The sequence below is a fragment of the Dasypus novemcinctus genome, chromosome 24 (assembly GCF_030445035.2).
Source record: "Dasypus novemcinctus isolate mDasNov1 chromosome 24, mDasNov1.1.hap2, whole genome shotgun sequence".
In the NCBI taxonomy this organism is placed as follows: Eukaryota; Metazoa; Chordata; class Mammalia; order Cingulata; family Dasypodidae; genus Dasypus; species Dasypus novemcinctus.
Window position 1 is genome coordinate 30,445,998 of NC_080696.1, and position 59,873 is coordinate 30,505,870.

The window sequence follows — 59,873 nt, forward strand, 5'->3', positions numbered from 1 at the left end:
AAGTGAGACCTCATCAAAATTTAAAACTTTTGCAGATCAAAGGAATTTGTCAAGAAAATGAAAAAACAGCCTATTCAATGGGAGAAAATATATGGTAACCATTTATCAGATAAGGACCTAATATCCAGCATATATAAAGAAATCCTACACCTCAAAAATAAAAAGACAAACAACCCATTTTTAAAATGGGCAAAAGACTTGAATAGACACTTTCCAAAGATGAAATGTTATGTCTAAAAAGCTCATGGAAATATGCCCAACTAGCTATTAAGGAAATGCAAATCAAAACAGAGGCTTTTTTGGGACTTGGAGATCGAATGACACTGCAATGACAGATATAAGCCAATTTATATCTTCCCATAACATGCAGAATCGTGTGGGAGAGAGTGTATACAACAATGTGAACTAAGGCCCATGCTCAGTGGCAATATCCCAGGATGTGTTTATCAATTGCAATGAATGTGCACACTAAGGAAAGATATTGTTTGTGTGGGAGGGTGTGGGAGGTGTGGGGAGTGGGACATATGGGAATCCCTATATATTTTGTGTAACATTTATGTAATCTAAGTATCTTATAAAAAATAAATATTAAAAAAAAACTACAACAAGATGTCATCTTACACCCATTAGACTGGTGGCTATTAAAAAAACAGAGGACTACAAGTGTTGGAGAGGATATAGAAAAAGGGAACTCTTATTGATTGCTGGTGGGAATGTAGAATGATGCAGCCACTTCCTCAGGAAACTAACTATAGAACTGCCATGTGATCCAACAATCCCACTGCTGGGCACTAACCCAGAAGAATTGAAAGCAGGGACACGAACACAAAAATTCATAGTGCCATTACTCACTATTGCCGAAAGTTGGAAGCAACCCATGTATCCATCAACAGGTGAATGGACAAGCAAATTGCAGTATATACATACAATGCAATATTATTCAACTGTAAAAAGGAATGAAGTGTTGGCAATACAGATGAATCTTGAAGACTTTATGTTGAATGAAGTAAGCCAGGCACTAAAGGACAAATATCACATGACCTAACTGATATGATGTAAACAAATTGAGCAAACTCTCAGAGTTAGAGTTTGGAAGACAGCTTATCAGCAGACAAAAAGGAGTTGAGTGCAGTGAGCCAATACTCAATATGGGCAAAATCTTTGATAAGATGGAAGCAGGGTGGTTTGGCAGTGAATGGGGATGATAGTGGTGCAGAGATGTGAGTGGGGTCGATGGTGCTGGAATGTGAGGGTGAGCAGTTGGGGGGCGTTGGGTTGGGCTATCCATGGAACTGGAAAAAGGCTAGAGGAAAGAATAGGTGAAGTCAGGGGATTTGTAGGTCTGTGGTTAAAACTACAAGGGTGGGGGAAGGAGATGTGGCTCAAGTGATTGGGTTCCTGCCTACCATATAGGGGGGTCCAAGGTTCCAAGGCTTGGTGAAAGCCAGCTGGCCTGAGCAAAGAGCTGGCCCATGTGGAGTGCTGGCCATGCAGGAATGCTGGCTGGCCCACACAGCAAGCTTTCCTGAGCAGAGAGCTGGCACAGCAAGATGATGCAACTAAAAGAGACATAGAGGAGAGAAAATAAGAGACACAGCACCCCAGGGAGCTGAGGTGGCACAGGAATTGAGCACTTCTCTCCTATTCTGGAAGGCCCCAGGACTAGTTTCTGGTACCACCTAAAGAGAAAACAAGCAAACACAGAAGAATGCATAGCAAATGGACACAGAGAGCAGACAAGGGGTGGGGGGAGAAATATATAAATAAATAAAGCTTTAAAATAAACTACAATGATGGGAATGCTCTTTTAGCAAATATGGCAGGGAAGGTTATTGTTGAAAGGCTTTGGGGGTGGGGAGATATGTGGGAAAGAGCACACCTGAGGCATGATTTGTGGAATAGGAAATTGTTCATCTTGTCATAGGTGTTATCATAGTGAGTAGAGACCCACACAATAAACAAGAAAAAGTTAAACTCCCATCCTGGGGAGTCCTGCTATGTTCTCAAATAGAGTGGCAAAAATCTCTTGAGAACATAGGCAGTGCCTAGTAAAAGAAGACAGAGCAGTATGTCAGACCCTCAATATTAATGCATGTAATTATGAACCTTATGGTTACCATTGATTCCAAGGGGAAGGGAAGGGAAAAATAGGTATAAAATTGGGCATTTTCAGGGCATTGGAATTTTTCTGCATGATTTTGCAATGATGGATACAGGCCATTATGTACATCATTAGAACCTACAAAAACTGTATGGAAAAGGCTGAGAAGATGGCACCTGAGTAAGGAGTTCCAAGAGTCAGCTTGTTCTACAGGGAAGTTAGTAATACCTACAGCTATCTAAAGCATCTGCTTCAGGGGCCCAGGAGACCAGAAGAGCATCCTGCAACATCCTTGGAAGAATGGAAGGAGGACACTGCCCATCTGTAGTGATGTTGTGTGAGTAGAGCAATCCATGCCACTGAGGCTGGTAGCCATCCTCCAGAGGTAGCATAAGCTGCCTCAGGAACTATTCCATGGCTGGAGTTGGAAGCTCCATTTACCTAAAACAGGGGAGGAAGAGATGGTTGGCCACCGACTTCAGCTACTGATTAGTAAATTCAGCTGGCTAAAGTATAATCCTAAGAGCAGCTAAAGTTTCAACCTGTCCAATTCAGAGTCCAGTAGCTGCCATTTTAACTTTACCCCCAGCATGAGGGGAAGCAGGGCTGATTTAAAATCACAGTGATGGTAGAGACTGGCTTCTTCCTGCCCAGATCAGATTGCAGTCCTAGTGTAGGCTCTGGTCCCACCTCTGACAGGGAGGAAGCTGGCAGGACCTGCACCAGCCTCTCTGGGTAACTGCAGACACTTTCTGCCAGCACAGCTTAAATAGTCAGACACCTGCTTAGGAGAGGATCTATGTTTCCTCTGGGCAAAAGCAGGTACTTTTGTTCTGTACAGACTGGATTCTTGGACCACTGTAGCTCCAACCCCACCCCACCCCCGTTAGGATAGCAAGGGAGCTGTTTTCTCAGCCTCTCCAGGAAGCTGCACAAAACTGGTTTGTTGAGCTCCTTTGCATCCATCCCCACTCCTTCCCTCCCCCACTTCATAGTATAAGAGGAGGCTGGTGTTTCCTCAGCCTCTCAGGGCAACTTCAGGCACTTTTGCTCTGCATGAACTTGACTGTTGGGCTCCTGTGGCTCCAACCTCACTACTGTTGGAACATGAGGAGGGCAAAATTTCCCCAGCCTCTCTGGGTAACTGCAGGTGCTTTTTGGCCCACACAGACTGAGTGGTTGGACACCTATTGCTTCATCCTCACACCCAAATAGGATAGGACAGGAGCCTAGTTTCCTTAGCCTTTCTGGGCAATGGCAGGCACAGAATGGACTGTTGGAGGCTTGTGGATCCATCCTCACCCCTTTATAGGATAGGAGGGGCTGCTGTTTCCTCAGCCTCTCTCGGCAATGGCAGGCCCTTTTGGCCTACACAGACTGAACAGTTGGGCTTCTTTGGTTCCATCCTCATCCCCTAAGTGGGTATACCCTCACCTCTCAGAGCAACTGCAGATGCATTCAGCCCATGTGGATTAGATTTTTGGGCACCCCAGAGGGTCCATCCCCTCCCCTGGCAGGGGATGAGGAGGGCTGGTGTTACGTCAATCTACCTGGGCAACTGTTGTCATTTTGGATCTGCCTAGCATAGATTGTTGCCCACACCTGCAGCTCCATTTAAGCCCCAGGCAGGGGAGGAAGGGGTATGAATCTTCATCAGTCTTTCTGGGCAGCTACAAATGGTCTTGGCCTGCACAACTTGGATTATTACACATGACTGGGGCTCTGTCTCTACCCCTGGCAGAGGAGAAAGGAGGGAGAAGCATCATTGGTTCCTGGGACAAGAAGGGCAGTTTCAGCCTCCACAACTTAGAACATCAATCACATCCTCAATTCCTTCTACACAATCAGAAGGGAGAAAGGGCAATTAAGCACTAAACTAAATAGAGAAAGAGTTCCCAGAATAAATACTTCTAGTAGGTATTTATGCCAAGACACCAAAAAAAATGACCAAATCCATATATTTTTAAAACTGTACTATACAGAATATAAATCATGATGTAAACCATTGGCCATGGTTTTAACAATGCTTCAACATTTATTCATCAATTCTAACAAAAGTATCATACTCATGTAAGATATTATTTTTTTAAAGAACTACTTTTTATTGCCTTTTTTAAAAAAGAGACATAGATAAAAAAAACTGTTACATTAAAAAATATAAGAGGTTCCCATATAACCCCCTACCCCATCCCCCACTCCTCCCACATCAACAACCTCTTTCATCATTGTGGCACATTGATTTCATTTGGTGAATAGATATTATTAATAATGGAAAATGTGAGGGGGGATGCAGTATATGGGAATCCCCTATATTTTCTATGTGATTTTTCTGTAACCCAACGTGAAAAAAATAAGACCCTGGTGGAACATACAGAAGAAATAGCCACTGTACATAAAAGATAGCTCTTATAGGGATAAAAGTTAATGAAAACAATTTTTTACTTAATTTTATTTTTCATTCATTTTTATTTTTTATTTTGGCCTTGCTTTTGGAGAGGTTTTGGATAGTAGAAGAGTTACAACTGTGGCAGGGAAGGATCACTGGTGCACTGTGTCAATGGTGGGGAGATGTGTGGGGAGGATTGTTATGTGGGGCATGCTTCTATGGTAGGGGCTCTTAACATTTTTTTGGTTCCATTGACCCCTTGGCCAGTCAGGTGAATACCATGGACCCTTTCTCAGAATGTATAGTTGAAGATAGTTTTATGACACTTGATATCGGAGGTCAGAGAAAATAAAGATAATAAGTAGATTTTTGCTTTTATTTCAAGCACAGACCCCCTGAAATCTTTCCACAAGTGACCCATGGACCCCTGGTTAAGAACCCCTGTTCTGTGGAATATGAATGTGTCCAAGTGTTCATGGGGTATTGTCTCGATGGGCAGAGACCCACAGAATAACCAATGGAACATTAAATTCCCATCCTGGGGAATCCTGCTACATTCTCTCATAGAGTAGCAAGAATTTCTAGAATACATGGGCAGTGTTTAGTGAAGGAGGACAGTCTAACATGCGAGGCTCTTGATACTGATGCTTATACTTATGAACTTGTACTTGTGGAATTGAAACTTATCTTAGTAATATATAAGGCCTAAGAGTTACCACCTGAAAGCCTCCTTGTTGCTCAAATATGCCCTCTCTCTAAGCCAAACTCAGCATATAGGCTCACTGCCTTCCCCCCAGTGTGGAACTTGACTCCACATAGGGCCTCTCTGGCACTGAGGGATTTTTACCAAGCACTAACTGGTGATGCATTTGGAAAAAGACCTTGATCCAAAGGGGGAAATATTAAATACAAATGAATTTTTATGGCTAAGAGATTTCAAAGTGAGCCAGAAGGGCATTACAGAGGTTACACTTATGCACGTTTCAGCAGGATCTCATTGACTGCAATAGTATTCAATGCCTCAAATGGGGGCTCCTGAGTCCTCTAGAGATGTAAGTAGGGCTGACAACCACAGGAAGTTGACACCCCATTGCTGGGCCTTACCTTGGAATATATATTAATCTGTTTCCCCAAAGTAACAGAGTTAAACTCATTTTAAATTTTCCTACACGTGTTTCTTAAGCCCCTTTTATTTGAACCTAAAATTAGCACTATATCCATTAAATATGTGTCCCAGAGACTTAAATCTTCTGGCTGTTCATATACTGGTTGAGCCCAGAATCTCAGCAGAGTTGCAGCCCACACCTAGTCTCCAGTTCATTGGACTTGCCCAGGACAACTAACAAAGGATGATGATGGACAATGCCCATGCCCCCAAAACAGAGAGTATATACAACTTCAAGCAAGACAGCCCCCCATCTGCTCCATGGGAGCTAAGCACCCTCTCAGTCAGAAGAGAGTGGGCATCACCTTCCCAAAATCTTCAGGATTGAGGAATGAACAAACATAAGGTGGGAATATAAGTATGGACTAAAGTAGACTTATTATTCTAGTAATGGAAGAACTTGTAGCATTGCTATAAAAGCAGTGGTCAACAGAAGTCTTGAGGGGAGGGATTGGAAAGAATAAGTGTAACATGGGGCATTTTTGGGACATTGGAATTGTTCTGCATAACACTGCAATGATTGATACAGGCCATTATACAGTTTGTGAAATGTATAAAATTGTGTGGTGCAAAGTGTAAACCGTAATGTAAACTATAGACAATAGTTAGTAGCAATACTTCAATATAGGTTCATCAATTGCAAAAAATGTTCCACACTAATGGAAGATGTTAATGGGGAACGTGTGGGAGGAGGACGGGGTGAGGTATTTGGGAATCCCCTAATTTTCAATGTAACAACTACATAATCTAGAGCTTCTTTAAAAATAAAAATAAAAAAGACACAAAAATATAAGATCCAGGACCAAAAATTTCCTAGGAAAGTGTCTATGGGACCTTTTGATAGGTAATGGTTTTATGAATTTTGCACACAAAGTACAAGCAAAGAAAAAATAATAGGGATAAATAGGACCTCTTCAAAATTAAAAACTTCTGTGCTTCAAAAGAGTTTGTCAAGAAAGTGAAAAGGGGGGGCAGCGGACTTGGCCCAGTGGTTAGGGCGCCTGTCTACCACAAGGGAGGTCCACGGTTCAAACCCCCGGCCTCCTTGACCCGTGTGGAGCTGGCCCATGTGCAGTGCTGATGCGCGCAAGGGGTGTCCCTGCATAGGGGAGCTCCGCGTGCAAGGAGTGCGCCCCATAAGGAGAGCTGCCCAGCGTGAAACAAAGTGCAACCTACCCAGGAATGACACTGGACACACAGAAAGCTGACACGGAAAGCTGACACAGCATGATGACACAACAAAAAGAAACACAGATTCCCCTGCCGCTGGCGACAACAGAAGCGGACAAAGAATGACACAGCAAACAGACACAGAGAACAGACAACCGGGGTGGGGGGGGAAGGGGAGAGAAATAAATAAATAAATCTTAAAAAAAAAAAGTGAAAAGGCAGCCTTCTCAATGAGAGAAAATATTTGGAAACCACATATTTGATAAGGGTCTAATGTCTAGCATATAAAGGGTTTTTACAACTCAATAATAAAAAGATGAACAACCTATTTTAAAAATTATAAGAGACTGAATGGACACTTTTCAAAAGAGGAAATATCAATGGCCAAAAAGCACATTAAAAGATGCTCACTATCCCAAATGGCTGAAGGATGGAATGAATTCTCCTGTTTGCAGCTATAGACTCTCCCGGTTCCCTGGTGTGGTGGTGGACCATCCTCACCTCCCTGTTGGGTGACCTGGATAAGTCCAATGAACTGATATTGGGGCATTTTCAGGACTTGGAGTTGTCCTGAATGATATTGCAGGGACAGATGCAGGACATTATATACCCTGCCATAACCCACTGAATGGACTGGGAGAGAGTGTAAACTACAGTATAAACTATAATCCATGCTGTGTAGCAGTGCTCCAAAATGTACTCATCAAATGCAATGAATGTACCACACTAATGAAAGAAGTTATCGATGTGGGAGGAGTGGGGTGTGTGGGGAGTGAGGTATATGGGAACCTCTTACATTTTTAAAATTTTTGTGTGATCTATGTATCTTTTTTTAAAAGATAATAAAAAATGGGAAAAAAAGATGCTCACCATCACTTGCTATTAGGGAAATGCAAATCAAAACTACATTGAGATATCATTTCACACCTACAAGACAGCTGCTATTAAAAAAAAAAACAAACCAGAAAACTACAAGTGCTGGAGAGGATTTGGAGAAATATGAACACTCATTCCCTGCTGGTGGGAATGTAAAATGGTGCAACCACTCTGGAGGTCAGTTTGGCAGTCCCTTAAGAAACTAAGTATAGAATTACTATTTTATCTATCAATTCCACTATGAGGTATATACACAGGAGAATTGAAAGCCGGGACATGAACAGATATATGCACACCAATGTTTATAGTGGCATTATTCACAGTTTCTAAAAGATGGCAGCAACCTAGGGTCCACCTACAGGCTGGATAAACAAAAGGCGGTAATATTATTCAGCTGTAAGAAAGAATGATGTTTTGACACATGTGACAACATGGACGAATCTTAAGAATCTTACGTTGAGTGAAGAAAGCCAGACACAAAAGGACAAATATTGAATGATCTCACTGATATGAACTAAGGATAGTGAGCAGACACGTGGAAGTAAAGGTTGGATATTAGGTTGCTAGAAGAGGAACACTATTCTACTAGGAGAGGAGGAGAGATGGGTGACCCGATTCAGACCTATGAAGAATTTATTATTTCATTGATTGTAATGGTTTGGGAAGGGATGAAAGTGACAGGGCCACAGCAATGTGAGTTTCATTAATAGTGCTGAACTGTAAGTATGAATGCGGTTGAAAAGGAAAGTTTTGGCCTATCCACAAGGATAGAAGGAAAGGTGGATGATAAAATGGGTGACTATAATTCAGTGAATTCTTGAATGGCTGAGGATTGTAGTTAAGAATACAAATATAAGAATAATCTTTCAGGAACTATAACAAAGGTACATCACTAGCACAGGTGCTGACAGTGGGTGATATATGGGGAAAAATGCATGTAATACCTACTTCTATGGATATGTATGTGTTCATGTTGTTATAGGTAGGTTTCCTCAATAGACAGAGGCCCACAGAGCAGCAAACAAAACTTGAAACTTCCATCCTGGGAAAGACCTGTTACTGTGTCAAATAAAATGGCAAAATCACTGGAATGTGTGAGCCGTGCCTAAGGCAAGAAAACAGGTCTAAATGCCAAGTCCTTGAACTTAATGCTTGTATATATGAACCTTATTCCAGTAAAAATAAAACTTTGCCTAATAATAATTATTGCCTAAGAGTTACCTCCTGATAATCTCCTTGTTACTCAAATATGACCTCTCTCTAAGCCAAACTCTGCAAATAAATTCACTACCTTCCCCCCAATGTAGAACATGACTCCCAGAACTGAACCTTCCTGGCACCAAGTTATTACAAAACATTAATCAATGATGCATTTAGAAAAAGACTTTGATTAAAAGGGGGAATTTTTAAATTAAAAAAATTATTTTTATGGGTAAGAGATTTTAGTTCATCCAATGGTCATTCCAGAGGCATCACAGGCCTCCACGATGCCCGTTTGTGCCTCCCGGCCTCACCCTCCTCGGCCCTCCCTGCTGCTAACTCTGCAGCTGGTCCTCACAGGTGAGCCTTGTCAGAAGTACACACCCCTTCCTACCCTTTGGCCTCCTCCTGCTCCCAGACTCCCAGGACTCCAGGTAATCTTTAATGCCCCATCCAGGGCTGCAAAGGAAGACTGAGGACTGTGAATATCTGAGAACATGAACTTGGGATCTGAGTGTTTTGTCTCTGAATCTTTCACCTGCAGTTGGTTACCAGAGGCAACCTATCAGAAGGTGCTTCAAACCATAACCACCACGATAATAATTTATATTTTATAGTTATTTTTGTTGACAGAATAGTTTTCTAAGAGATCATTATTATTGCAACTTTTGGGTCTCAGAAAAGTAAAGCAAAGTGCCTATGGCTGTGCAGAGTGATCTCTGATACAGTGTACAGCCAGGTGTTCTGTTCACCACCCCAAGGATGTAACACTTGAAATTAAGATAGTTTGAGCTGGAACAAGAAGCAGTGCTTTTCTGGGGAAGACCAGCCACCATCCCTCCCAAGCTGTGATTTGGCCTGTGTTGCCTCTGTTCTATCTCTGCTTCTCCCTCTGGCTGTAATCTTGGAGTCTTATCACCCATCCTTCACAGACACCTGCATTTTAAGAAGCTCTGCATTTTTCGGCTTCATGGGTTCCACAGCCTCTATGGTCTCCTAGACTTTCATGTGGAGATTTCGTTCTCCCTCTTTACCAAGACAGGAGGCTTTAGGGCCATTCTAGGGGCACCCAGGGAGAGATCCTGCTGGCAGCGCTCCCTGTAGGCAGTGTCTTTTTTCCTGGCCATGGAGTTGACTGCAACTTCCCAGGGCTGGGAACACTACTACCAGCTCCCTACCTTGGCCCTGCCAGATTGCCTCAGGGGTCTGACTTATAAATAATTCTGGTTAGACACATACTGCACAGGATACCAACAATGAGAGTTCACAATTGACCCCTGAAAAGGCAGGTATAGTTCATACCACTTGGTGCTGCTAAGTCATCTATTCTCTCTCTCAATACCACTGTGTGAGAACTAGGCAGCCAGTGTCACTTGCCTGATGTCACCTACCTAAGTGAGTGAGCAACCAGGATTCAAATCCAGATGTAGCAGTTTGTTATGATTATGAATTCCAAAAATAGATATAGGATTATGTTTGTAATCTGGTCTGTACCTGGTTGTGATTGAGTTATGATTAGGGCTTTGATTGGGCCATGTCATTAGGGTGTTGAGTCCCCACCCCTTGGTGGGGGCGAACTCACAGATAAAAGGAATGGCAAAGGACAGAGTTGAGGGTTTTTGATGTTGGAGTTTTGATGTTGGAGTTTGATGCTGAAGACTACAGCTGGAGTAAGCTTACAGAGGAAAGAGAAGCAAGCCCAGGAAAGAGAGGACCTGAGTCAGGAGAAGAACTCAGAGTAATGGAGACAGCTCCTTAGACATGGCAGAAATTTCAGGCATAGAGAGACAGAGCTGTTCGCCTGATTGTCTACAGCCGACCTTGTGGAGAAAACAGAGGTTATGAGCCCAGAGAGAAGCAAGACTTGGGAAGAGAGGAACCCAGGAAGTCTGAACCCTGGCAGACATTGCCAGTCATCTTGCTCCAACATGTGGAAATTAAAAAAAACTTATGCATTATGGCCTGTTATCTGTAAGGTCCTACCCCAAATAAATACCCTTTATAAAAGCCAGCAGGCTTCTGGTATTTTGCATCAGCACCCCTTTGACTGACTAATACACCAGGCCAACCAGTCCCACAGCACTTTTTTCTTTAATTTTTTATTTTTAAAGAAGATTTAGATTACATAAATGTTACATAAAAAAATAGAGTGGATTCTCATATGCCCACCCCCTCCCTTTCCCAAACTTTCCCATATTAACATCTTTCATTACTGTGGTACAGTTGTTACAACTGATGAACACACACCGAAGCATTGCTACTAACATGGACTACATGTTTACATTATAGTTTACACTCTGCCCTGCACAATTTTATAAGTTATGACAAAGTATATAACAGCCTGTATCCATCATTGCAATGTCATTCGGGACAATTCCAAGTCCCAAAAATGCCCTATGTTATGCCTATTCTTCCCTTTCCCTTCCCTCAGAACCTCTGGTGGCCATACCTTTATATCAATGATAAAAATTCTTCCATTGGTAGGAAAAATAAGTCTACTTTAGTTCATTATTCATTCCCCAATCTTGAGGATTTGGGGATGGTGATGCCCACTCTGTTTCTAATTCAGAGGGGACTTAGACCCTATGGGGCAGATGGATGGAAATATCTTACTTGTAGTTGCAGACACTCTCTGTTCCTTGGGATGGACATTTTTCATCATCTCCTTGTTAGTTGTCCTGGATGAACCCAATGAACCGGAGAGTAGGTGTTATAAAACTGCTGAGATTCAGGGCTCAACTAGCATATGAATAGACCAAAGATTTAAATCTCCAGGATTTATCTTTAACAAATATAGCGCTAATTATAGTTTTAAATTAAAGGGACAGAAGAGCCATGTGTGGGGAAACAATAATTGAGTCTAACTCTGTTATAATGGGGAGCATGAATTCCACTGACAAGGTGCTGAAGTCCTGAGCTTCTCTGCCTTGTTTATAGTTTCTAAATGTCTGTAGAGCCCTCAGAAGTCCCCCTGTTTAAGGCACTGAATACCATGGCAGTCAATGAGATCCTGTTGAAATGTGCATAAATATAACCTTTGGAATGCCCTTCTGACTCACTTTGAAATCTCTTAGCCATGAAAACACATTAGTATTTAATATTTCCACCTTTTGGTCAAGGTCTTTTTTCAGATGCATTGCTAGTTGGTGCTTCCTAATAATCCCTTGATGCTAGGGAGGCTCATCCCCAGAAGTAATGCCCCACACCAGGAGGAAGGTAGTGCATTTATATGCTGAGTTTGGCTATGAGAGAGGCTACGTTTGAGCAACAAGGAGGCTTTCAGGAGGTAACACTTAGGCAATATATAACATTAAACTAAGTTTCAATTTCATGAGAAAAGTTCGTAAGTACAATCATCCATATCAAGGGCCTGCCCACTGCTCATTTAACCACGTAACACTCCTCAGCTTCTCAGTTGAAGTTCATGTCACAAAAATTAGAAAATGGAGCTAAGACAAAAGATGAAAAATCATCACCCATCACTCCAGCCAGCAATAGCCAGAGTAGAAATTCTGGTGTGTGTCCTCTCAAATTTTTATTCATGGTGTGTTAGATGCTTTCTATGTGCTAAATTTTTTATGGCACTTTTAATATAAATTTTAATTTCATTTAATCCTCAAAATATTCTTGGATACTAGAATCTAGGCTATAGTTATATAAACATTTAATATAAACATTAATATAAATATTACTTATATTTTGGTGTCTGTATGTATAAGTGGGTATAAGTAACTGTATACATACAACATGCACAGAGGATTTTTTAAAAGGCTTTTCTTACTGTTCTCAAATCATTTTCAGTTTATACAAAATGCACATTGAACAAATGTTCAGTTTTCCTTCTCTCCTAATCACCCTTCTTCCTTTTCTATTTCTCTAACCTTACCCCTTACCTCTACCCAATTCTTAAAATAAGCAAACTTCTCCCTTGGTAAAATTAATTTTTTCTCAAAGAAGAATTTCTGTGCAATACTGTTTTGGAATCCTCCCTTCCATGCATGGTGAATGGGGAAGGAGTGAAGGTGACGAAAGACACATATCAGCTCCCACTCCCCCAACCTTTTCCTCCAGATTTAAAAGCACAACTCCATCACTGTTTTTCCCACACCAAAGAAGCTGCTTTGTAGCAGGATGTGTCCCCCTTAGTCGACATGTTTGGTGACAAATAGTGCTAAGTGACTGGGTTTGACCTGCACACCCTCTAGGAAGGGAAAACACAAACTCTCTCCTTTTGGAGTAGCTGAGAAACAGAAAAGAAAACTAAGGATTTATTTGTGGAATCACAATAGCATGGTTCTCTGATTTACATCCTGCAACTAGAACCCAGGCTTGTTTCCTGGAAAACTTCAAGTAAGAGGTTTTGTATTTCTCTACATCTCCAGAAAGTTTCTAGTCACTGAGGCAGTAAAATAGAGAGAACAGAAGAGTTAAACAATTGTAAAAAAAAGACCCAAATCCCTTTAACTCATAACTCATTGGTCAAATACAGTCACATGGCCGTAATCAACCAGCCATAATTCTTTTCAAAGCACATTTCTGAAGTCTGCTATTTCATTGCTTGATTGCCCCATAATCTTCTTTCTCTATTCAAGAGCAGGTACCTTAAGTCTACAGGCTTTGGAGCCCTGCATTTTAACTTTTTTCTGGAGCCATTTTGTCCCATCAAAAGTCTTTATTGAAGGCTACAATCTGATCTGGGTCTTTGCTCTGACATACTTTATCCACTCTAGAGTCTAACAAGGGGTTGGAGGGTTCCACTATTGATTGGATCTTTGCTGGGAGCTGAGTTCTGTTTGGTTAATTTGTTCCTATCTGACCCAAGACTGACCTCACCCCTGCCCTCCTCCTTAGGTATCCATTCCTGTAAACCCTTGGAAGCAAGTGGAGCTTTGATGCTCAAACCTTGAGTTCTGTCCACCCAAACACATCTTGTTTTGGGAAAAGAGCTCTTGCCATAATGTTTTCTCTATACTTGCACACCCTAGGGTGCCTGGCGCCAAAGACCTTGCCTTTTCCAATCTGGTCCCATCTATTGATTCCACAGAGTAAGGAGCTGGAGGTTGAGTGATTACCCGGTTCCAAGGTTCAAACTTACCTCCAAAGAGGGTCCTTCTGCAGAGGGTGTGTCTTCTCTTTATTCTGCAAACATTTACAGGGAGTCTCCTGGGTGCTAGGCTCTGCTCTTGATGTTGTGGTATCAGGAATGAACACAGCAAGTCAAAGCTCTTCTCCCTTGCAGCTTCTGTTCTCTTCCCTTACAGTGAGGAGATAGTCCAGGCCAGGGTTGGAAGAGGACATGTGTTTCTAGATTTAATCTTCAGAAACATCACACTGAGGAGAAATTCCTCAGAGACAAAGATTCCCTGTTTAAGTTTGGTTGGAGGAAGTGCCAAGAGGCTTGGCTTTTGCTGTGGGTCTATCAGGAAGTCCCTTGTGGGATCCATGACAGACTCACCAACACAGTCACTGGTGACTCCAAGCAGAGCTGGACCTTCTCAGTGTCCTTCACCCAGGGAAGGGATTTTCCATGTGGGAGACCCAGGAGGTCCCCAGTTGAGGTAGCAAGAAACATGTTCATTTTGGGTTTTTTGTCAGAGGCCCAGATCCTCTTTCTATAATACCTGCTAAGTACTGGAACACTCAGAGAGCAATCAGGCTGCTTGAAGTCACAAATTCTTCCTTCCCCACTCTGAGTCTCAGTGTCCTCATCTGCAAAAGGGGCACAGCATTGCCTGTCCATCATACTATTGGCTATAAGGAGTCAATGCCATCCATAATGGATGTGTTGGGGAAGGTTTGACACACGGCAGCTCCATGCCCACTTGCCACCTTCCTGTCTGAAAAGCCCCACTGGGCTTGTCAACGTGTGGAGAAATGTTCTATCACTCTCTTTTTAAAATCTTGTATTGTTCTGTTTCACAGCAATAAGAATTTAAAAAATCTTGTTGAGGGAGGTGGGGCTCACTTTACACTCCCAGATCATAAAGATAAAGAAACATCTCATGATATCTTGAATCTTCCCTAAAAGGTCCATCTCAGCTTAAGAGCATTTAGGAAGCCTCTCTCCCATCATGGTGATGTTGTTCCTTCACTGAGCAGCCTTGGGAAGCCAGCTCTGGAGAAGAACTTTGGTAGAATAGGAACAGAATGTGTCTCAATCCCAGGAAAAAACAAGTACCCCAATTCATAAAGATGAAGGAATGCTGAGATGAAAGTATCTCTAGAGGATACTGGGGTCCTGTGTGAGAAACAGTTTATGTTCTAGACTCAGATGGTCAGGAGCTCAGCATCTTCCCTCTATTGCTGTTACAGGCAACCAAGCCTAGGGCTTAACAGGGCGACTTCTCCTGTGATTGCCTGAAGTCAGAAACCTCACTGGGTGCCCACAGTGGCTGCTGATGCTTGGGAGAGGGAAGTAGAGATATGGTGTGGGGGCATTTTCAGGATTTGGAGTTGTCCTAGGTGGTGCTGCAGGGATGGATGCTGGACATTGTATGTCCTGTCATGGCCCACTGGGTGGACTGGGGGAGAGTGTGGACTACAATGTGGACCACTGTCCATGTGCTGCAGCAGTTCTCCAGAATGTATTCACCGGGTGCAGTGGATGTGCCACAATGATGGAAGACTTTGTTGATGGAGGAGGGGTGGTGTGGGTGGGGAGGTATTTGGGAACCTTACATTTTTTTAATGTAACATTTAAAAGAAAATAAAGAAAAAAAAAAGAAACCTCACCAGGACACAGGAGGGAGAAGGTCCGTATTGGGACTTGTGAAGATGGGGCATGAGAAAGCTTATGGGGCCACAGAAATCTCCCTGAGCTGTCCTTCATGCTGCTGAGCCTCAGTCTTCTCATCTGTAAATGGAATGAGTGTGGACTCCTTTTAGGAAGGTTGAACGGATTCAGATGTAAAGCACCTCTTACAGCTTAGATAGTTGGAAAATCAAGGTGCTATATTAAGGTTATGTGACTTTGAGTGAACTGACTCCCTGTGCTGAACCTGTTTCCTCATCTGTAGGATGTAGATAATCATACCAGTAAATGATGGTTGTTGTCATTCCAAAGTTATGCAGTCTTAAACAAGTCTGTATTTCCTTCAAATACTCAGACTTCCCGTCGTGAAATAGTTGTAGACATGGCTAACATTTCTGGGTTCTGTACTAACTAGAGAGGACATGTAAAATGTCTTGGATTTTGGTGGAGTAGTTAAAACTGGGGAAGTGTTGGATTCCTCTAGGTTCTTAGTTATGTTGCATAAAAGAATTAAGAGCATGCCAGCTTGATTAGACAAGTAAAAATAATTTATTGGGAAATGAGGGGAAAGAACAGAGCTTGCAAAGAAATAGGAGAGAAGGACAGAAATACACACTGAGATTTGCTGAGGGCTCCTCTAGGCAGAAAGAGCAAGCTCTGGTTTGTGTGATTACCTTTTCAACTATTAATTATTCCTCCCCTTGCTAATGATAAGGGGAGGGGACCCAGTTATTATTGGCTACATCACCAGTGGTGGGGCCAATGGCAAGGACTGTTTGTAATGTCCAGGACCAAGGGAAGTTCCCAGAAAGAGTTAACTGGGACCTCAAGGGTCAAGGTCTCAGGGGGCCTCACAGCCACATTGTCTCTCAGCCATGTTGTGGCTTATCTTTCCTTGTTTCCCTGTACTAACCTGCCTCAACTCCCCCTTCAGAGAGTTCACACCCTTATTCTTCAGATGGTGCCAAGGGGCAATGGCCATTCTTCTATAGATACTTTCTGTTGGTTAGGTCAGCAGTCCCTGCCTGACAAGGTGTAAACCTTTCTGGCTGTTCTATTGAGGTAGATGTAAGATGGATCTGACATTGTGGTTGCAACTGGATGAAATCTGCACATGACTAATATGGCATTGATTCTGTAAGAAATAAACTTAATTAGAATTTTGATGATACATGGCCCCACTAAAAGGATAAAGAAGATGGTGGTAAGCAGGCCCCAAAGGGGACAGCTATGACATACTGGACCATGACAATGAGAAAATTCAGGTGCCTTCAGAGGTTACATTCTGCCAAGGTTGATGGGAAACAGCATTTTCCCTTGAGTTCTTTTTTGCTCTTGGTTACCTCTAGGGAGAGACTGTGATAGACCAACTGGGTTTGGGTATAAACTGCCAACCCCAGTTCCCAAAGCAGTGATTATACTTAGAACAGCTATGAGAGGTATGGAAAGGAACTGTCTTAGGCATAAAACCCTTCCCCAGACAGTATAGACAACAACAAAACAAGCATATGGCAAACAACATAAAGACAGTACTTGAAGAGAGCCATTCCTTTATCTTATAGGCAAATTCATTTGAATGAATTAAGTTTACCAGGACTTTTAACATGTTCAATATCCCTCTGCATATGATCTAGAATAGAAAAGATATCATCACAACCATCAGACATATATCTAGAATAGGAGAGATATAGATACAGCACTTAAAACTAATTAATGCGCTAATCAATGCACACATTTCTGTTTGAGCTTCAGTTAATAGATCTAAGCTCTATGTTTATAATACATGTTGCAATACATGCATACTTGTTATCTCTCCATGGCAGCAGGCCATGATGTCAATTGTGTTTAAGTCATATTTACATTGCTCTGGTAATCATTGCTCCACTTGGTATGCCCTTCACACAGCCAGCATACAGTAGCACAGTTGATCCTAGAGAGAGATTAGGAAGGTAAGACTCCAGCATTTCACTGTCCTGATCAATAGCACCCTTCAGCACTATGAAACAGACACAGTCTAGAGGCAATAACCATTGCATACCTGGTGGCCATATTGAGTCATCTCTGGCTGCTGCAGGAATCTGAAACTGCAACATACTCTCCATCCACTTTAGGAAGAGAACCAGAGAGGTAATAGACACTTTTATTGTTTAGGGACCAATGACCTACCTTGCCAGTAAACTCAAATGGAGAGGAAAAATGCAGTGTATTGAAGGTCTGGTTTGAATGTACAAGATGACACTGAAGTCTAACTATTTTAATTTTAATATTCTATCTAAATACTTCCAATGCAATGTATAAATATCAAATAAACTTAACTTTTTAGTACATTGCTTTTTTCTTTTACACCTTTACCATGATTACATTAATTAACATGTATTTTAGTTTAGAAGTAGAGGAAAAACTACTTTCTCAATTATTTTGTAAAAATCTAAGATTCCCAACAGAATCAAGATTATCTTCCTTACCACCACTTTAATATGGAGATTGAGGTGGCCTCCAATAGCTTTCCCTGTTATGAAATTACTTGTTGTTATTAATATCAATTGATCATAAACATTTATGCACCTAACCAGGGTGCCTCAAAGTATGTGAGGCAAACACTGGAAAAACTAAGTGGCAAAATAGATGTCTCTATGATTAGAGTGGGGGACTTTAATACACCATTGTCACCATTAGACAGAACATCTCAACAGAGAATCAATAAAGAAACAAGGACTTTGAATAATATATTAGAGGATCTCAATATAATAGACATGTACAGAACACTACACCCAAATACAGCAGGATATACATCCTTCTCAAGGGCACATGAATCATTAAGATGTCTATCCTACCCAAACCGACCTACAGATTTAATGTAATCCCAATAAAAATCAACACATCATTTTTTAATGCACTAGAAAAACTAACTATGAAATTTATTTGGAAAGGAAAGAGGCCCTGAATAGCCAAAGACATATTGAAAAAGAAAAAAGAAATTGGAAGAATCACACTACCTGACTTTAAAACATACTACAAAGCTATGGTGGTCAAAATGGCATGGTATTGGCACAAGGATAGACATACTGACCAATGGTATTGAATTGAGAGTTCCAATATAGATCCTCATGTATAGAGTCACCTGATATTCGACAAGGCCACCAAACCCAGTCAACTGGGAGAGAATGGCCTCTTCAACAAATGGTGTTTGGAGAACTGGATATTCATATGGAAAATAATGAAAAGAGGATTGCCATCTCGTACCTTACACAAAAATCAACTCAAGATGGATCAAAAACCTATATATAAGAGTCAAGACCATAAAGACCTTGTAAAACAATGTAGGGATGCATCTAGAGGACCTTGTGATAGGAAATGGCTTCATGAACTTCACACCCAAAGCATGAACAGCAAAAGAACAAATAGATAAATGGGACCTCCTCAAAATTAAAGCTTTTTGCACCTCAAAGGAGTTTGTCAAGAAAGTGAAAAAAGAGCCTACCCAATGGGAGAAAATATTTGGTAAACATATATCTGAAAAGAGACTAATATCCTGCATATATAAAGAAATCCCGTGTCTTAAAAACAGAAAGATAAACAACCCATTTAAAAATTGTGCAAGAGATTTGAACAGACACTCCTCCAAAGAAGAAATACAAATGGCTAAAAAGCTCATGAAAAGATATCAAAAGCACTAGCTATTAGAGAAATGCAAATCAAAATTACAAGGAGACACCATCTTACTCCTATTAGACTGGCAGCTATTAAAAAAACAGACTACAACTGATGGAGAGTATGTGGAGGAATGGGAACCCTCATCCACTGCTAGTGGGAATGCACTACCCAGCCATTCTGGAGGACTGTTCGGCAGTTCCTCAAAAAACTAGCTATAGTGTTGCCATATAACCCAGCAATTTCACTGCTGGATATATACCCAGAAGAACTGAAAGCAAGGACACAAACTGATATATGCACACCAATGTTCACAATGGCATTATTCACTATTGCCAAAAGTTGGAATCAATAAAATGCCCATTAACAGATGAATGGATAAACAAAATGTGGTATATACATACAATGGAATACTACTCAGATATAAGAAGTAATACAGAACAAACACATTGGATAACATGGATGAATCTTGAGGACCTTATGTTGAGTGAAGCAAGCCAGGCATTAAAGAACAAATACTACATGACCTCTCTGATATGAAATAAGCAAATCAAGCTGTCTCTGAGAGCTAGAGCCTGGATGATAGGCTTACAGGAAATTGCGGGGGAGAAGATGCTCGTGAGCTGATGCCTACATGGGCGAAATCTATGATAAATTGGAAGTAAGTAGTTGTGTAGGGAAGGGATAAGATGGGGCATAGGGATATTATTGGGTTGGGCTTTGCAGACTTGATGGGGGATAGATTTGAAAAGATGGGTCAGATGGTCTAAGGAATTGGCAGGAGGGATGGGGGGAGCAAATGAACATGGGAGATTGTTGGGTATGTCATTGAAACTATATTGTTGAGAAAACTCTTTCTAAAATATAATAAGGAAGGGTTATTGTTTTCAGATGCTTAATATGGGGCATCTGGCACAGGGCCAGGTTTTAGGGAGTGTGTGAATGCTCACCCTGTCATAGTATGTTATATCATTGGATGGAAACCCATACAATCAGTGGGAAGGTTTACCCCCATCCTTGGGATGCCTGATGTTCTTAAACAGAGGAAAGGGTATCTCTCGAGAGCATTGGTGGCTCCCAATGGCAGAAGACTGTCTAGTGTGTCAAGCCCTCAGCATCGTTTTAAGTATCTATGAATCTGTTCCTTCAAGCAGTGAAGCTTGGTTGTTACTGTGGACCCTGTGGGGAGGGGGAGAGAGGAATAGAATAGGTAGAAGTGAGGTTGACTGGGGGCAATGGAATTGATCCACAAAATCATGCAATGATGGATACAGGACATGTTAAACATCACCAAAAATTTGTAAAAATATATAGTCTAAAATGTAAACCATAACATAAACCATAATGTAACTAAAAATTTAGAAAAGTGTACAGTCTAAAATACAAACCATAATGTAAACCAAAATGGAATCATGGTTGGTAGCTGTGTTTCATTATCTGTACATAAGCTGTAGCAAATATAACATGAACAAGTAAAAAAAAAGCATTGCTGGGGAAGGGGGAAGAAGGTTTGATGTTGGATATATGGGAGTCCCCTGTGTTGCATCTGTGGCTTTACTGTGATCTAAAACTTTTTTGAAGACAAAATTAAAAATTAAAAAAGAATGTAGACATTGAGGTAGGAAGGAAAGAGATTGCCTTGTCACTGTACATACAGGGCAACACCTATTACAATGATGAAAGAAAAAAAAATCAAAGTTTTATGATATTTTTCATTTTTTAATACCCTTATTTATTTTTAAATTCTTTTTAATTTTTCTAAATTAGTATGTATTCTATTTCTAATCTTTAATCTTATCATTACTATTTCATTCCCTAGTAATTGAATTTGGCAATATATTAGGCTTCTTTTTGAAGAAGTTTTGGATCCCAGATGGGTTCAACTATGGCAAGAAAGGAGCACTGGTGTAGGGTGTTATTGATGGGGGACACATGATTTGAGAGGGAGTTCTCCAGGGCAGGTGTATAGTGTATATAAAAATGTTTGGATATTCATTGGGTATTGTCATATTAGGTAGAGTTACAAACGACAACTGAGGGAGTGCTGAGTTCCTAACCAGGGGAGCTCTGTCACATCCTCCAATGGCACAACAATCTCCCAAGTGCAAGGGCAAAGACCAGTGAAGAAGGATGGCCCAATGATGAGCCTTTGATACTGATGATTATTCTTATGAGTCTGTGTGCCTGAAATTTCAAGTAGGCCTAGAGCTGCAGCATGCTTAAGTGTTACCTCCTGAGGGCCTCCACATTGCTCAAATGTGGCCACTCTCTAAGCCAAACTCAGCATGTAAATGCATTACCTTCCTCCCAGCATGGGACATGACTCCCAGAAATCAACCTCCCTGGTGCTAAGGGATTACTACCAATCACCAGCTGGTGATTCAACTATTAAAAAGATCTTGAATAAAAGGGTGAAATGTTAAAGACAAATGAGTTTATATGGCTAAGAGACTTCAAAATGAGTCGGGAGGTCATGGAGGGGTCCTACCTATGTACTTCTCAGCAGGATCCCAGAGAAAGCCTAAGTAGATACAACCCCAGATACTGGTGCTTCTGAGGGCTACAGAGACACACAAGTTCTAACGGTCATGGCAGATGGCTCTGGAGTTCAGTGCATTGTCAATGGGCCCTACTTTGGAATTTGTGTTCCTGAGTATGATGGAGTTGGACTCAGATGTGACCATTCTACACATGCCTCTTCTGTCACTTTTACTGAACCTGTGGTTGGTGCTTGGGTTGGTGTATACTCAAGAGACTTGAATCTCTGAACTGGTCACGTGCCAGCTGGGCCCTGAGCCTCAGCAGGGTTACAACACCTACTCTCTGGTACATTGGATTTCTCAGATCAGCTAACAGGGTGGTGAAGATGGTCAACCACCATGCCAGGGAAACAAGAGTTCCTACAACTGCAAGCAAGAGAATCGCATGCATCAGCCATGTGGGATCTAAGCCACTCTCGATTTAGAGGTAGAGTAGCCATCACCATCCCAGGGTCCACAGGATGGAGGAATAAAATATGGATTGGAGTAGACTTACTGGTTTCTACTATAGAATTATTGTGACTCTAGCAATCGAAGAAATTGTATCATTGATTCAGAGACAGTGACCACAGTAGTTGCTGAGGGCAGGGAAAGGGAAGAAGAGAAGTGATGTGGGGGCATTTTCAGAACTTGGAATTGATCTAAATGATATTGCAGAGACAGATGCTGGACATTATATATCCTGTCATAACCCACTGAATGCACTGAGGGACAGTGTTAACTATAATGTAAAATATAACCCATTTGGTACAGCAGTGCTCCAAAATGTATTCACCAAATGCAATGAATGTGCCACAATGATGAAAGAGGTAGTTGATGTGGGAGGAGTGGGATGGGGTGGGGTGGGGTGGGGTGGGGTATATGGGAACCTCTTATGTTTTTTAATGTAACAGTTTTTGTTAAGTATGTATCTTTTTTAAAAAAAGACAGTAAAAAATTGTTACCAAAAAAAAAAAAAAAAGAATCCACTATTAATTCTTCTTTTAAAAAAAAGATTTATTTATTTTTTTATTTTTCTCCCCTCCCCCCCAACCCCGGTTGTCTGTTCTCTGTGTCTACTTGCTGTGTCTTCTTCTGTTGTTGTCAGCGGCACGGGAATCTGTGTTTCTTTTTGTTGTGTCATCTTGCTGTGTCAGCTCTCTGTGTGTGCAGCGCCATTCCTGGGCAGGCTGCACTTTCTTTTGCGCTGGGCGGCTCTCCTTACGGGGCGCACTCCTTGCGCTTGGGGCTCCCCTACGCAGGGGACACCCCTGTGTGGCACGGCACTCCTTGCGCACATCAGTACTGCGCATGGGCCAGCTCCACACAGGTCAAGGAGGCCAGGGTTTGAACCGCGGACCTCCCATGTGGTAGACGGACGCCCTAACCACTGGGCCAAGTCTGCCACCCACTATTAATTCTTAAGACAATTTTCCAAAGTGTCTGCATCAATTTACATTACCACCCATTATATCTGAGAGTTCCTATTTCATTGCTAATACTTATTGTGGGTTTTTTATTGTAGTCATTCTAGTGAGTTAGAAGTGGCATAACGTCAGTCTCGAAGCCAAACTCAGCATGTAAATGCAATGCCTTCCCCCCAGCATGGGACATGACACCCGGGGATGAGCCTCCCTGGCAACGAGGGACCACTATCAACTACCAACTGATGATGCAACTGGAAAATGACCTTATACGGAAGGTTCAATGCGGATCAGCAGAATATCCATGTCTACATAAAATACCATGACTTTAAAATGCTGTTTGACCTAAAGTAAGGGGGAAATGGAAAGGAGAAATGAGTTTATATGGCTACGAGTTTCTAAAAAAGAGTCTGGAGGCTGGCAGAAGGATTGCCCTCATGCACAACTGAGCAGAGTCAGAGAGACATAAAGCAGATACAACCCCCAGATATTGGTTCCTGTGAGGGCTAAAGAGACCCATGGGAGTTATGGTCATGGCCAATGGGGTTAACTACCAGGGCAGATGGCCCCTCTTTGGAAATGGTGTTTATGTGTGATGAATCTGGACTCAGATGGGATCTCCCTTCATAAGACTTTCATGCTAATGTGCTGGAGGTGCAGTTAATGTTGGGGTTTAAGATATATTTAGGGGATTTGAATCTCTGGACTGACAATGTGATAGCCAGGTCCTGAGCCTCAACAGACTCCAGCACCTACAATCTGATCTATTGGACTTACCACACTCAGCTAAGATGGAGTTGAAGAAGGACAACCACCACACCATGGAGCCTAGAGTGCCTACAACTGAAAATGGGAGGATTGCATCCAGCATCCATGTGGAATCTGAGCCTCCTCTTGACATAGAGGTGCAATGGACACAACCAATCCAATGTCCACATAGAAGAGGTGGCATTGGATTGGGAAAAGTGGACATGGTGGACGATGGGTATGGGGAAAGGCAGGAAGAGATGAGAGGTGGAGGCGTCTTTGGGACATGGAGCTGCCCTGGATGGTGCTTCAGAGGTAATCACCGGACATTGTAAATCCTCACAGGGCCCACTGGATGGAATGGAGGAGAGTATGGGCCATGATGTGGACCATTGACTATGAGGTGCAGAGGTACCCAAAGATGTACTTACCAAATCCAATGGATGTGTCATGATGATGGGAACGAGTGTTGTTGGGGGGGAAGGGGGGGGGTGGGGGGTGGGGCTGAATGGGACCTCACATATATATTTTTAATGTAATATTATTACAAAGTCAATAAAAAAAAAAAGGAAAAAAAAAAAAAAGAATACAACAGCTTCCACAAACTAAAAATCCCACAGAATGAGGGAAAAAAAAAAAGAATTTAGAAGGCCTTTTGAAACTACTAAAATTTTTATTAGGATTATAGTTTATGTTAGTGCTCTGGTCAGTCACACAGGTTTTGAGCAATCCATCCAAACCCATTTATCCATAAATTTTATGACTTTCAAGTGTATGGTTTTTCAGAATGTAAGGTTTTCCTGGAATACATATACAGTCCAAATGAGAACTCAAAGGAGGCAAAATTGTTGCAGGTGTTGGGAGATGGTTAGGGAAGGCTTTACAACTACAGAATCTGATGCAGACATTGAATATTAAGATTCAAACAAACAGAAGACATGAAGGAAAATCAGGGGGAACAAAGAGGTTATAAATTTATAAATTTAACTTGTTTTACAACCATTGGTAAAAATGAAATCAAAGAGAAGCATTTTAAATTTGATTTGGCTATTATGTGATCCTAAAATTTCTTCTGTAAAGATTGAAGAATTTTACACATGTTATTCTGTATGTAAAAAATTATTAGAATTAATTTACGTATCTCTTTTGTGATACTATCATACTCTATTAAGGTAATATTTGGCAATACTAAGCATGTGTTGGTAAGGGTAAAATGTAATAAAATATGTGGGTCACATCTTTTAAAATAAAAACAGAGAAAGGCAAAAGGATAAATCAAGATATGTATAGAAAGGTGGGATGGGAATAAATGATTACATGATGCTGGACCAAGACTGAGTTTCAGTCTACTTTTCCTGGAAGGGACTTGCCAAACAAGAAGATCCCCCCCCTTCCACAATTGGGCAGGCAAGGAAGAGAGTCAATGTTGACTCCTCAGGTGTGCTGAGAACACCAGTCCTTCGAGTAGCTTGGCCACCAATTCATACCCAAATAATATTTATAGAAACAAGATGCCCCTGTGAACAAAGCTGTCCTTTTAGGCAGACCTTGCCAGGGTAGTATTTCCTTGGTACAGTCCCAGCTTTAAAAGACTAAAATTATTATTTTGTCAGTATACCCAGAATTTATTATTTCCTTGGGGACTAATAAAATTTTTTCATGTTAACCAGACTCTACAAAAGACTGCTTCAGTCAAGAAAATACCAATGAGAAAAAATGGACCACAATATGCATGGTTACTCTTTAAAGTATGCATTATCTTAGAAAATCTATCTAGGAAGCCAAAGCATAATCAGAAGATTTTGCAGTGGGGTGTATATGGTACCTCATAGTTTTTAAATGTAACATTTAAAAGAAAATAAAGAAGAAAATAAATAAATAAATACAAAAAAAAAAAGAAGTGGCATAACGTAATAGTAGTTTTAATTTGCATTTTCCTAATGACTTTCATTTCATGTGCTCATTGGACATTCATAAACCTTCTTCAGTGATATGTCTATTCAAAAACCATTTCTTAAAAATTAATACACATAGGATATGTAATTTCCAGCATCTGTCATCATATAGCCTGCCATAACCCACTAAATGTACTGGGGGAGAGTGTAACCTACAATGTAAACTATAATCCATGTGGTGCAGCAGTGCTCCAAAATGTATTCACCAAAAACAATGAATGTGCCACAATGATAAAAGAGGTTGTTGATGTGGGAGGAGTGGGGGCGGGGTGTGTGGTATGTGGGAACCTTTTATATATTTTAATGTAACATTTTTCATGATCTATGTATCTTCCAAAAAAGTACAATAAAAAACAGAAAAAAAGAAAAAAAATTAATACATAATATTCACCTTCCCAAAGTATATGACTCAGTGATTTCAAGCATACTCACAAAATTGTGTAACTATCACCACTGTCTAATTCTAGAACATTTGCATCACCTATCCTAAAACAAACCCTCATATCCATTAATGCTTATCCAACTCCCCTACCCCAAGACCCTGGCAAACAATAATCAGCGTTCACCTATTCTGGATATTTCAGAGAAATGGAATCATCCAAACATATCCTTTGTGTCTGAATTCTTTCAATTCTTTCAAGGTTCTTCTGTGTTATACCTGAATTAGTACTTCACTCCTTTTTATAGCTGAATAATAATCCTGTGTATGGGTATATCACATTTTTCTTACCCATTTATCATTTTATAGTCATTTGATTTATTTCCATTTTTTGCTATTATTAAGAGGACTGCTATGAACATTTGTGTACATGTTTTTTTTTTTGGTGTGTGGACATAAGTTTTCAATTTTCTTGAGTGTACCTAAGGGTGGAATTGCTTGGGTATATGGTAACTTCAAATAAAATTTTGAAAAACTCTTACTCTGTTTTCCAAAGTTGATGCACTGTTTTACACCCTTCAGAAACGTATGAGTGTTTCAATTTCTATACATCCTTGCCATTATTTATTATTGTCTATTTTGATTATAGCCATCCTAGTGAGTATGTAGGAGGTTTTGTTTTGGTTCCCATTTCCCAAATGACAAATGATGTTGAACATCTTGTCACATATTTACTGGCCATTTGTACATCTTCTCTGGAAAAATATCTGTTTAAATCCTTAGCCCATTTTTGAATTACTGTAGTTCTTTCAAAATTATTGAGTGGGAAGAATTCTTCATATATGCTAAATACTATACCCTTTTATCAATTATATGACTTACAAATATTTTCTCCCATTCCTTAGGTTGTCTTTTTTCTTCTTTGATAGCACGAAAATTTAAAATTTTAATGAAGCCCAATTTATTTTATTTTTTGTTACTTGTACTATGGTACCATATCTAAGAAACCATTGACTAGTCAAAAGTCAAAAAAAAGTAAAACAGTTCCATATGACAAATGGGTTTATATATATGAATAGATACCATATACTAAACTATTTACTATATACCATATACTACATGGCATATCATATACTATATACTATATTTATACTATATACTATAATAATTTTTAATTTAATAAAATAACTGCAAGATTTGTATAATGAAAACTACAAAATAATGTTGAAATAAATTAAAGAATTCCTAAATACATGGGAAGCCTTCCTGTGTTCATAACAGATAAGCCTAATATTGTTAAGATTGCAATACTCCCCAAATCCATCTATACATAAAATATAATTCCTATCAAAACCTCAGTAGTCTTTATTATAGAAATTGACAAGTTGTTGTTAAAATACATATGGAAATGCAAGGGGACAGGTACAGGTAAGACAGTCTTTTAAAAGAACAAAATTGGAGGACTCACACTTCCTAATTTCAAAACTTACTACGAAGCTTCAGTAATTGAGACTATGTGGTACTGGCATAAAGATAAATATTCAGAAAATTGGAATAGAAATGAGAGTCCAGATATAAACCCATGTGTCTTAATTAAGTAGACAAGGTTATTCAATGTGGTAAAGAGTCCTCCTTCCACCAAATAGTGTTGGAACTGGATAGCCACCTGACAAGGTGGTGCTTCTGAGGCACAACTGTGTTAGGGATACATTAGTGACCTCTTCCTGCGCACAAAGAATAATTATAAACACAATTTATTGGTTACAATTTGTTCTGAGTCAAGCATTTTACATGGATTATTTTATGATATTACTGCCATAAGGTGCATGTTATAAACTCCATTTGCTGAGAATCAAACCGGAGTTCAGAGAAGACAAGAGTCTTGCTGAAAGTCACACAGTTGTGACTTGTAGAAGAAAATAAAACATGAGTGTCTCTAATTCTGTTAGTGACAGGAATACAGGAATAAGGGATTTGCTAAGAAGAAATCACAGAGAGAAAAGGACTAGGGCCAGGCAGGGGAATAGTGATGGGAACTTTCAGGAAGTGCTCGGTCAGGATTCAGGTCTCAGTCTGGTACAGACCTGGCCAGGGATGATGCATCCGCCCCTTCCTCCTCTTCCCCACTATGCCCTGGGCACCCATAGGCAAGGTGCAGAGCACAGCACGTGACCTTCACTAATGGAGCATCCCTCCAGTAACCCCTCCTTGGTTGCGGAAATCCTTAGCATGTCCTCTAGGACTGGGCAGTCATCCTTCCCCTTTCTCCCAGTTACCATCTGCATGAGTAGAAGATGGAACAGGTGCTCTCTCCACCCAGAGGAAAAGACATTTAATTGATGTGATTCCCCCACCCCTGGCCTCTGACCCCCTTTTTCCTCCTTCCATATCCCTGCCCCCTCTTCACATCCTGTAATTCCTACTCCACCCACAGAGCAGATACTTGTTCATTTAAATCAACTTCTTCTGGCAGGAGTCAGGAAATTATTCTTTTTGTCAGGTACAGAAATGTGCAAATTCTGAGGTTCACATGAGACTGTGCATTTCAGCTAAAGTTTACCAGCTATATAAACAGTGTCAGAACTGGGAGTCATTTCAGAAACAGATTTGGTTCCATTCCAAAGGTGACCTAGTCCTGAAAAACCCTCTGCCTTCCCCCAGCTAAGGAGCTCTGAGTTGAGGCTGGCACAGAACAAGGTTACAAGCAGCTGCATCCCTGGATTCTTCTTAGCCTGGAGCTCCCAAATGGAGAGTTACAAGAAAGACCTCAAGATGGGGTGAGGGGCCCATGGCACAGAGGGAACCTCCTTTCTGCTGGGCTTGTCCAAGCCTCTCTGAAAACTTAGCAGGAGGAACTCCTCACCTTTAAGCACCTCATCTGTCTGGTTTCTATTTCACAATCCAGAAGCAGGAGCTATCCCCATCTAGAAGCAGCTTGCTCTCTCATGGGCCTGTCTTCCTGTCTGTTAGAGGTTTGCAATAATTAACAAGCTGTAACTCAGTTTCCCCTGATATGCACAGGGGAAAGGCTAACCCCATCCCCCATTTAGCCCGCACTTCCCCACAGGTTGAACAAAGAAACCACAGAAAGACTGGAGTAAAGGGAAATGGAAACCTTCCCTACCTACATACCAGAGGGAGATAACATCCCGGCAGAACAAAGAAACACCTGCTCCTGCAGCATTCCAAGAAACCATAACTCCCTAACTCACTATCTTCTAGCCACTATCAGGGAAAATGTTCACCTCTAGGACTTCCTATTGGTCCCTGCCCCTCACTCAGACCCTCAACCCACTCCCACCAAGGAAAGTTCTGTATAAATTCAAGTCCCTCCCTTCCAGGAGGGGGCTGAAGTCTCTCATCAGACCCCCACCATACTGGTGGGGGGGCCAAAGTCTGTTCTTCAAACCCCCTCCATTGGAAGAACCTCTCAATAAATTCTTTCTTTTGAAGTGGGATCACTTCATAAGTCAGACACTTAGACATCCAGGAGGTATAAATTTAGAGAACCTTTATTTACGGCCAGGCACCCTCCACCATTAGTAGGTGAGGGGCCCTGAACTCGGGGAATTTGGGTTTTATAGGGGTCTATACAGAGGGTAGTTTTCTCGTGCTTAGAAGGAATTTTATTGGTTAATTTTTGCTTTCTATGCTGAACAAGCAAGCAAGACAAGCAAGTTACAGAAATGAAACATTAGCAGTTAGCCGAGCTATAGGGGGTTAGGGTGTTTACAATCGAGCAAGTTACAAATGCAGTCAAGTTACAAAAGTGGAACATTGGCAGTTGCCCCAGCTATAGGGGGTAGGGTGTTTACCCCAAAGCAGGGGTGAGTCTGGATGTATGTCTGGCTTTCAGATTGCAGGACTAGGCCCAGTTTTCGTTATACTCTACTTTTTCTGCTTCACTTTGTCTATAGTCAATCAGTCCTAGTAAGTGCCGTGTTTTTCTCCAATACTGTCATAGCCACTTTCTCTTTTGTCGTGGAAGATGGGGCTTCTCTCCTCTCTGGGTTGCAGAGTCCCAGGCCCCTCCGGCACGGGCCCTGGGACAGAGCAAGCTCCACAGGCCTCCACGAAGCCCATTTGTGCCTCCCTCACCCTCGGCCTTCTCTGCTGCTGACTCTGCTGCTGGCCCTCACAGCTAAGCCCTGTCTGGGGTACAACACCCCTCCTTCCTGTTCCTCGACCTCCCCCTGCTCCCAGACTTCAGGTGAACACTTCAGGTAAACACCATTCAAGGCTACAAGGGAAGATCAAGAAATGGGCAAATCTGAGAGCATAAACTCAGGGATCTGCACGTTTTCGCTCCAGGTCCATCACCTCCATGTGGTTACTACAACCACAACCATAACAATAATTTACTCTTTCATCAAAGTTTTTACTAACAGAACCATTTTCAGAGAGATCCGCATTTAAACCCTTATAATTTTTGAGGCTCAGAGAGGTGAAAAACCTGCACAGGGCAACATAGAGTGAGCACAGAGAAAACCCCAGGGCGGTCTGGCTCCAATCCTGGTGCTCTCCATTCACCACTTAGAGGATGGGATGCCTGAAATGGCGCCTGCTCAAGCTGGATGTAACGCAGTTCTTCTCTGGGGAGGTTCAGCCACTGTCCCTCCCAAGCTGTGGCTTGTTCTGCTTTGCTTCTTTTCTCTCTGTTTCTTCCTCCGACTGTGATCTTGGAGTCTCACCGCACTTTAAGAAGCTCTGCATTTTTCTGTTTCATGGGTTCCCACAGCCTCTCTTGTCTCCACTTTCACGTGGAGATTAACCAAATCATGCAGGCATTAAGACCACTCTTAGGGCAGCCTGAGAGTGCCCCTGAATACAGCACTCCCTGCAAACTGTGTCTTTTCTTCCAGGTGTGAGGCATACGCTACAGTCCCAGGGCTGGACACACCCTGGCCAGCTCCACACTCTGGCCCTGCCATGTTGCCACAGCTGTCTTTTGAATTATTCTCATTACACATACATCGCACAGTATACCAATAAGGACAGTTCACTTGAGTCCCCATAAGGAAGACACAGTTCATACTTCTTGGTGCCTATTAACTTGTCTAATCCTCATGACACTCTTGTGTGAGAGCTACTACCATTACCTCCAGTTTACAGAAGGGGAAACCAAGGCAGGTAGGTGCCTAATGTCCCCTACCTAATTGAGTGAGCAATTAAGTATTCAAATCCAGGCCAACCAGCCCCAGAGCTCATCCTTTCAACCATGTTATACTATTCAGTTCTCAGGGAAGCTCATTGTAAAAAACTAGAAAATGGAAAAACCAAAATGATGAAAAACCATCATCCATCACTCCAGCCAGATATAGCCAGAGGTCAATTCAGGTTTTTGTTCTTTCAAACTTTTTTTTTTGGTCTTTATTTATTTTTTAATATTACATTCAAAAAATATGAGGTCCCCATATACCCCCCAACCCCCTCATCCCCCTCCTCCCCCCATAGCAACAATCTCCTCAATCATCAAGAGGCATTCATTGCATTTGGTTAATACTTGTTCACTGTGTTTTAGGTGCTTTCTTAATGCTAACTTTTTAAAATTACATTCAGAAAATATGAGGTCCCCATACAACCCCGACCCCCCCTCCCCTCCCTGCACAGCAACCATTTCCTCCATCATCATGAGACATTCATTGCATTTGGTGAATACATCTCTGAGCACCGCTGCACCTCATGTTCAATGGTCCACATCATAGCCCACACTCTCCCACGTTCCATCCAGTGGGCCATGGAAGGACATACAATGTCCAGTGATTGTCCCTGCAGCACCACCCAGGACAACTCCAAGTCCCGAAAATGCCTCCACATCTCATCTCTTCCTCCCATTCCCCATACCCAGCAGCCACCATGGCCACTTTCTCCACACCAATGCCACATTTTCTTTGATTACTAATCACAATAGTTCATGAATAGAATATCAGTAAGTCCACTCTAATCCATACTCTATTCCTCCATCCTGTGGACCTTAGAATGGTTGTGTCCACTCCACATCTATATCAAGAGGGGACTTAGATTCCACATGGATGCTGGATGCAATTCTCCTGCTTTCAGTTGTAGGCACTCTTGGCTCCCTGGTGTGGTGGTTGACCTTCTTCAACTCCATGTTAGCTGAGTGGGGTAACTCCAATAAACTAGAGTGTAGGAGTTGCAAGTCTGTTGAGGCTCAGGGTCTGGCTATCACATGGTCAGTTCGGAGATTCAGGTCCCCTGGGTATACACTAAACCCCAGCACCAACTACAGTTCTGGTAAAAGTAACAGGAGAGGCTTGTGGACAAAGATCACATCTGAGTCCAGCTCCATCACACAGAAACACAACTCCAAAGTGGGGCCAACTGACATAGCACTGAAGTCCATCTGCCATGACCATAGAACCTCTGTAGCCCTCAGAAGAACCAATACCTGGGGTTGTATCTACTTTATCTGTCTCTGGGACTCTGCTCAGGTGTGCATAAGGGCGACCTCTCTGACAACCTCTCGGGTCTTTTTTGGAGACTCATAGCCATATAAACTCATTTGTCCTTTCCATTTCCCCCTTGAGTCAGGTCAAAAAGCATTTTTAACTTCTGGTATTATATGTAGACTGAGATATTCTGCTGGTCCAAGTTAACCATTGTATTCAAGGTCGTTTTCTAGTTACATCATCAGCTGGTACCTGGTAGTAATCCCTCAGCACCAGGGAGGCTCATCCCTGGGAGTCATGTCCCATGCTGGGGGGAAGGCAATGCATTGACATGTTAAATTTGGCTTTGAGACTGACCACATTTGAGCAACAGGGAGGCTCTCAGGAGGTAACTCTTAGGCACCCTGCTGCTCTAGGTCTTGTTCCTATTGCAGGTGCACAGGCTCACAAACATAGTCATTAGTATCAAGGGCTCTTGTTGGACCTTCATTCTTTTTTGGTCTTTGCCGTTGCACTTGGGGGATTGTTGTTGTTCCTTTAGGGACTGTGATAGAGCTCCCCTGGCTAGGAACTCAGCACTCCCTCAGTTGTTGTTTTTAATTGTATCCACTATGAAAATATCCAAACATTTTTATGTACCCTGGATATATGCCCTGTAGAACTCCCTGTCAACCATGTGTCCCCTGTCAATAGCATCCCACACCAGTATTCCTCCACTGCCATTGTTGAACCTCTCTGTGATCCTATGCTAACTTTTTAATGGAACTTTATCATGTATTTTAATTTCATTTAATCCTCAAATAGCCTTGGATCCTAGCATGCTAGACTACACTTGTATATATACTTAGTATAAACATAAAAATAAATATTACATATAATTATGTGCCTGTATGTATATGTGTAAGTGGGTGTAAATGTATACACACATTCACGCACAGAATTTTTTAAAAAGCCTTGTCAGTGGCACCCGGAACATGTGCTCTTTTTGTTGCATCTTGCTGTGTCAGCTCTCCGTGTGTGCAGCACCACTCCTGGGCAGGCTGTGCTTTTTTCATGCAGGGTGGCTCTCCTTACAGGGCGTACTCCTTGTGTGGGGGGCTCCCCTATACAGGGGACACGCCTGCGTGGCACGGCACTCCTTGCACGCATCAGTGCTGTGCATGGGCCAGCTCACCACACAGGGTCAGGAGGCCCTGGGTTTGAACCTTGGACCTCCTATGTGGTAGGCAGTTGCCCTATCCATTGGGCCAAATCCGCTTCCCTCCTTACTGTTCTTTTTAAATCGTTTTCAGTCTATAAAAAAATGACACACTGAGCAGATGTTCAATTTTCCTTCTCTCCCAGTCACCTTCCATTTCCACTTGTCAACTCTTATTTCTTACCTTCTACCCAACTCTTAGGATATGCAAACTCCTTTCTTGGTAAAACAAGTTTTTTCTCAAAGAAGCATTTCTGTGCATCACTATCCTGGACTTCTCTCTTCTGTGCAGGGTAGGGGTGGAAGGAATGAAAGTGATGAAAGCTACACTTCAGCTTCCCCTCCCCCGTCTTCTTCTCCAGACTTAAAAACTCAAATCCATCGCTGTTGTTCCCACACCAAAGGATCTCCCCTGTAATAGAATATGTGCTCCTTAGTAGGCGAGTTTGGTTACAAATAGTGCTAAGTGGTTGAGTTTTACCAGCTCACTCTCTGCAAAGGGGAACCACAAATTCTCTCCCTGTGGAGCAGGTGAGAAATAGAATTTTTAAAAAATAGAATTTATTTGTGGAAACACAATAGCATGTTCCTCTGATTTATATCCTTACCACCAGAACCCATGCCTATTTCTTGGGAAACCTCAAGTAAGAGTTTTTGCATTTTTCTATGTCTCCAGAAAATCTCTTGTCTCTGAGGTGGTGAAATAGAAAACTAGAGAATCTTCCACCTGCACTGAAATGATTGGCCCAAAAGTGACCCATGTCCCTTCAACTCATAGGTCAAACACAGTCACATGGTCATAAACAACGCCCATATTTCTTTTCAGAGCACATTTCTGAAGTCTGCTCTTTCTTTGCTTGCCCTCTAATTCTCACTACATATTCAGGAGCAGTTTTCTCAAGTTCACAGCTTTGGAGTGCTGCATTTTATCTTTTTTTCCTGGAATTATTTTGCCCCATTATAAAGCTCTACTGAGGACTACAATCTTACCTGGGCATTTGCTGTGACATACTTTATGTATGTCACAGACTCCAGGGTCTAAAAGGGGTAGAAAGACCTTAGTGTTGATAGAATCTCTGCTGGGGGCTGAGTTCTAGTTGGTAATTGGTTCTTACCTAACCCAGGATTGACCTCGACCCTGTCCTCCTCCTCAGGCATCCATTCCTATAACACCCTAGAAGCACCTGGAGCTTTGCTGCTCTAACCTTGAGTGCAGCCTAACCCGAGCACATCTTGGTTTGGGAAAAGAGCCACAATGTTTCCCCAAAACTTGCGAGCAAGCCCCTGGCACTCAGCCACCTTCATTCCTCCACCATATGTAATCTGTAGAGTAATTGCCATAGGTGTAGGCATTCTCCAGTGAGCTTCATTACCATTTGGCTGAATGTCCTGAGGTAGATGCCACTCTCTAAAGTTGCTCTAATTAAAGCCTTTGGACTGGTAAGCCTGGCATTTAGTTCCTCTTTCTTCTGAACTGCACCCAGCCCTGTGTGGGTGCATTGGGGCAATCCCAGCTGGGTCTTTCCCTATTTCTTCTTTTGGGGCAAATCCTGCTGCTGGTTTATCAGAAAAACAAATGTTTTGTTGCTCACTGGCCATCTCTGTTTTATGTTATAATGGCTAGGGGGATGAGTAACAATTGCCTCTCTAACCTTAAAATCTAGATTTCTCAGTTCCATTTTATTCCTGCTTGCAAAACAGTCAATTCTTTTCTGATCCTTTGTCTTTTTGTAGTAACTTGTCAAATGTTGACTGCTGTAACCAAAAACACTACTAAAATTGTGTTTTCCAAGATTTCCCCCTAGAGCTACAAGTAGAGTAGATATATTTTCTGCTGAACATTATTAAAGGTAACATTTTTACCAACTGCTCATGAGTACACAACTTAATTTGCCCTCCTTCCAGATTCCAGTAAATTTCCTTGCTACTTGGCCTTTGAGACAGTACACAAGCTTAAGCTTTGGTTATGATGACTCAACACTTTCAGATACCAATTTCTTTATAGGTCAGAAGTGAGACGTGATAGATAGAATAAATAATGGCTCCCAAAGAGGATCACGTCCTAATTTCAGGAATCTGTGAATATGTCACTTAAATGGCAAAAGAGACTTTGCAGAGAAGATTAAATTAAGGATCTTCGGCAGAATATCCATGTCTACATAAAATACCATGACTTTAAAATGCTGTTTGACCTAAAGTAAGGGGGAAATGGAAAGGAGAAATGAGTTTATATGGCTACGAGTTTCTAAAAAAGAGTCTGGAGGCTGGCAGAAGGATTGCCCTCATGCACAACTGAGCAGAGTCAGAGAGACAGATAAAGCAGATACAACCCCCAGATATTGGTTCCTGTGAGGGCTAAAGAGACCCATGGGAGTTATGGTCATGGCCAATGAATGGGGTTAACTACCAGGGCAGATGGCCCCTCTTTGGAAATGGTGTTTATGTGTGATGAATCTGGACTCAGATGGGATCTCCCTTCATAAGACTTTCATGCTAATGTGCTGGAGGTGCAGTTAATGTTGGGGTTTAAGATATATTTAGGGGATTTGAATCTCTGGACTGACAATGTGATAGCCAGGTCCTGAGCCTCAACAGACTCCAGCACCTACAATCTGATCTATTGGACTTACCACTCTCAGCTAAGATGGAGTTGAAGAAGGACAACCACCACACCATGGAGCCTAGAGTGCCTACAACTGAAAATGGGAGGATTGCATCCAGCATCCATGTGGAATCTGAGCCTCCTCTTGACATAGAGGTGCAATGGACACAACCAATCCAATGTCCACATAGAAGAGGTGGCATTGGATTGGGAAAAGTGGACATGGTGGACGATGGGTATGGGGAAAGGCAGGAAGAGATGAGAGGTGGAGGCGTCTTTGGGACATGGAGCTGCCCTGGATGGTGCTTCAGAGGTAATCACCGGACATTGTAAATCCTCACAGGGCCCACTGGATGGAATGGAGGAGAGTATGGGCCATGATGTGGACCATTGACTATGAGGTGCAGAGGTACCCAAAGATGTACTTACCAAATCCAATGGATGTGTCATGATGATGGGAACGAGTGTTGTTGGGGGGGGGGAGGGGGGGGGGTGGGGGGTGGGGCTGAATGGGACCTCACATATATATCTTTAATGTAATATTATTACAAAGTCAATAAAAAAAAAATTAAGGATCTTGATATGGGGAGAGTATCCTGTATCATTAGGGTGGACCCTTTATTTTCATGAGTCCTTATAAGGTGAAGATGAAGTACCAGAAATTTTTTTTTAAGATTTATTTATTATTTATTTCTCTCCCCTTCCCCACCTACCCCGGGTGTCTGTTCTCTGTGTCTATTTGCTGTGTCTTCTTTGTCCGCTTCTGTTGTCAGCGGCACGGGATTCTGTGTTTCTTTTTGCTGCGTCATCTTGTTTTGTCATTTCTCCCTTTGGGAGGTGCCATTCTTAGGCAGGCTGCATTTTCTTTCACGCTGGCCGGCTCTCCTTACTGGGCACACTCCTTGCGCGTGCGGGTCCCCTACGTGGGGACACCCCTGTGTGGCAGGGCACTCCTTGCATGCATCAGCACTGAGCATGGGCCAGTTTCATGGGTTAAGGAGGCCCGGGGTTTGAACCACGGACCTCCCATATGGTAGATGGAAGCCCTAACCACTGGGCCAAGTTTGCCGCCTGAAGCACCAGACTTAAAGGAGATGAGACAACAGAGAAGCAGTCAGCTAGATGCCAATACTCGAAGGGCATCTAGAGTCAAGGAGGATGGAGCCTCTAGAAAGTGAAATAAGCAAGGGACCAATTCTCCCCGAGAGCTTGCAGAAGGAATATGGCTCTGTCAACCCTTGATTTTAGCACTTTAAGACTTGTTTCAGACTACTGACCTCTAGAATTGGAAGCCATTAAATTTGTGACAATTCGTTACAGCAACAATAGGAAGCTAATAATATGTGCTTATGCTGTGGAGGAAAAAATCTCAGGGACTTAAAACAATAACATTGAATTTATTGAAGTTACATATTCACTGTGTGTTGGGAATTCTGGACATCACTGTCACTCAAGAATCTAGGTGGACAGAGGGATCCCAACCAACATGAAACTTGCAGATCTCTGTGGAAGAGGGACGCTTTCTCCAAAACCTGAACATTTTTATTCTATTGGCCCATTCTATTTTAAGTAATGTTAAAAGCACTGAAAACCCTCAGTGTAAAATTGGTGGTTTTAAGTCTATATACAGGGTGTTTCTTAACATAGATAACAGTGGGCATCTGTGATACACATTTGAACAGAGAACTAATGGCACATTAGAAAAAACAACTACTTTTAATCTAGATCCATGCAATAACTTACTCTTCTTTTCCTTAACTTGCCTTTTAGTCAAGTATTTTCCCCCTCATTTTCTTTAATCCCAGTCCCTAAAATGATTAAAGTGTTTCACCTGGCCTTGTTTTCATTGTTTTTTTTTCTCTTCTTCTTTATTTTTAAAGAAGTTTTAGGTTACAGAAAAGTTATATAAAAAATATAGGGGATTCCCATTACTCCATCCCCTACCCCTCTCACATTTTTCCTTTTTAATAACATCTTTCATTAATGTGGTGTAATTGTTATAAGTGATGAACAAATATTGAAGCATTGCTACCAACTGTCCTCTATAGTTCACATTATGGTTTACACTTTGCGCTGCACAATTTTATAGGTTTTAACAAAATGTATAATGGCCTGTATCTGTCATTGTAGTATCATATAGAGCTATTTCAATACCTCCTAATGCTCTATGTTATACCTATTTTTCCCTCTTCCTCCCCTCAGACCACTATCTTTATATCAGTTACAAGTTCTTCTAATACTAGAATAATAATAATCCCCCTTACATTTGTTCATTTCTCAATTTGAAGATTTTGGGGTGGTGATGCCCAATCTGCTTCCAAATGAGAGGGTGCTTAGATCCCATGTGATGGCTGGAACTGTATTACTTGCAGTTATAGATAACTCTCTTTTGGGATGGGCATGTGTTAGTTGTCTTAGGCAAGTCTGATGAATAGTTACAGTGGTGGCTGCAACTCTGCTGAGATTCATAACTGAACTGGCATATGAACAGACCAATGATTTTTAGTCTCTGAGACATACATTTAAAAGGCATAGCATTAATTATAGGTTCAAATAAAAGGGGCAGAAGAACCAGGTATAGAGAAATTAAAAATGAATGTAACTGTTACATTGGGGAGATAGGTTAACATATATTCCAAAGTAAGGCCCACCAATGGGGTGTCAACTTCCTGGGGTTGTTGGCCCTGCTTATGGTGTCCAGATGTCTCTAGAGGCTTCAGGAGCCCCTGCTTGAGGCATTGCTTACTGTGACTCTCAATGAGATCCTCCTAAGACGTGCATAAGCATAACCTCTGGAATGACCTCCAGACTCAGTTTGAAGTCTCTTAACCATAAAGACTCATTTGTATTTAGTATTACCCCCTTTTGGTCAAGGTCTTTTTCCAGAAGCATTGCTAGTAGGCTCTTTTTAAAATTTCCTCTTCTGTATTTTCTTTTAAATTTTACATTAAAAAAATATGAGGTCCCCATATACCCCCCAACCCCCTCACCCCACTCCTCCTACATCAACAACCTCTTCCATTATCATGGCACAGTCACTGCACCTGGTGAATATATTTTGGAGCACTTCTGCACCACATGGGCAGTGGTGTACATTGTAGTTTATACTCTCCCCCTGTCTACCCAGTGGGACATGGCAGGGCACACAATGTCCAGCATCTGTCCCTGCAGCACCACCCAAGACAACTCCAAATCCTGAAAATGTGCCCACATCATATCTCTTCTTCCCTCTTCCTACCATCAGCAGCTACCATGGCCACTTTTCCACATCAGTGCTACAATTTCTTCCATTACTAATCACAATAGTTTCACAGTAGAACACCAGTAAGTCCACTCTAATCCATACTCTACTCCTCCATCCTGTGGACCCTGGGATGGTTATGTCCACTCCGCCTCTACATCATGAGGGGGCTTAGATTCCACATGGATGATGGATGCAATTCTCCTGCTTGCAGTTGTAGGCACTCTTGACTTCCTGGTGTGGTGGTTGACCTTCTTCACCTCCCTGTTAGCTGGCCAGGGTAAGTCCAATAAACCAGAGGGTAGGAGTTATAAGTCTGTTGAGGCCCAGGGCCTGACTGTCATATGGACAGTCCAGAAATTCAGGTCTCCCTGAGTATACACCAACCCCAACACCAACCACAGGTCTGGTAAAAGTAACAGCTAGTAGGCTCTTGGTTATAATCCCTCAGTGCCAGGGATGCCATCCCTGGGAGTTATGACCCTCACCTGGAGGGAAGGCAGTGAGCTTATATACTGAGTTTGGCTTAGAGCGTGGCCACATCTGAGGAGATTGCTAAGGAGGTAACTCTTAGGAAATATATATTACTAGGCTAAGTTTCAATTTTACAAGAATAAGGTTCATAAGTACAAGCATTAATATCAAGAGGCTGGCACATTGGTCTGTCCTCTTTCACTTGGCACTGCCTGTAAAATTCTTGCCACTCTATTAGCAGGAATTCCAAGAATGGAATTCAATATTTCTTGGTTATTGTGTAGGTCTCCACCCACTGAGAGAACACCACATGACCACATAAACACATTCATGTTGCTTTGAGGCATGGTCCAGATGCATCCTTCCCCACACATCCTCTTACAACTGACCCCTGTGCCAGTGATCCTCCCCTGCCAGAGTGGTAACTTTTCTGTAATCTAAAACCTCACCAAAAACAAAGTAAAAAAATTTTTTTCTTGCATTGTGCCTTTCATCATCATAAGATGTTTTCTTTTATGTATGTTTACAATTTCTTCTGTATGTTCCCCCAGTGTATTCTTTTCTCTTTTTTTCACTTTATTTTCAAAGAAGATTTTGGTTACAGAAAGGTTACATAGAAAATATAGGAAGTCCCACATATCCCACTCCCCTCCTTCTTACATTTTTCCCTATTAATAACTTCTCACATGAGTATGATACATTTGTTACAATTGATGAACAAATATTGAAGCATTGTTACTAAGCATGGTCAACAGGTTACATTATGGTTTACACATTGCTCTGTACAATTTTATAGGTTTTGACAAAATGTATAATGGCTTGTATCCACCAGTGCAAAAGCATGCAGAACAATTCCAATGCCCTAAAAATGCCCTACGATCCATCTATTTTTCCCTCCCACTCCCCTCAGAATGTATGGCAACCACTAAGTTTCAATTTTCCAAGAATAAGGTTCATAGTAACATGTGCTAATATTGAAGGCTTGACATACTGGTCTGTTTTCTGTTATTAGGCACTGCCCATGTATTTGAGAGATATGTGCCCCTCTATTTGAGAGCATAGCAGGACTCCCCAGCATGGGAGTTTAATATTTTTTTTGCTTATTGTGTGAGTCTCCACCCACTGAGATATTGTTGTGATTTTTCTTGTACTGGGAGTCTTGCACACTAGTTCCATTATTTCCTGAGCATAAACTCCTAAATTTAATTGCCAATGTAAAGAGTATGCACAAAACTGACTTTTGACCTGGAAAGTGCTGCTTTAATACATCCCTGACAAAAGTGGATGAGAGGCTGTTGGCTACAGGAAACAGAAGCTGATTGACTGAGTTAGGCAGAAAAGCAGTTGTGAACAGACCATTGACTAGTTCACAGGTGCATGGGGAGCTTGGAGAACTGGAACAGAGCCCCAAACCAGGGCTCAGCAGGCTTCAGGGGAGGAACATCACTGTTCGGGCAGAGTCTGGGGAGAGACAAATCTTGATTGCTCCTGGCCCCTGCTTCATGCTTCAGCAGCTCTCAAGTGGTCAAGGATGGAGTCTGCACCGGGCAGAGCCTCCAGGCTCCTCAGCCCTGCCTAGTGCAGAGAAATGGCTGTGGGGACCCACTGTGGGCTTTCCTGCAGGAGGGCAGGGGAGGGAACTGCAGGTGACTCAGTCTTAGGGATCACTATGGGTCACAGCTGCGCAGGTGATCACTCTATTGTGCATCGTTTCCCCTCAGTACCCCTGTGGCGTATCACATGTAAAGGGGGGACAAGCCAGCAGCTATTCTTCAGCAAGGTCCCTGCTTCCTGGGGAACTCAGAAGTGAATTCCAGAGCCCGCTCAGACATGGCTCTTCCAGAGAGGACTCAGGCCTCCACTCAGGTCGGGTTCTGACCTCAGCTCTGCCATGATCTTAACCTCTCTATGCTTCAGTTTCCTTGTGAGGAATGAATGAGCTAATACATACAGTGTGTTGAGCACAAATCCTGGCTCGTGGTCTGTACTCAGCAAATAAGAGTTGTTGATAAACACTGGAGAAAACATAACAGACCAGGCAGGATGAATAACTGCTCTGTTTCCCTCCAGGAGTGGCAGGGCAGGAGGAGGAGCTGCAGGTGATGCAGCCTGAGAAGTCAGTGTTGGTGAAAGCTGAAGACGGTCACTCTGTGCTGCATTCTGTCCTCTCTGCACCCCTCAAGGACTTTGAAGTGGTTTAGGGGGGACTGGACCAGGTCAGGAATTAATCTACGATTACAAAGGAGGCCATTCCCCCTACGTAACAAATGTTAGAGACCTCACAAAAGGAAACAACATGGAGTTTCCCATCCGCATCAGCAACATCACCCCATCTGACACAGGCACCGACTACAGTGTGAAGTTCAGGAAAGAGTCCAGACACTGAGTGTCTGGTCCTGGCACCCGGGTGTTCATAAGTGGTGAGTACATCATGGGCTCCTTCGTGCCCTGGTGTGTGACAGCAAATCAATAATAAGCTCCTCTTAGCAACGACTCACCATCAGGTGGGGTGGTAGGTGCTTATCTTCATGGTTCTCTTATACCCTTTTTAAAGACCAGGAAAGTTAAGGCCAGAGAGGTCATGCTGTTTGCTCAAGACTCCATGACTGATAAAAGGTGGAGAAATGTCGGGAATCCTAGGATGCCTGGCTCCAAGGACCTGCCTTTTCCAATCTGGCCCAACCCTTTTGTCCCACAGATGAGGGAACTGGAGTTTGAGTGATCATTCAGTCCTGAGGCCAAAACTCACCTCAGAGAGGTCTCCTCCACAGAGTGGGGTCTTTTCTTTATTCCTCAAATATTTTCAGGGAGCCTCCCAGGTGCCAGGTCTGCCCTTGATGCTGTAGCATCAAGCAGGACACAGCTCTTCTCCCTTGGATCTTCATTCTCTTCCCTTGCAGTGAGGAGAGAGTCCAGGCCCGGGTCGGGGAGGACATGCATTTCTTGATTTAGTCTTCAAAAACATCACACTGAGGAGAAATTCATCAGAGACAAAGTTTCCCTGTTTAAGTTTGGTTGGAGGAGGTGCCAAGAGGCTTGGCATTTGCTTTGGATTTTCAGGAAATCCCTTGTGGGATCTGGGAGATTCACCCACTCAGTCACTGGAGGTTCTGAGCAGAGCTGGGCCTTCTCAGTGCCCCCCACCCAGGGAAGGGACTACCATGTGGGAGACTCAGGGGTCCCCAGTTGAGGCAGCAGAGAAGATGTTCCTTTGGAGTTTTCTGCCAGAGGCTCAGGATACCCTTCCACCTCCTAAGTCCTGGAACATCAGTATGTGAAGGAGCTTCAGACACCACCAGGCCAGCCTCCACTTAGAGATGGGGGCCTGAGGCCAGGAGGTGACACGGGCCTGCCCCACGGTCTCATGGTGAGGAACTGATGGAAACAGGAACAGAATGCAGATCCCTTTCCAGGCCAGGCTCCTTGTTAACCTGGCAAGTGATACTTCTCCCATCCAAGACCAAGGTACATAGTAAGGTGCTGAATAAAAGCTCTTTGAATGGAAACCTCAAGTGGGGAACCAGCAGTTCTCCTCATCAATTTTCCCAAAGGTGCAGAAGGCCTTACACTGGGACCCAGAGGTCCTTTGGTGACTGGAGAACCCCTCTCAAACTTTAGGTGCCCCATTCCATATCAGGCATTGCATATCAGACAAGTAGAGCTGCTGTATTGCTTTTCTGGCTGCACAGTGTAAGGAGATACCATCACTGTTCTATGTCTCCTATTGATGGATATTTAAGCTGTTTCCCATCTTGGGCTGATAAGGGGATGCTGCAGAGGATGACCTTGTATTTATGTCCTTCTACTCAAGTGGGAAATGTCCCTCCTGAAAGGATGTTGCTGGGCTGCAGAATATGTACATTCAATTTCTGTGGAAATTACCAAATTTACCTCCTAGATGTTATAGCAATTAAGTCTGCCCCAACCCCTGGAAAGGGCTGGGTAGGGGACTTGGTCCATATGTTCCAGATATGATAGATGAAGAGACTAGAGGCCAAGGTGGTACAGCCCTTTCCCTTGCTAAGCAGTCACAGCATTTCAATGACTCATCTAGGACTCTGATCAATTAGTTCCTAGTCCAGAGCTCTCTTCTAAATGATATCCTGGACTAGAATGAGGGAGGTGGACAGGGAGTTGCCATGTGCCAGCCCTTGCCCAAAACATCCATTATGGATGGCATTAACTCCTTATAGCCAATGGTATGAGGAATAGGCCATGCTGTGCCCCTTTAATGGATGAGGACACTGAGCCTCAGAGAGGGGCAGGGAGGAGAGCCGACTCCAGGCAGCTGACTCCACTACCCCTGCTCCCTGCAATACCCCACTGGGCTGGTCAAAGTGTGGAGAAATATTCTACTGCTCTCTTTTTAAAATCTTGTATTGTTCTGTTTTACAGCAATAAACATTTTTAAAAAATTCTTGTTGAGGGAGGTGGGGCTCACTTTACTCCCCTAGATCATAGAGATACAACAAATGTCTCATGATACATCAACCTTTTCTTTCCTTTTTTATTTTTTAAATTTATTTCTCTCCTCTCCCTCCACCCCCACCCCGGTTGTCTGTTCTTTGTGTCTGTTTGCTGTGTCTTCTTTGTCTGCTTCTGTTGTTGTCAGTGGCACGGGAATCTGTGTTTCTTTTTGTTGCGTCATCTTGTTGTGTCAGCTCTCCGTGTGTGCGGCACCATTCCTGGGAAGGCTGCACTTTTTTTTGTGCTGGGCAGCTCTCCTTACAGGGCGCACTCCTTGCGCGTGGGGCTCCCCTACGCAGGGGACACCCCTGCATAGCATGGCACTCCTTGTGCTCATCAGCACTGCACATGGGCCAATTCCACATGGGTCAAGGAGGCCCGGGGTTTGAACCACGGACCTCCTATGTGGTAGATGGACGCCCTAACCACTGGGCCAAGTCTGCCACCCAACCTTTTCTTAAAAAGTTCATTTCAGCATGAGAGCACTCAGGAAGCTTTTCTTCCACTGTGGTGATGTTGCTCCTTCACTGAGCAGCCCCAGGAGCAAGTTCTGGAGGAGAACTTTGGTAGAAGAAGAATAGGCCTGTTGCTATCCTAGGAGACAATGAACACCCCCATTTCATGGTCATGAAGATAAAAGAATGCTGAGGTGAAGGCATCTCTAGAGGGAGCTGGGGTCCCATGTGAACAAGAGTTTATATCCTAGACTCAGTTGGTCAGGGGCTCAGCATCTTCCCTCTATTGCTGCTACAGGCTACCAGGCCTGGGGCTTAGCAGGGCGACTCCTGTGACTGCTTGAGATCGGAAACTCACAGGGACACAGGAGGGTGGAGGTCAGGTTTGGATATTGTGAAGATGGAGCAAGAGAAGCTTAGGGGCTCTTGTGAAGAGAAGCTCAATAATGAGGAAAAAAGAAAAGAAAAAGATAGGATGTAGAATTTTTCCAAATCTATGTATTCTATATCTAACCTTTAAACTCATCACTATATTCCATTTTACTAATAAGGGAACCTGACATTATATTGGGTTTCACTTTTCAGGAAGTTTTGGATCACAGAGCGGTTCAACAATGGCAGTGGAGGAATACTGGTATGGGATGTTATTGACAGGCGACATATGGTTGACAGGGAGTTATACAGGGCATGTGTCCAGGGTGCATGGAAATGTTTGGATATACTCATAGTGGAAACAATTAAAAACAACAGCTGTGGGGGGTACTGGGTTACTGGCTGGGGGGCTCTGTTGTGGTCCCTAGGGGAGCAGCGGCAGTCCCCCAGGTGCAATGGCAAGGACCAGGAAGGAATGAGGGTCCAACAGTGAGCCCCTAATACTAATGACTATGATTGTGAGCCTATACACTGGAAATAAGAACAAGGCCTAGAGCAGCACTGTGCCTAAGAGTTCCCTCCTGAAAGCCTCCATGTTACTCAAATGTGGCCAGTATCGAAGCCAAACTCAGCATGTAAATGCACTGCCTTTCCCCCAGCATAGGACGTGACACCCAGGGATGAGCCTCCTTGGCACTGAAGGATCACTACCAAGTACCAGCTGATGACGTAACTAGAAAATGACCTTAAATTAAAGGTTCAATGCGGACCAGCAGAATATCCCTGTCTATATATAATAACAGGAGTTAAAAATGCTGTTTGACCTAAAGTAAGGGGGAAATGGAAAAGACAAATGAGTTCATATGGCTATGAGTTTCTAAAAAAGAGTCTGGAGGTTGTCAGAAGGATTGCCCTTATGCACACCTGAGCAGAGTCTCAGAGACAGATAAAGTAGATACAACCCCAGATATTGGTCCTTTTGAGGGCTAGACACGCACAGGTTCTATGGTCATGGCAGATGGGGTTCACTGCCATGACAGTTGGCCCTTCTTTGGAGCTGGTGTTTCTGCGTGATGGAGCTGGACTCAAATGGGATCTCTTTTCACAAGCCTTTCATGCTACTTTACTGGAATTGTAGTTGGTGCTGGGGCTTAAGATATATCTAGGGGATTTGAATCTCTGGACTGACAATATGATAGCCAGGCCCTGAGCCTCAACAGACTTCAGCTCCTACACTCTGATTTATTGGACTTACTCCACTCAGCTAACATGGAGTTGAAGAATGTCAACCACCACACCATGGAGCCTAGAGCCTACAACTGAAAGCAGGAGGATTGCATCCAATATCCATGTGGAATCTAAACCCCCTCTGGACATAGATGTGGAATGGACACAACCAAGCCAAGGTCCACAAGAAGGAGGAATACAGTAAGGATCAGAGTGGACTTAATGATATCCTATTCATGAACTATTGTGGTTAATAATCGAGAAAATGTGGCATTGATGTGGAAAAAGTGGCCATGGTGGCTGCTGGGTGCGGGGAATGGGAGGAAGAGAAGAGATGTAGAGGCATTCTCAGGACTTGGAGTTGTCCTGGGTGGTGCCCCAGGGACAATTGCCGGATGTTGTATGTCCTCCCATGGCCCACTGGATGAAACATGGGAAAGTGTGGGCTATGGTGTGGAACACGGGACTTGGGGTCCAGCAATGCCCGGAGATGTACTCACCAGACGCAATGGATGTGGCACGATGATGGGGGAGAGTGTTATTGTTGGGGGTGTTGTGGGGTGGGGGCGGTGGGGCGAATGGGGACCTCATATTTTTTTAATGTAATATCTTTTTAAAAAATGAATAAATTGAGTAGAATTTGGAAAAAAAAAAAAAAAGAGAAGCTTAGGGGCTGCAGGAAATCCCCCTGAGATGCCCTTCATGCTACTGAGTCTTGGTTCTTTCATCTGTAAATGGGGTGAGCAAGGGCTCTTAAGAGAGCTGAATGGATTTTGCACGTAAAGCACCTTTCACAGAGATGGTACTAGGAAAGTCAAGGTGTTACATCAAGGTCATATGACCTTGAGTGACCAGATTCCCCATGCTTAGCCTCAGTTTCCTCATCTGTAAAATATGGATAATCACTCTGACCTTTCCTGTAAGTGATGGTTGTCATCCCAAAGCAATGGGGTCTTACACAGTCTGGATTTCCTTCAAATTCCTGATTTCTTCATCTATGAAATGGTGGTAGTCATAGCTACAATTCCTGGGTTTTCTGAAGACTGGAGAGGATTCATATAGGGCCTTGGTTTCTGGTTAGGATTATTACTGTTCATCAGTCACACAGTGATTACGAGAGCACAGATCCTGGGTTCAAATCCCAGCCTCTGACAAGTTACTCTACCCTGTGGGTCTCGGTTTCCTCATCTGTTGATGATCACACTGACCTCAGAGAGAGAATACAAGGACTGAGGGTGTTAACACATGTGAGGACTGAGAACAGTGTCTGGCCTGTGGGAAACATCCAGTTGACATAAGGCATTTTACATCAAAGCCATGGGACCTTGGACAGACCACTTTTCCCTCCAGGCCTCAAGTGAAAATGGGGAGTAGAGGTACAGAAGGTGAGTTTCAACCTTGGCTACTCACTAGAATCACCTTTGCAGAAAGTCCCCAGACCCAGGTGTTTCCCCCTAACTCCCGTAAGACGATCTAACTTAATTGGCCTGACACAGGCCTGGGCATCTGCATATTTTAATTATTCCTGATGAGGATAATATGCTATGAAAACTGACACCACTAACTTAGATGTTCTTCAAAGACACACAGGAAAAGTTGTATTTTTTTCCTTTGCAAAGTTGGTCTGTGAGAAAATCTTTTCCGAGTGTGGGTTCTCCAGAAGGGCCTGTGCTGGTGATAGCTCTCTGGGGAGCCCAGTGTGATCTGTGGACACTATCCCACAGGCATGCCTTGGACTGAGAAGTGGCTTCAGAGCAGGGGAACCCAGACAAAGCACTCTTCAGATTCCAGCTTCACCGCTGGGGACACCTCTCCATCTTTTCCTATGTTCACATCTAAATAGGCATGAGAATTCTGACAAACCCTCACTGTTCAGTCTCAGAACCCTCCCAGCCTCAACACCAAAATGTCACTGATGACATCCACTTCTTTCCTTATTTCAAAATGCTGCCAGATTTCTGTAAATAACTAATGTACTGGAGAATGCCTGTGACCTGGTTTGTGGTTTGAAAACGAATTCACCAAACATGTTTTCTAAGGGGATTATTTTTAAAAGAGGGAGAGAATCATCATTTAGTGGTTTCTGCTGCTGTTTAATTTGGCTTTTCCATGGCAGCTGCAAGAGCAAGAGTTGAGAATTCTCGGTGGTTTTTCTATGACTTTGTTTTCCTCCTAACTGTGTAAAGGTTAAATTTGTAGTTTAAGAACTAGTAGCAGTAAGATGTTATGATAACAGATGTTATTAACACCCTAGTAACAGATATTTATGAAGCATCTACTATATGCCAGGCCGTTTTACATGCACCATCTCTAATCTTGGTGTTTTATACACTTTATATCATAAAAGTGGACACTGAGGCTCAGAAAGAGAATGAACAGAGATACAAAAATTAACCAGACCTTGTATGGGGTGGCTACCCCGTTTGCCTGCCCTGTACCCCAGGCCATCCACAGCTTCTCTGGGCCTCAACCAATCAATGGGGACTACTCTTGGACCCCCTCACAGGAATGGTGGGAGGATCAAAGGGCTGGAGCTCATGGGGGGACCAGCTCAGCATCAGACAGCCAAGAAGCTCTCACTAAATAACAGGTTACAGCATCTCATCCTTTTAGGGACGTATGAGCCGCTGGGATTTTAGGACCTGACTTAGCCAAGTGATGTCCTCCTTACCAGGCCTTCGGTGTGTCTGATGGCTGTTAGGAAGCAAGAAAACTATTTACCAATACAAACATTTGTAATATTTGCTGGCTAACGACTGTCATAGAAGGTGTTGGGTAATAGCCATTTTGAGACAGCAGAGGAGCTCCTTTGGGACCATCTATAGAGAGAAACTGCCCTCACTCTTGTGGTTCTCCAATATGCATGTGTTCCCAGGACATGGGAGGTGCTTCTATGCATTTAATCTGCCTGAAGAGATGAACCGTCTTTGGCTTTCTCAGCTCTCAGTGATCTCTATTTTCAAACCAAATTGACCCAAAAGAAAACTCCAGATTCGGATAAACACTTTTTTTGTTCCCTCACTTTAGAATTTAGGTATAGGCACAGACTAGGCCCTGCTGGGATATTTGTGTGAAAAATGGGAACTGGAGTAAATTAATAAGTACCTGCAGGGGAGAGCTCTGGATATAAATCAAGTTCTGTCTTGAAGGTAGGTTTCTGCTTGTTTATTTTGTTTTAGACTCCTTTGTGTTTGCTTCAAAGCAAAAGTACTTCTATTCTCTCTGCAGCTCCAGGCAGGATCACCCCATCCACCACAATCCCATTTACAGCCAACTGGGACATGCCCCAGCCACACTGCTGTGGTGTTCCCGGCAGGGCTGGACTGGGCCCTCCTGCAGCGTCCCTGTGTCCCTTTCTCTCCTGCATCCACTCCTAGGAACACTTGCTCTGAAATGTTCAGGTTCCAGGTGAGACCAGCTGGGAGGAGTAAACACAGAGGGAGCTTCAGTAGTCCTGTTTCTGCACAGACACTGGGAGGCAAATCTCCTGGGGCCAAGAAAACCAGGGGACTTTGAACTCAGGCCTGGAATTCCATCCCGGCCTTACCTCTTACTCCTCTGCACCTTTGCTTCCTCCTCTGTACAGTGTGAAGAACAACACCACCCTCCCAAATTATAGAAGGGTGTAAAAAATCATAAAGATAAACATTTTTTATCAGTGTCTTGTGCTTTGTTACTGGTCATCCTTACTAAGCTTATTGTCTACAAATGCCCCTTCATAGCCAAACCCTCTCCCCCAGGGGTCTCAAGTTCCTTCGCAAGGGCCAAGCCTGGGCAGGCTGTGACCCTCACCTGTGAGTCCCATGGCTTCTCTCTCAGGAATGTCACCCTGACATGGTTCAAAAATGGGAATGTGCTCCCAGTCCTCCAGACCACCATGGCCCCACCAGACAACAGCGTCTCCTACAGCATCTCCAGCTGAACCCACGTGCAGCTGAGCCCAGAGGATGTCCACCCCCAGGTCATCTGTGAGGTGGTCCATGACACCTTGCAGAGCCCTAACCATGGGACGGTCAATTTGTCTGAGTCCATCCAAGGTAGAGACCTTCAGACAAGCCCCAGCCACACCACAATAAGCCTGTTTCTCTGGGTTCTGCTCCAGGGCTTGACTTGCTTGGAATCTAATTCCTAGTTGTCCTTCCCAGTCTCCTATACCCACGAGGGAATGGGTGCTCAGCCCTATGATTTCCCTTAGCATTGTTATTTTAGTGGCTGCTGCTGGTTAACCAATCTAAGAGATATGATAGGTGGTTTCATTTATTTCACTGTCAGTGCCATTTTCTTTTCCCGAGGTACCGTGGCAAGAGAACCTGGGACTCATGTGGGAAGCCAGTGCTCAACCCCTGAGCCAAACTGGCTCCCCTTAGTTGGTTTTTCATTTGTTTTGCTTTCAAGGACCGAACCCAGAATGTCCCATATGGGAACAAGTTGCTCAACTGCTTGTGCCTCATCAGCTCCCCCACTGTCAGTGCCATTTATCTTACCAACATCAGCTGAAGTTATTGAGCACCTACTCTATATATTCCCCTGGGTGGTTGGTGATTGCATTTATTTTGCTAGAGTTAGTATGCTCTAACTACATGCCACAGATTTCACTCATTATTTCTCTATAAGGTGGTAGCCATCCTTTAGCATCTATTGTGTGCCAGGCACCATGCTCTGTGATTTCGCTCATGGTGTCTGAATACTTGTTGCACGCGTAGCTCTGTCCTTGGTGATTCCCTTGCTATGGCGGTGGAAGCTCACCAGTACCCTCATCCACCAGTAAGGCCAGAGATCTGCCTTGTGCTGTTTCAGTTCCACCAACCTTGAAGATGACACAACACCTTTTACCAGGGAATCAAGTGAATGTCACCTACCAGATGGAGAGGTTCTACTCCCAGAAAGATCAGATGACCTGGTTGGAGAATAGAAAAGTGTACCAAAAAGAAACAGCCTTGATTCTTATATAGAACAAGGATGGGACCTACAACCTGTCAAGCTGGCTCCTGGTGAACTCTTAGGCCCAAAGGGAGGACACGATGCTCACCTACCAGGTGAGCATGACAGACAGCTGGCAGTCAGCACACACCTGACCCTGGAGAGGTTTGCCCACCAGAAGGACCAGGACACAAAAATACCACCTGGTGTGGCCTCCACTCCACATCCCCTGGCTCATTTTAAATTGTACCTTAATTTCATCTTTGTTTATTAATATTAAAGTAGTAATCCATCCTTATTATAGAATAATATAGACGTCTACAAATATAAAGTAGAATTTAAAAGTAACCTTTCTTCCCCCAAATCCCACACCCCAAGTTTCACCCCCCACTGATAAGAATTTTATATGGATCTTTATAGATCTTTTTATACTAAGGTATGTTAAAGGAGGAAGGGAGGGATGGAGGATGAAGAGAGGATGAAGGGAAGGTGGGGGAGGATCACCTGTTCATAGCGTCTTGCCTCCAGTTTTCTTCACCTAACAATTGTTATGTTCACACCCCCTTCCTCTTTCTCTCTCACCTTTCCTGCTCTCCCTTCCTGCCCTGGGCTGCCTGTCCCAGTTTCCATCTGACCATCCCACTGAAATGGGGAAAAGGTAGCATTTTGGATGTCATGAATGTCTCAAGTATAATCATTGCTGCACTGAAAGTTCTTGGGCATGTCTTTCTTGAACAGGTGACACTTTTTGTGGGACAAATTCCCAAAGAGGCTTTTCTGGAACAAAGGGCAGCCTATTTAAGCCAATAACACTTCCAGGATGCCCTCTAAAATGTTTGTACTGATTTACTCTCCTAGGAGTGTCCAAGAGTGTGACAGCATCATTTTCAAAGCCCTTTATAATCTGTTATCTATGAATTTCTCTTCTTTCTTCCACATGGCAGCACCTAGGTTGGCATTTCAGTGCCACTGTGGAAAGTTTCATTACTTCACCAGCAAGGCTGGTGGCTGGCAAACAGTAGACCCTTTGAAATGATCTGAGTTGAGCCATTTTTTTCCTTAACGCATAGTTCAAGGGAAGTTCTAAGAAGACTTGGTGGATTCTTTAATTTTATTGATACAAGGTTTTCATACAATGAGCAGGGCATTGGGAGATGGGATGTCTGAATTTCCATTCTGGGTCTGACAGAGACTTGCTTTATGATCCTGGACAAGCCTGTGCCCCTCTCTTGGCCTCAGTTTGCTCACAAAAGTGTTGAAGGAGATGAGATTTGTAACCTCTCCAGTTCTGAGTCTCTGCTAGCAGGACCAGGACTGCTCAGCATTGGAGTTTCAGATCCTGGCAAACAGCCAGGCAGGTAGTAGGTACTAGGTAAGTGCATTTACAAAGCATTAAAGAGTTAGTTCACAAGAGTATCTAAATGGCAAGCAAGAGAATCACAGACCTCAACCATGTGGAATCTAAGTCCCCTCTCAATTTAGAGGTGGAGTAGACATCACCATCCCAGGGTCCACAGAAGGGAAGAATAAAATATGGATTAGAATGGACTTACTGGTATTCTACTATAGAACTATTGTGACTCTAGCAATGGAAGAAATTATATCATGGATGTGGAGACAGTGGCCATGGGAGTTGCTGAGAGCACAGAGAGGGAAGACGAGGTGTGATGTGGGGGCATTTTTGGGACTTGGAGTTGTCCTTGAATGATATTGCAGAGACAGATGCCAGACATTATATATCCTGCCATAACCCACTGAATGGACTGGGGGAGAGTGTAAACTACAATGTAAACTATAATCCACGCAGTGCAGCAGTACTCCAAAATGTATTCACCAAATGCAATGGATGTGCCCCAATGATGAAAGAGGTTGTTGATGTGGGAGGAGTAGGGTGGGGTAGGGTGTTGGATATATGGAAATCTCTTATATTTTTTAATGTAACATTTTTTGTGATCTATGTATCTTTTAAAAAAAGACAATTAAATAAAAATTAAAATTTATTTTAAAAAAGAGCTTGTTCATTGTTCAATTAGTTAGGTTAGGTAGGTAGGTAGGTAGTTAAATCCTCAAAGCTATATAATGAGGTAGAGTTTATTATTGACCCCAAGAACAGAAAAGAAGGTCAAGGGTAGGAAGACTTGGCCAAGGTTACACAACTAGTCGGGGACATTGATTTGAGCCCAGCTTTAAAGGACTTGGAGCTCTGCTCTTCTCTGACCAACCATGATGTCCTAGTCTTGTATACCCCTGCCAGCCAAGGAGCAAGTCCTCTATTCTCCATTTCAAGTCGCCTGGGTCCAGAGCTCCTACATGAACTTCTAAACCAGTACACATGGTCCAGGGTCCCAGGAACACATCAGTGGAGAGCCCCTGAGCTCCCGCAGCAGATCCCCCAGTCCCTTCCTGCCTCTTCTCACCTCCACTGCCTCACACCTAATTGCTGATTCAGAGTTTGGGTGGATTTGTGCTGTTGTTGTGCCTGCTCTGTGCTGTCGACTCCAGAAGAGAAGAACCACATTTCTGTTGCTCAGGAGTGAGACATCTGACCACATGGTAGTGCCTCCATGGCTATTGACAACAGACATTATTCCTATCATAACCTCAAAATTGTTTTTGCTCCACCAATGGATGATACAAATTATTTGCATCCTTCTTTTTTTGTTGTTGTTGGCCTAGTTAAAGGTTTATCAACTTAACCAATCTTTTCAAAGAATCAAATTTTGGTTTAATCGATTCTTTCAATTGTTTTTTTATCACTTACTTTACCTTTAAAATTTTTTAAAAATTAAATTGTCTTTTTTAAAAGATACACAGGTCACAAAAAATGTTACATTAAAAAATATAAAATGTTCCCACATACCCCCATCCCTCACCCCCCACTCCTCCCACATCAATAACTTCTTTCATCATTGGGGCACATCCATTGCATTTGGTGAATACATTTTGGAGCACTGCTGCACTGCGTGGATTATAGTTTACATTGTAGCTTACACTCTCCCTTAGTACATTCAGTGGGTTCTGGGAAATACATAATATCCAGCATCTGTCCCTGCAATATCATTTAGGACAACACCAAGTCCTGAAAATGCTCCCACATCTCATCTCTTCTTCCCTCTCCTGCTTCCATAGATTCTGCTCCTCATACCTCCCCTCCCTGGACACATCTTCCTGTTGCTCCTTGATGTCCTAGAGCTGGGTCTTGTGTCCTGAGTCTGGGAACTGACTCACTGCACTTCCCCAGAATGTGAGAAGCAAGTCAAGTCTCCTAAATATAACAAGATATTACTTATATATCAGCTTGGACATGTCTACAAACCATATACTCCTGTCCACACTCTCAAGAGTTATTCTCATCTTCTGGATTTCTTCCCACTGCTGACTTCCTAGCCTTGCTGAGGTTCTCTATTGCCTCCTGACTATAAACGAACACCCATCCCTACTTTTTTCAAAAATTTTCTCCTCAAACCCTGAAGAAAATTTCCCCTCCTCTCCCTGATATGGAAACACTAGTTCTTCTATTACCCTGAATCTTTCCCAACATATGGTACATCTTTCCCAACTCATGGTACATTTTCCATGACAGTCTAAAAACTTGGAATTATCTTTACTCCTCTCTTTCATTTCTGCTCATTCAAATTTGCCTTCGAAATGCTTAGTTCCGTTTGCAAATAGATTATATTCAATGGTAAATGAAAGAAAAAAACCCTGATTTATAGCATTTGCCAATTCCTGTGGTTGTAAATCTACAACATGGATAGATTTCAAGCCACCAATAGTTGAACGAGACTGCAAGATTTCGGAAAATTCAACAATTGGCTCTCATGAGCTGGCACAAGCTGGCATTAACTGAGTTATGTCCATAAACTCTGCACTTCTCATCTCCTCCACTACTCCTGGTGCCAGTCACAATTATACCTTCTTGGATCATTGTTAATGCCTCCAACTGGCATCTCTCTTTCAGTCTTGGTGCTTAAAGTAGCCAGAGGGATTATCTAGAAATGGAAGTCAAGCCATATCACTCCTCTGCTTCTTCCCTGACATATCTGCATGACTCACTTCCTCCCTTCTTTCTCTCTGCTCTAATGTCACTTTATTAAAGACACTCTCCCCAAACAACCCTATAGAAAATATTAAGTTCTCCTCTCACCCTTGCATTCCAATTCCTCTTACCCTGATTATTTTTTTCCTTAGCACTTATTACCACCTGACACAATAAAAACACATGGTTCTCATTTTGCACAATAATGTGGTTCCATAACAATGACTGTGCAAACTGAAACCATGAAAAACAAACTTAATAATCAATGGGAGAAAGCATGGACATGAACAGACATTTGCACACTGATATTCATAGCAGCAGTACACACAATGGCCAAAAGATGGAATCAACCCAAGTGCCCATCAGTCAATGAATGAATAAACAAAATGTGGTATATATTTACTATGGAATATTATTCAGCTGGAAAAAGGAATGAAGTCCTGATTCATGCAATATCATGGATAAACCTTGATGATATTATGTTGAGCCAGACAAAAAAAGGGCAAATACTGTATGGTCTCATTAATATGAACTTATTATATAGAGCAAAATCATGAAGTTAAAACCTAAAATATAGGTTACCAGAAGATAGAATGAGGGTAGAGGATGTGTATCTGATGTTTAATTTATACAGTATGTTTCAAAAAAGGTTGATTGTGAATTTTTGGAAATGGATAGATGTGATGGTAGCACATTACTATGAGTTTAATTAGCAGCACTGAATTATGGGTGTGATTGTGGTTTAAAGGAGAATTTTAAGGTCGTGGATGTCACTAGAAGGAAAACTAGAGGATAAAATATGCCATTGTATAACAGTGAACAGCCATAAATCATGTTGATAGTATGGACCCCTGTGATGTGATATAAATGGCTTTTCACCTTATAATCTTTTTCCTCAAAACCTAGAACCCCAATCAATCAAGAAAAAAACATCACACAAATGTCAATAGAGGGTCATCCTACAATATACCTGGCTTGCCCTTCTCAAATTTGTCAAGGTCATCAAAAAGAAGGAAAGTCTGAAGAAATGTCACAGCCAAAAGTTGCCTAAGGAGATGTGACAACTAAATGTAATGCTGTATCCTGGATGGGATGCTGGAACCGAAAAAGAGCATACAGTAAAAATTAAGGAAATTTCTCTGCTGTAAAGTTGCTCTCCTCCTTTCCACAGTGTACTCACTAGAAGGAAGTTGCTATGCACAGCCCACACTAAGGAAGTGGGGAGTTATGCTCCCCCTCTTTAAGGCTAAGAGTAGCTACTTTTTTTAAAAAGATTTATTTATTTATTTATCATTTATTCCTCTCCCCCAACCCCAGTTGTCTGTTCTCTGTGTCTATTTGCTGCGTCGTCTTCTTTGTCCGCTTCTGTTGTTGTCAGTGGCATGGGAATCTGTGTTTCTTTTTGTTGCATCATCTTGTTGTGTCAGCTCTCCGTGTGGTGGTGCCATTCTTAGGCAGGCTGCACTTTCTTTTATGCTGGGCGGCTATCCTTATGGGGCTCACTCCTTGCATGGGGCTCCCCTACGTGGGGGACACCCCTGCGTGGCAAGGCACTCCTTGCGCACATCAGCACTGCACATGGGCCAGCTCCACACGGGTCAAGGAGGCCCAGGGTTTGAACCGCAGACCTCCCATGTGGTAGATGGACGCACTAAGCACTGGGTCAAGCCCGCTTCCCAAGAGTAGCTACTTAAATATTTGGAATTCACCTTGGGAGGCTGTCTCTTTTCTCTCGTTAATTAATTAATTAATTTACTCATTATTTATGTGAGTATGGCCTTATTGATACTTATCTTATAATTTGGGTTATAACACAATACTACCTAATTTGTTTATTCCTTTGGCCATCAGGAGCTCTTTCAACACATTCCTGTACCCATTTGACATTTTCCCATCCTTGTGGGTTTTTAAAATACTTCCTTACTTTCTGGATGGTGATGACCATTTGATTATTTTTTTTTAAACACAAAGAAGACAGAGTAACCAAGTGGGTTTCATTCCTGGTACCAAATGGGTTTCATTCCTGATACCAAGTGGGTTTCATTCCTGGTATGCAAGGATGGTTCAACATAAGAAAATCGATTAATGTAATACACCACATAAACAGACTGAAGGGAAAAAATCACATGATCATATCTATAGATGCAGAAAAAGCATTTCACAAAATACAGCACACTTTCTTGATAAAAACAATGCAGAAGATAGTAATAGAAGGAAATTTTCTGAACATGATCAAGGGTATATGTGAAAAACACACAGCTAACATCATTTACAATGGTGAAATCCTAAAACCTTTCCCTCTAAGGAGCAAGAAAGGATGCCCACTATCACCCCTTCTATTTAATATTGAGATAGAAGTACTTGCTCGAGCACTGAAGCAAGAACTATATATAAAATGCATCCATCTTGGAGGCAGGGCAAGATGGCATCTGAGTGAGTGCACCTTATAATCTCTCCTGCAAAGAAGTGGCTGAGTAGGGTTGGAGTCCTGCTGGAATGGGCTGTTTCAGGTGTTTGCAGGGCAGGAGTGTCTGGACGTCAATTTAGTGGGACGGTGACAGAGGAGATTCTTGCAAGAGGTAGTATTTTGTGTCTCTTTCACGGAGGTCGGGGTTGCGCATGGGACGATTCCCCCTGGGGCTGGCGGCCGGTGACAGTGATTCCTGGAGGTTTGCTGCGCTGGGGAGTTCCCAAGCCCTAAGTGGGTTGTTTCAGGGGCTTGCAGAGTGGGAGGTGTCTGGAAGTCAATTTGGTGAGACAGTGACGGAGATGTGGAATTTTGGGTTTCCAACATGGAGGTCAGAGCTTCCAGCTGGAGCCCCACCCCCTAGGGCTGGCGACCCATCTGCGGCATCCCTGAACTGTTTGTAGGGCAGGGGTGCCCCCAGCAGGTCCTTTCGGGGTTTTGCAGGGCGGGAGGTGTCTGGAAGTCGATTTGGTGAGACAGTGACAGAAGAGATTCTTGTGAGAGGTGGAATTTTGGGTTTCTGACATGGAGGTCAGAATTTCTGGGCATGATCCCTCCCCTAGGGCTGGCGCCCAGCTGCAGGGATCCCTGAAGACTGTGTTGCGCTGCAGTGCTCCGAGGCTCCGTGTTAACCAGATATGTGGCTCCCAGGTCTGTGTCCCCTAAACCCTGGTGGCCCACACTCCAGAGACTCACACTTCTTGAGTCTGCAATATCACAGACTTCCTGTCCCTGAATCCACCATGCCCTCAGGTCCATCTGAGGTCCTTGATTAAGCTAGCCCTCAGCGTTTGTGTTTTTTGTTTTTTTTCTCTCTCTTTTTTCTTTTTTTTATTGTCTTGATTGCTAATGCTGCATTTTCTCCTAGTCTTTTCTCCCATTTTATCCCACAAGGTCCTTTTTCATTTATTTAGGGTTTTTTTTTCCTTCTTTTCTTTTTCTTGTTTGTCTCCTTCCTTTTTCTTTGCCCATCCCCTTTTTTCTTCTTTCTTTTTTCTCTTTTTCTTCTTATTTTATTTTATTTTCTTTATATAACAGGTGCTGCAGGGAGCACTTCACATTTGCTCCATTTCCTTGTTTCTGTGTGAATTGATCTTGGACACCTACATTATCCCCTTTCCCCCACATCTTGCTATCCTCCATCATCTACTGTCTCTCTTACATTTCACCTCCTTTTCTTTGGCCCCCAAATTGTCCAACTTTTAATTTCTAATACCTTTGTTCTGTTTTCTCTCTTTTATCTGCTCTTGATATTATTGTCTTTCTTTTCTCTTTCCCTCTCTCATGAAAACACTGGCTTTTTAATCATACTATACTGCTCCCCATATTCAATTGACTATCTCATTATAGGTACTCTACTTAATGCTATAACTCTACACAACTTACATGAGTCTAATATCCATTCTCCCAGATCTCACACTGTTGCTCTGTTAACGTTTATTACCAATACTACTTTACACATTTTCCTTTCTTACACATTTTCCTTTCCCTAGCCCTAATATTTTCCTTCAAAGTGAACTTAGCCAGCAACAAAAAATTAGAGTAAGAAGAACAAAGTGACAGAGAGAAGACATAACACTTATGCAAGAACAACAACTAATTAATCCCCAAGACTAGACAAAAGAAGCTAAGGAACTGATTAAACCTGTCAATATAAAATGATGACCAGACAGCAAC

General features: G+C 42.7%; 1 pseudogene; it reads left to right on the forward strand.

The window, feature by feature from the left end:
* The first annotated feature begins 9,185 nt into the window (after positions 1–9,185).
* On the forward strand, positions 9,186–53,052 carry LOC105746644 (signal-regulatory protein gamma-like; annotated as a pseudogene).
* Positions 53,053–59,873: the final 6,821 nt, after the last annotated feature.